Here is a 72,089-nt window from a genome sequence, read left to right on the forward strand (position 1 = left end):
AGACAACATATTATATGATTGCATTCATAGGAAATGTCCAGAACAAGCAAGTCCTCAGAGACAGAAAGTAGATTGGTGGTTGCCAGGGGTTGGATTGGTGGTTGCCAGGGGCGGGGCGGGTGGGGGGGAGGCGGGGTTGGCGGTGAAGGGAGTGGGGCGTGGCTGCTAATGGCTATGGAGGGGTGAAAGTGACCTGAAATTAGATAGTGGTGATGACTGCACAAATTTGTGAGGATACTAAAAACCACCGCACTGTCCACTTTACAAGAGTGAATGTTATGGTTTGTGGATTTTATCTCAATAAAAAGAAAGGTATGAGAAAAAAAATTGCTGGCCAAAGTTGAGGAGAGTTGAGAATGGTGATTGGAGATAAATGACGGCCTCAGGACCAAATGAAAGAGCAGAGATGGAGCTTATACCACGGACCCTCCTTTTGGCAATCTTTTTTTAAAGAAATTGTCATGATGGGCCACCACCCAGAAGGATCGGTGACAGGACAGAGGGAAGAACACAACGTGAAGCATGAGGGAATCCAAGCACACACCCTTCGCTATGGCTTCGGCAGCAGCTAGTTTGGCCTCAGGGCTCTCTCTGGCCACAGGCAAGGAAGCCCACTTGGTCCACCTGCAAGGAAAGCCTGGAGTGCCCTTAACAAATGCTGATAAGAACTGACGGGGGGGACTTTCGTGGTGGTCCAGTGGTTAAGTGTCCCCTCTTCCACTGCAGAAGGCATGGGTTCGAGCCCTGGTCATGGAACTAGGATCCCGCATGCCGCGCGGCGCAGCCAAAAACGAAACAAAAAACTGATGGATTACCCAGCAATTACATTTATAATACTTTATACTATGAGACATTCTGATATGGTGTGTACAAAGATACAGTGTGTGTAGGATGCTAATAATAGCAGTGACGACAGCAACAAAAAAGGAAAACAACCAAATGTCCGTAATAAAGGATGTAATAAATATACAGTAGAAAAAAAAAAAAAAGAATTGATAGATTAGCAGCCCATCTCTCTCTTTGGGTTGCCTTAACTCTGTGGTGCGTGTTCTATACTATCTCCCCAAGTTCCCCAGTGGGGTTTGCACCCCAGTTGCCCACAGCAGTAACTTGTTGCACAAAACATTTTTAATTGGCTTCCTTCCCTTCCCTGTCTTGTGACTCTAATACCCTACTGAGGCTTCCTGGGATCAGCTGCCCAACAACCTACTTGCATTCACACCCTTGTCGCAGGATCTGCTTCTAGGAAAACTCCACTGGTGACAACTCCATTCCAGGCAGGGTCTCCCCAGTTGCCATCAGTACATTCAAGTTTACATTTTATCCTTTCCTCAAACTAAACTGGGAGGAGGGGGGTAGGGTGGAGATAGATTGTTTCTCCAGAATTACTTTATGGCCCTGGGAGGAGGGTAAAGTGAGGATCTCTGAGAGCACTAGGCATTTTCAAGGAAAAGTGACAACTCTTTTTTTTTTTAACACCTTTATTGGAGTATAATTGCTTTACAATGGTGTGTTAGTTTCTGCTTTGTAACAAAGTGAATCAGCTATACATATACATATATCCCCATATCTCCTCCCTCTTGCCTCTCCCTCCCACCCCTCTAGGTGGTCACAAAGCACCGAGCTGATCTCCCTGTGATATGCGGCTGCTTCCCGCTTGCTATCTGTTTTACATTTGGTAGTATATATAAGTCCATGCCACTTTCTCACTGCGTCCCAGCTTACCCTTCCCCCTCCCTGTGTCCTCAAGTCCATTCTCTACATCTGCGTCTTTATTCCTGTCCTGCCCCTAGGTTCTTCAGAACCATTTGTGTTGGGGTTTTTTTTAGATTCCACATATATGTGTTAGCATACAGTATTTGTTTTTCTCTTTCTGACTTACTTCACTCTGTATGACAGACTCTAGGTCCATCCACCTCACTACAGAAAACTTACTTTCGTTTCTTTTTATGGCTGAGTAATATTCCATTGTATATATGTGCCTCATCTTCTTTATCCATTCATCTGTTGATGGATACTTAGGTTGTTCCATGTCCTGGCTATTGTAAATAGAGCTGCAATGAACATTGTGGTACATGACTCTTTCTGAATTATGGTTTTCTCAGGGTATATGCCCAGTAGTGGGATTGCTGGGTTGTATGGTATTTCTATTTTTAGTTTTTTAAGGACCCTCCATACTGTTCTCCATAGTGGCTGTATCAATTTACATTCCCACCAACAGTGCAAGAGGGTTCCCTTTTCTCCACACCCTCTCCAGCATTTATTGTTTGTAGATTTTTTGATGATGGCCATTTTGACCAGTGTAGTTTTGATTTGCATTTCTCTAATGATTAATGATGTTGAGCATCTTTTTATGTGTTTGTTGTCAATCTGTATATCTTCTTTGGAGAAATGTCTATTTAGGTCTTCTTCCCATTTTTGGATTGGGTTTTTTGGTTTTTTGATATTAAGCTGCATGAGCTGCTTGTAAATTTTGGAGATTAATCCTTTGTCACTTGCTTCATTTGCAAATATTTTCTCCCATTCTGAGGGTTGTCTTTTCGTCTTTTATATGGTTTCCTTTGCTGTGCAAAAGCTTTTAAGTTTCATTAGGTCCCGTTTGTTTATTTTTGTTTTTATTTCCATTTCTCTAGGAGGTGGGTCAAATAGGATCTTGCTATGATTTATGAAGAGTGACAACTCTTTGAGATTTCCAGGATTCCCTTGGACCCCAGCAAATTTTCAACAGTTGCCAGTGTTCCCTATTTTGTCATATTAGAAGCTACTCCCACTGTCTTGAAAGAATCTTGGTGATCCTTTCCACTGGAGTGGAATCATGCCCTGTGAAATTTCCTTAAGCTTTTCTTTCACGGGAACATTTTAAGATGTCTCTGCACGCTGACAAGTGTTTCTAGATGTAGGCACGGCACCTTCACTAGCACAATATACGTGATCTAAAAGAGGTACTTCAGGAATTCCCTGGCGGTCCAGTGGTTAGGACTCCACGCTTCCACTGCCGGGACCCGGGTTCCATCCCTGGTCGGGGAATTAAGATCCCTGCAAGCCGCACAACTCGGCCAAAACAAGGGTGGGGGTGGGGGGTAGTATTTTAAGTGGAGGAGCAAAGTAAGCCTTTGCATGCCACCCCAGACGCTTAGATTTTCAATGGTCCCATGAGGTTCATCTGGGATGTAGGGCTCAGGGGACCTGAAAGCAGACTTGATGAAGGCTGCTATGAGGCTATACAGGTCCTGGTGGACAGAGAGTCCTGCTATTTTTCTTTCTTTCTTTCTTTTTCTGTTTTTAAGTGGGGTGGGTGGGAGACAGGTGCATGAACAGTGTCTCTGTAGGGAGAGGAAGCACTTAATAAACCAACTCTAATTTGCTGGGTAGGGTTTGTGGCAGCGTAAGTAAAGGATTAATTAGCTTCAGGCCTGGGCTGGGGCAGGTCTACCTGAGAATGACCCCAGGTCTCTGAGTTCTCACAGTGCAGTTTCCTTGGAAAACAAAGAGTTAGGGGGAATATGGAATGTCCTGAGTTTTTTCTGCTGTGTGGGAATGCAGGAATGCACCTGTATTGGAGGCTCTCTGAATCTGCATGTGAGCCTTAGGGCCGTGTGACTAACATGGTATAAAAGATGGGTAATAAGTCAAGGCTGAGGCTTCTCTGTATAAAGGTGATGTCTACACACTTTGGCTCTTGTCAGGGCAACTGTACACAGGTGTTAGATGTCACAACTAGGAGAAGGATGCTACTGGTATCTAGTGGGTAGAGGCCAAGGATACTGTTAAATATCCTACAATACACATGACAGCCCCACAACAAGAGATTATCAAGCCCAAAATGTCAATGTAGTGCTGAGGGTGGGAAACTAGTAAAGTCTGTGATGCCTCGAAAGTCTGATAAATAGCCAACCCAAACTTGTAACCAAAGCTGTGATGCTACAGGTTGACCTCGATCTTGGTCCCCAAAAGTGTACTCATGCTGCGGGGGTAAGGATGTTACTTCTTTACACCCTGGCCACACTGAGTATTATCAATTTGTTTACTCTCTCCTGGAAGCAGAATGCTAGTACAGAACAGAGACCTGACTTTCATCAGGAGAGTGGTGAGGGACCCAAAGGGGATTTCTTACCCTCCAGTGGGAGCAGTTTTGAAAATTTCCACTAGGGGGCAGCTATCAGCAGCATCCCCTCTTAAAGGTGGCTTAAAATTAAATCAAAATAAAACAAAACAAGAAAAGACCTGCTACCTGTCACCATGCTCTCCTAAAGAGAAGTGAAAGAGCCTGGAATAAGAGAGACACATGGCTTAAAATCCCAGCTCTTCCATTTACCCATATTTGCCCAAAAAATAAGAGATGCTGATGAATAGCACATTCTGTTTTTCCAAGGAAATTTTTCAGTGAAAAATATATGTAAGCACTCTCAACATATTTGTATGGAAAGTTATTTTTTAAATGAGTTTATAAAGACAAATTTGCTTTTAAAAATATATAGTAAAAAAATATATAGTGTAACTTTTATAGTTGAACATACACATGGAACAAATGTCAAAATGTGCAAAAGAATACACAATGGAAAGTAGATCTCTATCATGCTTTTTATTTTATGCCATATCATTAAATTGGCAAAAAATTAAGAGTGTTGTCAAAAATAAATTTTAAGTGGATCAAAGACATGAATGTAAGGCCATACACTATAAACTCTTAGAGGAAAAGCTAGGCAGATCACTCTTTGACATAAATTGCAGCAATGTCTTTTTGATCCACTTCCTAGAGTAATGAAAATAAAAACAAAAATAAACAAATGGGACCTAATTAAACTTAAAAGCTTCTGCACAGCAAAGGAAACCATAAACAAAATGAAAAGACGGCCCACAGAATGGGAGAAAATATTTGCAAACGAAGCAACTGACAAGGGTCAGTTGGTCCCAACTCGGGGACCAAAAACAGCTCATGCACCTCTATATCGAAAAAACAACCCAATCAAAAAAAACGGGTAGAAGACCTAAATAGACATTTCTCCAAAGAAGACATACAGATGGCCAAGAAGCACATGAAAAGATGCTCAACATCACTAATTATCAGAGAAATGCAAATCAAAACTACAATGAGGTATTACCTCACACCGGTCAGAATGGCCATCATCAAAAATCTACAAATAATACATGCTGGAGAGGGTGTGGAGGAAAGGAAGCCCTCCTACACTGTTGGTGGGAATGTAAATTGGTACAACCATTATGGAGAACAGTACAGAGATTTCTTAAAAAACTAAAAATAGAACTACCATGTGATCCAGCAATCCCACTCCTGGGCATATATGCAGAAAAGACGAAAACTCTAATTCAAAAAGATACATGCACCCCAGTGTTCATAGCAGCACTGTTTACAGTAGCCAAGACATGGAAGGAATCTAAATGTCCATTGACAGATGAATGGATAAAGAAGATGTGGTACATATACACAACGGAATATTACTCAGCCATAAAAAGAATGAAGTAATGCCATTTGCAGCAACAGGGATGGACCTAGAGATTATCATATTAAGTGAAGTAAGTCAGTCAAAGAAAGACAAATATCATATGATATCACTTATATGTGGAATCTAAAAAAATGATATAAATGAACTTATTTACAAAACAGAAATAGAGTCACAGATGTAGAAAACAAACCTATGGTTACCAAGGGGTAAAGGGGGGGAAGGGATAAATTGGGAGATTGGGATTGACATATACACACTGCTATATATAAAATAGATAACTAATAAGGACCTACTGTATAGCACAGGGAACTCCAGTCAATACTCTGTAATGACCTATATGGGAAAAGAGTCTAAAAAGGAGTGATTACGTGTATATGTATAACTGATTCACTTTGCTATACAGCAGAAACGAACATGTTGTAAATCAACTATATTCCAATAAAAAAAATTTAAAAATTAAAAGTGTTGTGATTCTATGTGTTGGTATGAATGGAGATTCATAGACACTCCTTTACTGCTGGTGGAAATATGAGTGGGTACAACCACTTCGGAAAACAGTACGACATTATTAAAGTTAAAGATGTATAATTCCTCTCCTCGTGTATATATGCAATACATGTATACATCTGAGAACATTCATAAGATCATTGTTCATAATGCTGTTGGGAACATCCCATATGTCCATCTATGGTAGAATGCATAAATAAATTATGGTATATTCATGCAATTGATACTATACAGAAGTAATTATCTTTTTGATCTCAGGACTCCTTTACACTCTTAAAAACTACTAACCACCCCAAAGAGCTTTTGTTTACATTTATACCTATACGTATTTACCATGTGGGAAGTTTGAACTGAGAAACTTTTTAAATGTTTGTTAATTCAGTTAAAGATAATAAATATATACCGTAACATAAATAATATTGTTATGAAAAATAACTTTTTTTAAAGCCTAGCAAAAATGGTGACATTACATATATGCAAATCTCTTTAATGTCTGCCTTAATAGAAGGCAACTGCATTCTCATATCTACTTCTGCATTCATTTGTTGCAATATCTCACCTCATGTAGTTCCTAGAAAGCTCCGCAGTACATTTTTTTCTAGAAAGCTACACAGTACTCATGAGAGAATAAAGATAAAAAAGGCAAATCTCTTCTTAGTATTTATATGCTATGTGTGTATACTTGGTACTATGAAAACAGTTTTGACCTCTTGGATGGTCTGATTTTAAGAAGCACCACTATATAGCGATGAAAATGAATGAGCTACATCATTATATGCCTCGTCATAGAGAGTTCTCACAAACATATTGAACAAAGGAAGCAAGATACAAAAGAATACGCTCAGGGGAAGAGGGAGAATGGGGAGTTAGCGTTTAGTGGGTACAGAGTTTCAGTTTTCAGTTTTGCGAGAGTAAAAATGTTCTAGAGATGAGTGGTGGTGATGGTTGCACAATATTGTGGATGCACTTAGTATCGGTGAAATGTATACTCAAAGCTGGTTAAGATGGTGAATTTTATGTTACATGCTGTTTTCCCCCATGGTTCCTTAGATATGACACCAAAAGAAAAATTTGATACATTGCACTTTATCAAAATTATAAACTTTTCTGCTTCAAAGGACATCATCAATAAAGGGAAAAGGCAAACCATATAATGGGAGAAAATATTTTAAAATTATATATCTGATAAGGGAACTATATCCAGACTATATAAAGAACTCTTAAAACTCAACAACAAAAAGACAAATAACCCAATTTTTAAATGTTCAAGGACTTGAATACATATTTCTCCAAAGAAGATATACAAATGGCCAATAAGCACATGAAAAGACGCTCAACATCATTAGTCATTCAGAAAATACAGGGACTTCCCTGGTAGTCCAGTGGATAAGACTCTGCGCTCCCAATGCAGGGGGCATGGGTTTGATCCCTGGTCAGGGAACCAGATCCCACATGCCACAACTAAGAGCCCACATGCTGCAACTAAAGATCCTGCACATGGCAACGAAGATCCCGTGTGCCACAACTAAGACCCGGCACAGCCAAATAAATAAATAAATATTTTTAAAAAAGAAAATACAAATCAAAACCACAATAAGATACCACTTTATATCCACTTGATGGCTGTAATAAAAAAAGAGGCAATAACAAGCCTCGGTGAGGATGTGGAGAAACAGGGACCCTCATACATTGTTGATGGGAATGTAAAATGGAATAGCTATCAACTATACTTCAATTAAAACAAAATTAAAAAAATAAAAATAGGGACTTCCTTGGTGGTCCAGTGATTAAGACTTCGCACTTCCAATGCAGGGGGCGTGGGTTCAATCCCTGGGCGGGGAACTAAGATCCCACATGCCGTGTGGCATGGCCAAAAATATTTATGTTAATTTAAAAAAATAAAAAATAAAAATAAATAAAATGGAATAGCTGCTATGGAAAATATTTTGGTGGTTCCTCAAGAAGTTAAACATAGAATTATCATATGACCTTGCAATTCCATTTCTATACTCAAGAGAATGGAAAGATCTGTCCACACAAACACTTGTGCATGAACATTCATACAGCATTATTCATAATAGCCCCAAAGTGGAAACAATCCAAATGTTCATCAGTTGATGAATGGATAAACAAAACTATACAATGGTGTACTATTCAGCCATAAAAAAGCTGGACAGGGAACTTCCCTGGTGGTGCAGTGGTTAAGAATCCGCCTGCCAATGCAGGGGACACGGGTTCGAGCCCTGATCCAGGAAGATCCCACATGCTGCAGAGCAACTAAGCCCGTCATGTGCCACAACTACTGAGCCTGTGCTCTAGAGCCCGCGAGCCACAACTACCGAGCCCGCGTGCCACAACTACTGAGCCCGCGTGCCACAACTACTGAAGCCCCCATGCCTAGAGCCCGTGCTCCCCAACAAGAGAAGCCACCGCAATGGGAAGCCCACGCACCGCAATGAAGAGTAGCCCCCGCTCGCCACAACTAGAGAAAGCCCGCACGCAGCAACGAAGACCCAAGGCCGCCAAAAATAAATAAATAAATTTATTTTTTAAAAAGTTACAGAAATTACTCCAGCCTCAATTTTTATAACACATCGTCTTAGAGACTTCTTTTAAGAATGATTAGCTTCTGTGTCACAGAAATATTTTTATTAAAGTATATTAATTCCTTTCAGTTTTTCTTTGTTAGTAAGTCCAAGTAAAATTAAATGTAAAACTTGTATTAAAAAACAAAAAAGAGAGAAGCCACTGCAAAGAGAAGCCCACGCACCGCAATGAAGAGTAGCCCCTGCTCGCTGCAACTAGAGAAAGCCCGCGCGCAGCAACGAAGACCCAACGCAGCCAAAAATAAATAAATAAATCTATTAGGAAAAAAAAACAAAACTGGACAATTATTTGGCAAAAAGTACTAATACATGCTACAACATGATGAACCTTGAAAACATGAGCTAAGTGAAAGATGCCAGACACCAAAGAGCACGTGTTGCATGATTTCATCTACGTGAAATGTCCAAAATAGGCAAATCTTTGAAGACAAACTATGGTTTGGGGCAGGGCTGGGGGAGGGGAGGTGGGGTCAGGCAGGCATGCATGGGGAGTGACTGCTAATGGGTTTCTTGTGGAGGTGACAGAAATGTTCTACAATTAGTGGTGATGGCTGCGTAACTCTGTGAATATACTTAAAGCCACTGAATTTATATGTTTAAAAGGTAAATCTTACGTATGTGGATTATACCTCAATAATGCTGTTATAAAGATATATGGTGGCAAACAAGCATGTGAAAAGATGTTCCTCATTGTTAACTATTAGGGACATATATATGAGATACTCCCACATATCTGTTAGAATGGCCAAAAAGAGGAAAAAGACAGACAATATCAAGAACTGACAAGGCTGTGGACACACTGGAAATCTCATACATTGCTGGTGGGAATGCAAGATGGAACCACTTTGGAAAACGGTTTGGCAGTCTTTTTGTAAAGTTACACATACACGTACCATAAGGCTCAATAACCTATTCCTAGGTGTTTACCAAAGAGAAATGAACACGTGTTCATACAAAAACCTAAACATGAATTTTATAGCAGTGTCATTACCAGAACAAGAAAACCCAAGGACTTCCCTGGCGGTCCAGTGATTAAGATTCTGTGTTTCCAATGCAGGGGGCGTGGGTTTGATCCCTGGTCAGGGAACTAAGATCCCGCATGCCGCACAGCACAGCCAAAAAAAGGAAGGGAGGAAGGAAGAAAGGAAAAAAAGAAAGAAAGAAAGGGATGACCCAAATATTCAAATGATGAATAACCAACCATGGTTCATCCATGCAATGCAAGAGGAGTCCGCAACAGAAAGGAATGAACTGTGGCTATAACAGCGTGGATGAATGTCAAATTAAATAGGTTAAATGAAAGAAGCCAGCCCCAGAGGGCAACATACAGTATGATTCCGTTTATAGGATGAGCTGGAAAAGGTAAAACTGTAGGAACAGGAGACAGGTCGATGGTTGTCAGGGGCTGGAAGTAGAGGGAGGGGTTGACTGCAGAGGAGCACGCGGGAATTTGGGAGGCGACGGAAATAGCCTACATCTTGACTGTGGTGGTTGGTACGTGATTGTATGTGTCTGTCAAAATTTGGAAAACTGTAAACTAAAAAGAGTGAATTTTTATGTATGGAAATTATACTTCAGTGATTCTGACTCAGAAAAAAAACAAAACCAAAGGGGGAAAGAAAGTGGTTCTTCCTCTCATATGGTTGGACCAATCTAATTCCATTTTCCCTTCCGAGAAAGCAATCACTGTTACCAGTTTGTGTATCCTCTCAGCTTCTCAGAAATACTCTAGATATATACAAGTGCATATGTATATATGCATGTGTATATATATATATATATATGCATGTATATATATATACACATGCACAGATATGTATACACACAATTTTAGAAGCCTATTATACACTGGTTTTTACTGTGCTTTGCACTTTATATATTTTGAATATCCTTCCATATCAGTACAGAGCAGGCTGTCTCATTCCTTTATTTATTTTTTTAAATTAATTTATTTATTTTTATTGGGTTGTGCCGGGTCTTAGTTGTGGGCAGGCTCCTTAGTTGTGGCATGCGAACACTTAGTTGGGGCACGCGAGCGGCATGTGGGATCTAGTTCCCTGACCAGGGATTGAAGCTGGGCCCCCTGCACTGGGAGCACAGAGTGTTAACCACTGCACCACCAGGCAAGTCTTTTTTTTGAAGCAGGCAGATAACTTGGCTGAACTCAAGCTGCAGGCTGCCCCCCGCCCCACCCCGGGTCTTAGCTGAAGTGTATCCGTTCACTTTGTTTAACTGCAGCTGGAGTTGCCCTGTATACAAGGGTTCTGCTAGAGATTGGAGCAGGGCTCACGTATAGAATGGGGGGGTTCCTCTTCTCTGGATCTCCCTTTCCAGGATTGCCCCCTCAATTTCCAGAGGCCGTGTTCATGCACACTTAGCTCTCTGATTCTTCAAGCCAGTAAACCAGGCATTCTGGCAGAGATGCAGCCACCCCCACCCCCACCCCCTTTGCCCTGCCTTTGAAAATGGGACATACACCCGGGTCCTGTCCCTTTCTTGTACATGACAACACCCCTTCAGCAGCGGTCTGTTTTTGGTCATTCTCCAGTGCCCTCAGGTAGTTAAGTTTTTTACATTTTATCCAGCATTTACAGCTGTTAGCTGCACAGGATTGATCTGGGGAGGTGCTTGGCCATGACTGGGAGAAGGATTTTGCCTCACGCTTTTTTTTTTTTTTTTTTTGCCTCACTCTTTCTAATGGCCACATTGCACCTTCAGGACGACCCTGCAGGAAAGGTAATATTATTGCCCCCTGCCTGCAGAGCAGTGGGTCATATGGGCCCATTAGACCCCAGATCCTTTGAGCATTTTGGGATCGAGTGTGACTCTTTTTCCAAAGATTTTATTTTATTTTTTAACCATCTTTTAAAATTGAAGTAGAGTTAATTTACAATGTTGCATTAGTTTCAAGTGCACAGCAAAGTGATTCAGTCATATATATATTCTTCTTCAGATTCTTTTCCATTATAGGTGATTACAAGATATTGAATATAGTCCCCTGTGCTATACAGTAGGTCCTTGTTGTTTATTTATTTTCTATATAGTAGTGTGTATCTGTTAATCCCAAATTCCCAGTTTATCCCTCTTCCCCCTCTCCCCTTTGGTAACCACAAGATTGTTTTCTATGTCTGTGAGTCTATTTCTGTTTTGTAAATCAGTTCATTTATATCATTTTTGTTTAGATTCCACATATGTGATATCATATTATATTTGTCTTTCTCTGTCTGACTTACTTCACTTAGTATGATAATCTCTAGGTCCATCCATGTGCTGGAAATGGCATTATTTCATTTTTTTATGGCTAATATTCCATTGTGTATATATACTACATCTTCTTTATCCATTCATCTGTTGATGGACACTTAGGTTGTGTCTTGGCTATTGTAAATAGTGCTACTATGAACGTTTGGGTGCATGTATCTTTTCTAATTAAAGTTTTTGTCTTTTCCAGATATATGCCCAAGAGTGGGATTGCAGGATCATATGGTAACTCTATTTTTAGTTTTTTAAGGAACCTCCATATTGTTCTCCATAGTGGCTGCACCAATTTACACTCCCACCAACAGTGTACCAGGGTTCCCTTTTCTCCACATCCTCTCCAGCAATTTTTATTTGTAGACATTTTGATGATGGCCATTCTGACCAGTGTGAGGTGACACCTTGCTGTAGTTCTTTGTGGGTTTTTTTTTTTTTTTTTTTTTTTTTTGCCCATGCTACGTGGCTTGTGGTATCTTAGTTCCCCGACCAGGGATTGAACCTGGGCCCTTGGCAGTGAAAGCACAGAGTCCTAACCACTGGACCACCAGGGAAGTCCTGATGCCTCATTGTAGTTTTGATTTGCATTTCTCTAATAATTAGCGATGTTGAGCATCTTTTCATGTGCTCGTTGGCCATCTGTATGTCTTCTTTGGAGAAATGTCTATTTAGGTCTTCTGCCCATTTTTTGATTGGGTTGTTTTTTTGACAGTGAGCTGAATCAGCTGTTTGTATATTTTGGAAATTAATTCCTTGTCAGTTGCATTGTTTGCAAATATTTTCTCCCAGTCCATAGGTTTTTTCATTTTGTTTATGGTTTCCTTTGCTGTGCAAAAGCTTTTTTTTTTTTTTGATTGACAATGTTTTATTTCTGTTGTACTGCAAAGTGATTCAGTTATACATATATATATATATATTCTTTTTTACATTCTTTTCCATTATGGTTTATCACAAGATATTGAATATAGTTCCCTGTGCTATACAGTAGGACCATGTTGTTTATCCATTCTATATATACTAGTTTGCATCTGCTAATCCCAAACTCCCATTCCACCCATCCCCCACTCCCCCTTCCCCTTGGCAACCACAAGTCTGTTCTCTGTGTCTGTAAGTCTGTTTCTGATTCATAGATAGGTTCATTTGTGTCGTATTTTAGATTCCACATATAAGTGATATCACATGGTATTTGTCTTTCTCTTTGACTTACGTCACTTAGTATGATAGTCTATGTCCATCCATGTTGCTGCAAATGGCATTATTTCATCCTTTTTTATGGCTGAGTAGTATTCCATTGTGTATATGTACCACATTTTCTTTATCCATTCATCTGTCGATGGGCATTTAGGTTGTTTCCATGTCTTGGCTATTGTGAATAGTGCTGCTGTGAACATAGGGGTGCATACATCTTTTTGAATTATAGTTTTGTCTGGATATATGCCCAGGAGTGGGATTGCTGGATCCCACTCTATTTTTAATTTTTTGAGGAACCTCCATACTGTTTTCCACAGTGGCTTCACCAACTTATATTCCCACCAACAGTGTAGGAGTTTTCCCTTTTCTCCATACCCTCTTCAGCATTTCTTATTTGTAGACTTTATAATGATGGCCATTCTGACCAGTGTGAGGTGGTACCTTATTGTAGGTTTGATTTGCATTCTCTAACAATTAGTGATGTTGAGCACCTTTTCATGTGCCTGTTGGCCATCTGTATGTCTTCTTTGGAGAAATGTCTATTTAGGTCTTCTGCCCATTTTTCTATTGAATTGTTTGGTTTTTTTGTTATTGGGTTGTATGAGCTGTTTGTATATTTTGGAAATTAAGGCTTGTTGGTCATATCATGTGCAAATATTTCCTTCCAGTCTGTAGGTTGTCTTTTCATTTTGTCTATGGTTTCCTTTGCTGTACAAAAGCTTGTAAGTTTGATTAGGTCCCATTTGTTTATTTTTGCTTTTATTTCTATTGCCTTGGGAGACTGTCCTACAAAAACATTGGTATGATTCATAGCATACAGCTCTTAGAGTTTTGATATGCAGTCTGTAACCACCACCATGATCAATGTATAGAACAGTGTCATCACCCACAAAAGTTACCCCATGCCTCTTTGTAGTCACCCCCTCTTCACACCTCAGCTTTTGGAAAGCACTGATTTTTTTTTTTGTCCCTATAGTTTTGCTTTGTAAGAATGTCATATATATATATATTTCTTGACTCTCTATTCTGTTTTATTGATCTAGATATCTACACTTCTCTAGTACAGTGCTGTCTGGACTATTTTTTTAACATCTTTATTGGAGTATAATTGCTTTACACTGGTGTGTTAGTTTCTGCTGTATAACAAAGTGAGTTAGCTATACATATACATGGGGATATATGTCTGGACTTTTTAGCCTTTATAGTAGGTCAGAAAATCAGGTAATGTGAATCTTCCAACGTTGTTCTTCAATTTCAAAATTGTTTTGGCTATTCTAATTCCTTGACTTCTACAAATAAATTTTAGAATCAGCTTGCCAGTTTCTACAAAAGTCCTGCAGGGATTTTGGATCAGAATTGCACTGAATCTGTAGATGAGTTTGGAGTGATCAGCTTTAAAACAAAAGCTTTTAAGTTCACTTAGGTCCCATTTGTTTATTTTTGCTTTTATTTCCATTATTCTAGAAGATGAATGCTAAATGACCACAATTCACATCAAAGAGTGTTCTCCTAGCGTATGTTTTCCTCTTGGAGTTTTATTGTATCTGGTATAACATTTAGTCTCTAACCCATTTTGAGTTTGTTTTTGTATATGCTGTTAGAGAATGTTCCAATTTCATTCTTTTATGTGCAGCTGTCCAGTTTTCCCAGCGCCACTTATTGAAGAGACTCTTTTCTCCATTGTGTATTCTTGCCTCCTTTACTGTAGATTAATTGACCATAAGTGCATGGGTTTATTTCTGGGCTTTCTATCCTTTCCATTGATCTATATGTTTGCTTTTGTGCCAGACCATACTGTTTTGATTACTGTAGCTTTGTAGTATAGTCTGAAGGTGGGGAACCTGATTCCTCCAGCTCTGTTTTTCTTTCCCAAGATTGTTTTGGCTATTTGGGGTCTTTTGTGTTTTCCATACAAATTAAAAAATTTTTTGTTCTAGTTCTGTGAAAAATGTCATTGGTAATTTGATAGGGATTGCGAATGTGGTTTTTTGTTTTGTTTTGTCTTTTTATTTTGGCATCTATGCACTTAACCACCTAGAATGTGGTGGTTCTTAATCCTGGCTGTGCATCAGAACCACCTGCATATCCCGCCAAGCCCTGCTGAATCAGACTCTTTGAGCTCTACTTTGGAAAGAAGCTCCATGCCTCAACACAGAGTCAGGGCTCAAATATGGGCATGCCTTTCCCCTCCCGTCTCCCTTTTTCTGCCTCCCTGGGGAAGATTTCTACCGCCAGCCTCTTCCTCTACCAAGTCTCAGACCTAGATAATTAGGGTTACCTTTGACCCATTCCTGCCAGATCTATGTCACCAGCCTGCACAACAGGTGGAACAGGCTCCAGGAGCTGCAGGAAGAAACAGCTATCCTTTGGATCATCCTTCTCCATGTGTCAGAAGCCATAACCCTGATTACGTGACTGCTGGGAAGGATGCTATGAGCCATGGTGTGTGTGCCACCCAATCTCTGCCTTTAAATAAACCACACCTGACAGCCCCATGCTATCCTGAGCCCCTTCAAGTTCCTGGAACCTCCCAGATGCTTCTGAAGGTAATTGTAGTTCAGCTGTGGTACCAGCCATACTTAAATTGCCCTGAATGTTAACATGGGAGGGAGTTCTCATACACCTCTAGGACATTCCTCTCTAAGTCAAAATTTGTTCATATGGCTTTTATGGTCCTATGTGATTGGGCCCCTGTGTATGCCTCTGGCCTAAGCCCTGTCACTCCCCATCGTTATCCATACCTCAGCCGTCCCAGCCTTTTGACTGTCCCTAGATCACACCTCAGGACTCTTGCACATGCCACTCACCCCAGCTAGAAACTTCTTCCCTTAGAACCTCACACTCAAATGTCACCTCGTCACAGAGGTCCTTCCTGACCAGCCAGTGTTAAGTCACCCTCACCCACCGCCCTGTCACTCTCCATCTCCCTAACCCGGTTTAATTTTCTTCATAGTACTTATCACATTCTACTGTTATCCTCTCTCTGCTTGTCTAGTTGCTTATTGTAGCTCTCCCCCACTAGATCGGAAGCTCCAGGATAGCAAAAGACTTGTGCATCACTGCTGTACCCTGCATGCCTCGAGCAATGCCAGGAACAAGCCGTCACTCAATAAGCAACTGTGAGAGAATGATACCTTTGTCATCAGCAGCAAACCAAAGACAGGTAGACACCTGAGGCAGGCACAGGGGACAGACACAGCGAGGAACCCCACACAGGGTAAGTCAGCTCACCCACTGGGTTTGAATCCCAGCTGCATCACTACTAGCTGTGACCTTGGTCTCACCTCTGGGGGATGTAACCTTGGGCTTCCTTCTCTGAGCCTCGGTTTTCCTCCTGCATAAAACCGGGAAAAGAATCAGACCTACCTCACAGTGTCATAGTAAAGGTAAAGGAGACACTACACTTTCAGCATGCAGCACAGAGCCAGGCCCATTGGATCAATAATCCTGGATGCGGAGTGGGATAGGGGCACGCACAAAGCCTGAGAGATGGCCTGTGTACCTAAAGGCGGCCCTGTTTGCACTTCCTTAAAAGGCAGATTCAAGCCCACTGCCCTGTGTTAATCTACCAAGCTTGTTACTGCTGGAGAAGCCAGACAGCACCACTTATCAAGTGTCCTTTTGGGGCTCCACAAATAATTATCTGGGGCACCTGCCAGGTGCCTGAGGGAAGACAGATGAAGCAGATGAGGTCTGTGCCCTCTGAGAACTTAATCCAGGAGCAGAGACAAGATAAAACACAGGATCAAAGATAACAGAGGGTAACTGTGAGACGGAAGAAGGCCGGGGACAGTCTGTTGGCAGTGGGTCAGCCTTGCTCCTGGTACACGAAGATAGGATGCCCCTCCCTGTGGGCCCCTCCATAGGATGCCTCTGCTGTCAAATAGAGTCGTGGTTAGGAGACCGTCCTCCCCAGCCAGGCACACCCTGTTTTAAATCGTGGATCCTGTGTGACCTCAAGCACATGACTTCACCTCTCTGAACCTCATCGCCTCGTTTATAAAATGGGGATAATATTAGGACCTATTTGCAGGGTTCATGGGAGAATTTAAGGAGCTTTGCATTAAAAATACTTGGCATGGGGCGTGGTGAATAGGAAAGGGGTGGCAAATGTTATGTTTATCCAAATGGGAAGCGCGTCAAAGAAACGTCTCTAGCATGTGCCACTTGAATTTATTTACATGGTGCTTGTGTGCTAGACAATGTCAGGGAATTGTCCTGACAAACATACGAGGAACGTACTATGTTTTTCATCTTTTTTTTTTTACGCATAACATAAAATGTATCATCTTAACCATTTTTAAGCGTACAGCTTAGTAGTGTTAAGCGTATTTACTTTTGTTGTGCAACAGATCTCTAGAACTTTTTCATCTAGCAAAACTGAAACGCTTCCCATTTCCCCCTCCGCCAACCCCTACTTTCTGTTTCTAGGAAAACACTATTTTAACTCTGTTTCACCAATCAAGAAAACCAAGACCAGCTACATACTTTGTGGGATTCAGGGCCAAATGAAAATGAAACTTAAAAGGAATGTCGAGACCGCAATATCAGAGCATTAAACCAAGCACAGGACCCTTCTGAGTGCAGTCACACAGGGCCCATGAAACAGGTCCCAGAGGAAACCAAGGTCCAGAGAAGTTAAAGTACTTTCCCAAGGTCACACAGCAAGTTTGGGAGCCCCTAAAATTACACGATTTCCTTAACTTATTGTAAACGCCCTGCAGGCAGGGGCTTTGATATGTTCACAGCGGATTGCCCAGCAGCCAGCACGATGCCTGCCACACACTGGCACTCGTTACAAAGTTCATATCTGGGGAAATGAATGAATAGGTCACATTCATCCTAGAGAGAAGAGGCTTCTCCAAGTTTCTGAGCTCTAACTGAGCTCTGACGCAATAACATTCCCATTCCCACTCGTCCATTTTTTTTCTTAACATCTTTATTGGAGTATAATTTCTTTACAATGGTGTGTTAGTTTCTGCTGTACAACAAAGTGAATCAGCTGTATGTATACATATATCCCCGTATCGCCTCCATCTTGCGTCACCCTCCCATCCTCCCTATCCCACCTCTCTAGGTGGCCACAAAGCACGGAACTACTCATCTTCTGCATTTACCTAGAGCCCTCGCATTCCTAGGAGAAGCAAGCGTGGCGTGTGTCTGTCTCTACATAATGTCCCCTGGCACTTTTATGAGGCCACACCTCTTCAGAACATTCCTGGTTTTGAGTCCCACTTTTATGAGGTGAAGTTAGAGGACACAGGACAACATGAGGTCCCTGGTGGCACGTTCTGGCTCCAGGTCCCTAGGTCACCCAGAGTCTGGTCTGAGGGTCAAGTCGCCTCTCTGATCTGAACACAAGAAAACTAGAACAGAAGTATACAAGTATAAGCAAAACATGAGGTGTTTTTGTTTTGTTTTGTTTTTTACAGTTATGGCATTAAGTGCTACCAGAGTTTAGGGAGCTAGCCTAATTTTGGTTTCTTTGAAAGGGACTCCATTTTTCTGTCTGTGTGTGAGATTCTTTGCTGGTAGTGGGAAGAAGGGAGGGCTGGAACTTCAGGAGCACATCAGTGGATTAATCATAACCCTGATCTCATGACCTCTTGTCATCATTGCTCTGTGCATGGCTCTCTTGCAGTTTAATTGTTCGTTCTTTCTTTTCATTAAAATAATGAATACCTGTGAACCTACCCAAGACCAAGATCATTACCAACAACTCTGGGTTCCTCTTCTGTATCTCATCCTTCCTTCTCAGAAGTAATGAGTCTCCTGAATTTTGTGTTTTCCAGTTGTCTTTTTGCCGATGTGTTATATCCGTATGACTAACTAAATAACGCATTGTTTAGTTTTACTAGTTTTTGAAATTCACAGAAAGGGTATTATATAATACGCCATCATCTGAGACTTGCTTTTTTGATTCAAGAACAGCTAAAAAGATTCCCATCACAATATTGTTACATGTAGCTGTATTTTACTTATTTTTCACTGCTGTACAATATTCTAGTGTCTGGATGGAGTTTAATGAATCTATTCTCATGGCATGGGCATTTGGGTTGTTTCAGCTTTTTGTTATTAAAAAGAGAGCCTCCATGAAATTCTTGTGCAAGTACACGAGTTAAATTTTGCCTTGGGTATATAACCAATATAATATGAGAAAGATACTATATATATTTTTTTGTGGGGGTGGGGGTGGGGGAGTGTTGCGTGGCTTCTGGGATCTTGGTTCCCTAACCAGGGATTGAACCCAGGTCCTCAGCAGTGAAAGTACAGAGTCCTAACCACTGGACTGCCAGGGAATTTCTGAGATACTATATTTCTGGTCTTTTTTTTTTATGTAACACAAAATTTATCATCTTAAACATTTTTAACTGTATGCTTTAGTAGTGTTAGATATATTCACTTTTTTGTGTAACTAGAATTAGAATTTTTTCGTCCTGCAAAACTGAAAGTCTATACGCATTGAACATCTCCTCCTCATTTTCCCCCTCCCCCAACCCCTACTTTCTGTTTCTAGGAAAGTAGCATTTTAACTCTGTTTCACAAATCAAGGAGTGGAATTACTGATTCATGGGGTATAGGAATGCTCAATTTTGCAAGAGAATCCCAAACTGTTTCTCCAAATGACTGTTCCAATGCACACCCCACAATGATCACAGGGGATCCCACTGTTCCCCATCTCCCCACACATGGTATTATCTTTTTTTTTTTTTTTTTGCCACACCACATGACTTACGGGGATCTTAGGTCTGGGACCAGGGATTGAACCTTCGCCCTCAGCAGTGAAAGCACCAAGTCCTAACCACTGGACTGCCAGGGAATTCCCAGTCAAACTTCTTACTTTTGCCAATTGAATGAGTGCTGAGTGAATACATGAATTAACGGTGGAGGGAAAATAGGTTGCTCATATCAATTTTCAAAAACTCAGTTCATATGAGGACTTAAATAATCAATGACCTTCAGCTTTCAGCAAATTAAGTGTGCCTTAAAATGCTGCTAAGAAGGCAAAATGGAAGGAGTCAAACATAAGGTTGCAAAAATATTCTAAAAACTAAAATCACCTATTATAAATAGATGTAAGATAAAAATAGTTTAAAAACAAAGTCCCTTTATAGATCATATTGTAGTTTGCATCAAATCATAACATATATATTTATGCTTTTTTCTTTGTTAACAATATATTTCACAATTTATTTTTATTTTTTATTTTAGAAATGGGTTTTTTTTTAAACAAGTTATTTATTTATTTTCGGCTGCATTGGGTCTTCGTTGTTGTGCGCGGGCTTTCTCTAGTTGCAGAGAGCGCGGGGGCTACTCTTCATTGTGGTGTACGGGCTTCTCATTGCGGTGGCTTCTCATTGCAGAGCACGGGCTCTAGGCACGTGGGCTTCAGTGGTTGCGGCATGCGGGCTCAGTAGTTGTGGCTCACGGGCTCTAGATCACAGGCTCAGTAGATGTAGTGCACAGACTTAGTTGCTCTGCGGCATGTGGGATCTTCCCAGACCAGGGATTGAACACGTGTCCCCTGCATTGGCAGGCGGATTCTCAACCACTGCGCTACCAGGGAAGCCCCGCAATTTTAAAAAGGATAAAATGATCTTTGCTCTGTGTATCCTATACACAGAAATATTCAAATAGATTACAGAGTTTAATTTAAACTCAGGAAGCTCATACATAAACTAGAAGGACACATAAGCAGATAAATATCTAAAGTGGGTACTGAATGGCCAGGAACTACTTTTTTAAGTATACAAATAAAGGTAAAAACCATGAAGGAGGGAATTCCCTGGTGGTCTTGTGGTTAGGACTTGGCACTTTCATTGTCGAGAGCACGGGTTCAGTCCCTGGTTAGGGAACTAAGTTCCTGTAAGCTGAGTGGTTCGGCCAAAAAAAAAAGTGAAGGGAAAAAGACTGATGGATTCTATTAAAAATGCAAAAATTTTTGTAGGCCCCAATATTAAATAAATATAAAGGTAATATAAGGGCAATCAATCAACCATCTGGGGAAGATACATTGGTGGTATGGGGATATATGTATCTACCTTTGATGAATTTGGCCTCAGAGTGTGCAGGCCAGAGTAAGAATCTGGTGATGTCACTGCTACTGGGGCACTTGGGGGATTGGATTATAAATGTATATAAATACAGTCTCCGCGGGGCAGGCCTCACTCTAACTTCTGGAGCCTGGGTAGTAGTCCAAGTCCCCTTCAGTGGACAGGCATAGCTTCTTCAGTCTCCCAATTAGGACATTTTAGCAAAAGGAAATAAGGTAGGAGATTACTAAATGTATGTGTTTGGTGGAGGTGTGAGGGTACGGTGGGTTTGAGAATGACAAAGGTATAAGATCCTAGATGTGAGAGCCCCAAAATTGCTACAGAGGAGGAGCTTGGAAAGGGATGCTTCATTCACCATAGGTATAGCACAAAAGGCTCTTCAAGGGCTTACAAAAATATTGGGGAGGTAGGTACAGCAGTGGCAGGGAATGTAGTTCCATATAACCAAAAGAAATTTACAAAATTGATATTAGTAAAGGAATCTGATGAAATGGACCAGATGTAACATTTTGTCAATTAGTCAGGCAGCTCAGTTAAATCTCATCAGGGACTTCCCTGGTGGTGCAGTGGTTAAGAATCCGCCTGCCAATTCGGGTTCGATCCCTGTTCCGGGAAGATCCCACATGCTGCGGAGCAACTAAGCCCCGTGCGTCACAACTACTGAGCCTGCAAGCCACAACTACTGAAGCCTGCCTGCCTAGAGCCTGGCTGCTCCTCAACAAGAGAAGACACCGCAGTGAGACACCCGCGCGCCGCAAGGAAGAGTTGCCCCCGCTCGCCGCAACTAGAGAAAGCCCACGCACAGCAACAAAGACCCAACGCAGCCAAAAATAAATAAATTAATTAATTAAAAAAAAAATCTCATCAAAAGTATATTTAATGTGGGTTGTGAGTACGTTTTGACCTGTTTGATGTGCTAAGGCGTGAGGTCTCCATAAATGAGTGCCGAGGGTGAGCAAAGCTTTGTAAAGGGCTCTTGGCTGAGGAGAACGGTTGGACCAAGTCATACCACTGACTGTATTCTTTCAAAGTACACTTACTCCTCTTCTGGCAGGGGTCTGATCTACTCTACCCTAAGGATGTGGCCTCCTTTGAATCCCATCAGGTTGATTAATTAAATTGGGTGTGGAGGAATTAACCAAAGACCACTTTGGAGGCAGGGATACCAAGACGAGTCACCATTCTCTTGTCCAGTTTTTCTTTCATTAGATGTGATTTTCCCCTTTTCATTCACACAGAGATTTTTTTCAAGAAAAGCAGCTGTTCTGCAGTGGACCCAAGAGCAAGAAAATTTTAGTGAGTTACCAAAGATAAAGGAGACAGAAATTTGTTACATGTGAAAAGCACTGATGATGTGGTTCAATTAAATTGTATTTGTGTCTCCGGGACTGCCCTTGATTTGCCAAAATCTTATCGCCATGGTATTTCTATAGGTTACATAAAAATGTATTTAGTTATTCAACAGATATTTCTTGAGTGCCTACTATGTCCAAGCAGTGTTCTAAGATCTGGGGATACAGTATAAGCAAAAGAGACAAAAACCCCTTTTCTCAGCTGAAGGGGAGACAGAGGATTTAAAAGTAAACATACACCCTGTAAGTAATGATGAGTGAGTGCTTGGAATAAAATTAAGAGTAAAAGAATGGAGAATGATGACGGTGCTATTTAGATAAGGTGGCCTCAGGAGACTTTTACAATAAGATAATTGATTTAAACCGAGTTCAGTAAGAATTTGGTGTGTGTATTTAGGAAGTCCCTGGCAAAATTTGCCACATCTTGGCTGTGTGACCTTGCTCCCAGTGACTAACTTCTCTGAGCCCAGCCTGTAAAATTCAGAGAGGATGTGGAAAATGCATTTGTAAATAATAGTGATTATTGCAGTTTATGAACACAATTTTATTACATTATGAATTTTATGAATGTAATAATAACTTCCCCATGCACCAAGGAAAAAATATTCCAATCTACTGAGGGGGTTCTTGGTACAGTTCCCGGCATGTATAATTAGCGATGGAATTTCGGACCCCGCCACTGAGCAGACATTCCCCTGATTCTGCGAATTCAGAAAGTGCATGATCGCTCACTAGCTTCAGTTCCCTCATCTATAAATTGGAGATAACGGTAGTGCTGACCACCTCGGGTTTTTTGTTGATGTTGTTAAACTAACATTTATTGAGCCACATTGAACCATGTGCCAGGGACGGTCCTAAACAATGGATATGTATTCATTAATTTAATCTCTAACAACCCAGTAAACCAAATACGATTTTTTTAAACAACATTTTATAATATAACCGAGGAAACTAAGGCACAGAGGAGTAAAATCTAGAGTCCCCACAGCTAGGATTCCAACCCAGACAACTAGGCTCCCGAGCGTGAAAATACTGTAAAGCGCTTTACCCCCATGCTTAATATATCAAGCATATACTTAAAGAGCTCAATATATCTTTACAGTAGTGGTTGTTATCAGTTCAAGCCCGGGGCTGCTCCAGAATTTCTCCTTAGGAAGAACTTTCGGTAACCAGTTTGTTGTAAGAGGAAGCTAGGGGTGCTTGCATAGCACCCATAGTTTGCTGCATTTCAACCATAATGCTTATTTAAACTGGGGGGAGGAATCGGTGGTTCCCCCCCGCCCTTTGAGGCAGATGGTTTCTTCCGTTCTCCCGGATGGTTTAGGTTACGCGCTCGGGAGTCACAAAGCACGGGGTCACGTGGGCGGGCCGGTGCGCTTTGTGACGCCGCAGGCCCCGCCCTTCGTCCCGCCTATGCGCGCACGTCAGGCCCGCCCCGCGCGCGTCGCCCGTGCAATCCCTGCTTAAGAGACCCCGGAGTGGGGCGCTCGTCCGAAGCCAGGCCGCGTCCGCCATAGTGGTTGGCTTGGAGGTGTCGCCGGCACCTGGCGAGAACCCGAGAGCGGCAGGGGGGGCAAAACAAAAAGGGAGCCGGCGGAGCCCTCGCCGTTGCCCGGCGGTTTCCGGGCCTAATCTTTCGGTACTGGGCCGAAAGGCGACGGAAGCGAAAGGCGAGAGAAGCGCGGAGCACTCGGCGAGAGGAAGCGTCGGGGAGCCTCGGCGGTGTCGCCAGGGTCAGCCGAAGCCCCCCGGCCGCTGGCTGGGGCCCGGGGTGGTGAGGAGGCGCTGCAAGGCCTAGCCGAGGCCTAGTACCGGCTTTGTGTCTGAGGCGGCGTTGGCGGCGGCGGCGGCGGGGGGGAGGCGGAGCTGGGGGCGGCCTGCGGGAAGGCCTCTCCTCCGCCGACCGCGCGTTTCGGCCTAGGCCGCGGGGCCGCCCGTGGCCTCCGGGGAGCAGGCGAAAGGGGTCTGTGTGTGGTGGGGGCCTGGGCCTGGGGCAGCCGACGCCGGTCGTCCGGAAGCCAGGAGGAGGCGAGAGGCCGCTCGTGGACTCCGGGCCTAGGCCCTCTCCCCTCAACCTTCTCCCGGGGCCTGGGTCACCCCCGTCCACGGAGAGAGAGACCAACCGGGAGGTGCGGCCGCGCTATGGACCCCTGACCCCGCGGGGTCGCTCGGACTTTAACGTGTGGACTGACCGCTACTGACTGCACCGCCTGCCCCCGTCTCCTGCCGGCCCTTAGCATGAGCGAGGGGGACCCAGCGGGGTGACATTGTGCCCGTTGGCGGATTCTCGCTTGCCCCCTGCCCCGTCCTCGTCCTCCTCCTCCCACATGAAGCGATTTTGAATATCCGGGGGGGGGGTGTTCTGGATTATTGTTTTTACGAACCCCCGCTTGTGGCTGGGGGGGTTATTTAATCTGAGGCCTTAGGGTCCTTCGGTGTCTCTTGAGTGTTCTGTGTGTGTACATATTTTGCTCTTAAGTTTATAAATATACATACATTGAGCGTGTCCACGTCTCCTCGCTGAACCTTAGGAATCCTTTGGCACCATGTCCTGTGTGCATTATAAATTTTCCTCTAAACTCAACTATGATACCGTCACCTTTGATGGGCTCCATATCTCCCTCTGCGATTTAAAGAAGCAGATTATGGGGAGAGAGAAGCTGAAAGCTGCCGACTGCGACCTGCAGATCACCAACGCGCAGACGAAAGAAGGTAAGAGCCACAGGGGCTCCAGATCCTCGCTGGTGGAAGAGAGATGCTGGTGGCGAGGTGCCTGGCAGGAGACTAACCGCCATGATGTCTCTTGTGGGACTGTTCGTCAAACACTTTGCGGACGACTTTCATTGATAGCCAAGGGTTGCAGCAGTCGGCCCTGGAGTTTGACTTATTTGATTTCTACGTACTTGGATCATCTGGAACAGGCTGATCCCCAGTCGTGCAAAGTCTGATGATTCCTCCCAAATGATTTTTTAAAACGAGGATTTCCGTGGCACAGGATGGGGGTGTCGTCCAGGTTCTCTGAGTGCTTGCCCTGGGGCGTTTTCTAACCTGTTTTTCTTCAGAAGGAGGAGAGGAGCGCATAAGCCAGGCTGCTTATTAGTTAAAGCAGCACTAGAGATACTTTTCTACCTTTCTAACCTAACCACGTTTGAGAGTTTAATGGCAAATTCTATGTTCTCTTCTCCTTCTCCTGATTTATTTAGTTAGTTTTAAATTTTGGAGTTGCCTGCGTTGTGGTGAAAGATCCTCACTTTAATGTTTTAGAGGATTTAATCCAGCCAGTCTTTAATGTTGGAATTGCTTTTGGAACTTGGTATATTCCGGTGTGACCACTTTTGTCTTGTGTGTAAATTCCAGAATTAGTAATGCAGTAATTAGGTAGTTGAACTCTTAGTTCATCACATTACTCTCAAACTTTAGCAATTTCGTAAAGATCAAAAGTACAGGTTTTTCTTTTTTTTTGAATAGTAATTGCTAGACTTTACATGATTATGTTGATACTAGGATACTGAAAAATAGTCGGCTGCTACCATATGAGTAGCTTATTTATAGAAGCCACTCATTGGAATCTTTAAGTTCTTTCTCCTTTTTAAAAGCAGTTTATACAATATTGAGAATGTAGCATAGGTATGAGAATGAGACAAAATGGCCTTTTCAGGTTCTGGCTTTGAGCTTGTTTTGGTTTCTTTTTCGCATTACTGTAATGCTGATGTGTAGTTTTTAGTAGGTCAGTCTTTTGAGTTTTACTGATGGGATGAGAAGTAAAGTGAAGTGCTAGTTAGGATATTTCATTGATCACTACATTTGGCTTAAGGTGGAACATGGGTTCTTTTAGTTGAAATTTGGGGTGGGGGGCCCACATCTAGCATATAGTTTGGTAGGTAGAGTAACTCTTGTCATGTACAAGAGCTGTTTTCCATTTATCAGTACATCCAGACATAACTAATTGTGTTATGTTAAGAAACTACTACTGGCATATCACAACTCAAAAATACTCAATAAGGAAGAACTTTATATACTCACTTGATAACACGTGAAAGAATAGTCTCCACTTCCCCCCCCAACTTTTTTCAGTGTATCAGACCTAAGGGACACTTAATGTGAGGCTTTAGTAATTGTAATTATGTGGGAAAATTACTGGGGATCATGAACAGTTGAGAAACAGCTTTTAAAAATATTATTCAAGAAAATACCTTAAAGAAGATATTCTTTAAGGCCACAAAAGCATCCCTTAAGCATTATAGTCACGCTTAACAGAACAGATGGATTTACACGAATTTTAGGCCATCTTTATATGTTAGTGATACTTAAAGAATGAGAGGAAAGAAAATATAAATGATATTAGAGAATATTAAGGCAATTTTAATCACATACTACGCAATTTCATATTTTACTGGAGTATAACAGGATTTAATCATTTAAGGCTAGACTTTGTCCATCTTTTCCACCTAATAATTGATAACAACTTTGTTAAACTGGAGTAAATTATTGTTGATGGAATTCTTGTCCATGAATTTAAGAGTTTTGTCATGTGTTGTGTTTTTTTCTAAGCCAGGAAATTATATGATAGTTATTTTTACAAACGCTGAAAGCAGGGAAGTGCTTTGCCCAGCAGCATATTTTTTATGTATTTGTGAACTGTCATTATTGGAGAAAGCTTTGCTATTAGATTGGTTAAGAGAAGAGAAAATTTGCATCTTATGCAGTCCTCAAATTAGGAGAGAAAAAGATATCTAGGCACTTAATGAGTTTTATGAGAAATAGCATCCAGTGTCACAAGGTAGCTGAGTAAGAATGCCACTTGGTTTTAGCACCATCCAGTGAATTAAAGAGGACAGAATAAATATAGCTTCCTAGTTAGGAGATTGCCTAGGAAAGAATGCCAAACTGGATCACTTTCGTTTGTTTGAATTAATATTTCTATCATGTTTCTATAAAACATTCCTTACAGTTTTGGAAATCTGTCCATGTTTAGGACTCTTACATCTTAATTAGACTAAAATGCTTGGATCAGAATTTCATGTTTTAGATTTAAGAATTCTTCTTCTTTATTTCTAGACTGTATTTCAAAATGAATCTCAAATTATCTTTTTTAATGTTTTTCCTGAATAAACTTGTTTTCCTAATTTTCTGCTTATTTGCAATCCCCCTCCAAAAAACACACACACACACACAACAAAACAACCTTTATCCTGAACTTAGTGTGAAAGATTTGGAAGCTGAGGATGAAGTATTTTCAAGACTGTTTCTCCATTTCTTAAATTCATCTTGTTTTTCATTTCATCCATAGTCTTCATGTTTTGGATCCGAAATGACAGTGTTGCATAGAAAGGGTCTTTTGAAGTTAACAGACTACTTATTAAGGAGGTATTTAAAGGGTAAGAAATCATCAGTGTAACTCAGATACTTTAAAAGGTCAATTAGAAAGCATGTGGCATCAGGGCACCAGACTTCAAGCTTGACAGAGCACTGTGTTGATCAAATGAATAAGTTGGATTGGAGAGCTCATGAACATATTTGCTATTTGTTCCCACAGTGAACTCTTTTGAGGGTTGTTACATAGGTAGAAGCTTAACTGTCCTGTGTTTGACACCAAGTTTTGGTTCCAGAATTTTTTAAAGATACCCCACCTCCCCTGCTCCCAGTTTTTCTTACTCAGATCTTGCTTGGAATTTGGGACTATCCTGAACTATCCAAAAGGTAATGATTGTAGTCTTACATTGGTATGCGAAATCTAGGAAATTGCATCACTCTAATTGGATACTTGTGAAGATACAGCTTACTACCTGAAATATACTGAAAAGAGCCCTTTCCTGAACACTTCAGTTTATAACAGGAAATAGTAATAGTGTGATTAAAAATAATAGAGCTGATACATATATAAAAACTTAAAATGCTTACATATGTGATAAACTTAAAATAATTAGAACAGTGGTAGTCAGCCCCTAGGTGCTGAGTAACAGGGAATCAGGTAAACTCAGTAATCTTAAAAGAGTGAACCCTGATACCTGATTGTATGATTAAGGGAGATGGGTACATTTTTACATCTGTCTCCCTGTAGTGGATTATTTTTCTTTTTGGTAATTTTACAAATTCCTTTCATAGCAAATCTTTTTTTTTTTTTTTTTAACCATAGTTGAATTCATTGGTCCAGCTTCTTTTTTAATTTCTTTCTTAGGAAAGTATTGCAAGCAATAGTCCAAAGAGTAGAAAAATTCTTCCTCCCTGTTTGTCTTCTGAGAAAGTGACATCCTTGTTCATCCAGTTGCTTAAGCCAGGAACCCAGGAATTCATACCTGATTCCTCTTTCACCTTCATCTCTGCCCCCGCATCCATCCGAAAGCCTTCGTTCTACCTCAAAACACTCTGACTCTTGATTTCTCTGTCACATTCCAGAACAGATCATTATTGTCTCTTACCTAAACTACGCAGCAATCTTCATATTAGTCACCCTGTTTCTATTCTTGTTCCCATGCAGGTTCATTCTCCACTTAGATACCAGAGTTATCTTTGTTTTTAATATTGTTTTTAAAATTGTCATCATTTTTATTTAAAATCCTTCAGTGGCTTCCTGTTGTACTTAGAAACAAGATATGAAGCAGTATATGTAATGTGTACCTTTCTACCTGTATTTCAAGTCATTCTTTCATTTTCATCAGCTCTTCTGGCCTTTTTGTGTCATTTTTTCACATGCTTTTCCCTCTATCTGAAACATTCTTTGTCCGGTGTTTTTGCACATCTTGCTGGCTTCTTAGTCTCACATGTCAGTTCCTCAGAGGGGCCTTCCTTGAATCAACATACTATCCAAAGTTGCATCCACTTTTAATTCTTTATTACAAAGCCCTTTATTCTGTATTTGAAATGTGTCATATTTTAATTTTTTACTGTGTCTTCCCCAGTAATACTGTGTTTAGGGCCTAGGAGAGATAGAATGTTTGCATTCTAAATAACAGCTTTTTCTCATGTAGTTCAGGTGTTCTGCATTACTGGCTAAATAGAGAATGACTTAGTCTTACTGAGATTTGGGGTTCCACAAAAGTAGAGGTGCCAGAGCCAAGAACCTGCTGATACTATTGGGTGTCCTTTTAAGAGAAACCCCTTATGGCTTTGGATATTTGTTCTGACAATTTCAGTAATCTAGATGTAAGGAGCATGTAGTTACTAATGCTCCTTTATATTTAAGATCATTTCCCGTAACATATATGTCTGGTTGAAGTTTTCTATTTCTTGAGGACTATGAATTATCCAAATCCCAAATAGAAATTCAAATCTTTATCTTTTTATTTACAGAATATACTGATGATAATGCTCTAATTCCTAAGAATTCATCTGTAATTGTTAGAAGAATTCCTATTGGAGGTGTTAAATCTACAAGCAAGACATACGTTATGTAAGTATTTATTAAATCCCATGTTTAAGTTCTCAAAATAGACTTTTTTTGTGAGAAAGAACAAGTATATTTTAGAACTGAACTCATTACTTTACCCTGATAAGTATGTCTTCTTAATCCTTAAAATTGTGAGGATGAGTTTGTTTTTTCCTGATTTCTTCCCCCAGCTAACTTAACCTCTAGTTAGGAGTAAGAGCTAATTAGAAAGATTTTTTGCTCTGTATAGGTAATATTTACAAAGACAAGAAAATGATGTTCAAATTAGTGAATAAATATTTCTGAACCCTTCTTTGGTTTTTGTTTGCCTGTACACTTTTTCCCCCTACCATTTTTCCACTACAGAAATGTATATTAAATGTCTTAAGAGATCTGTCCTAAATGTTTTGTCAGCATCAAGAGTATTCAGTAATGCTAACATTTGTTCCTAATCAGTACGGGGCTTTTGTTGGGAAGCAACCACAGACACTGGAATCAGGCTTAGGTTTGACTCCATTTACTACTTCCCACCAGTTGTGTGAAGTTGTATTTGGGTAAGTTACCTAAAGTTTGTGACTCAGATTCCTCAAAATAAAATAGGGATATGAGTATTTAACTCCAGGGAGTTGTAGGAATTAAATAGTGCCTGGCACATGGTAAATGCCCTTTATTGGAGTAAGAATGTGGTAATATCCTAGGAGTGGTCTAGAGCTTAAGAAATGCACTAAAGGGGCAGGATTAAAACTTTATATCTAACTTTCTCTGCTTTCTTGAAATTTCAATGGTGATAACAATTAAAATATGTGAAAAGGGTAGCAACTTGAGCTATTTAAAGCGTAGAGATTTTTACCTTACTTGAAATTCTGGCAAATTCTGCTTTTGGTCAATGAAATATTCTGGAATTTGCCAGTCCTAGGAAATGGAATGTGTTCTTGGAATTGAGGGAAAATAGTCATTTCCTGGAGCTTTACCTCATGTGGACAAGTTTTCTAAGAATATTCTCATTAGTTTAGTGTAAAGTTATATTCCATACGTTAATGTTTGGAGGTTCTTTTGTGTAATATCTTCTGTATAGCAACAACTGAAAAAGCTGAATACTTTTATTTTTCCTATAAATACCAAGTGAACTATGTGCCTTTTACTTTACATAATTTTGAGACATGGTAAGAGAAGAATTAATTCCTAGAATCTAGTGTGAAGTTATTCCTTAATTTACCAAGTGCTTTTTAAAAATAGCAAGCATTCGATTTCAGTAGATTTTTTTGATATTCAGAGACTTTGAGGAGAGAATTGTTCAAAGTATTAATACTAGGGAAAATAGTTGCCCCTTAAAGAATTAAATGTGAATTCACTGTGTATATGATTTCCTTTGTAATGTACTTGCCTCGTGAAGTGCCTTTGAATTTGTTGAGCAAATACTAGTAAATTAAAACTTCATTTTTATCTCAGGACTTCCAAATCATGCACAGATTTAGAAACTCCATTCATACGCTGTCTGACATTTCTTTGTAGTCAGGATAGTATAAACTTAAAACTAAAACTAAGCCTTTAAAGGCTGTATTTTAGCAACTTGACTCTTGTCCCCTTTTCTGTGTGGACTTTTAAAGGAATTTCTCCTTGAGCTTATTTGTGTATGTATTTTAAAAATCAGTTTGTTCAGTTCTCCATAACCAACTTATTTAACTTATTCTTTTAACCAAAATACTCTGTCAGACTGTTGATTTTTTTGGAACTTAAAATTCTTATTTAGTCTTTGGTCATTGTCTTGAGACTTTTTTAAAAAATTAAACTGCCAACCTTTCTGGATTTCAAATTTAGTTTTTGGAGCACAGCAATTTCTCAGGAATCCAAATTAAAAAATGTTAACAACAGTGGTCTTGCTTTAAGGAAATCCGATGTATGAAAATTCACGTCTGTACCTATTAAGAAACTGAGGAATAATATTATTGTTCAATCTATTAAGAAATAACGACAAAGTTTCTTAAATAACAAAATCCTCATACTACCTTTCAGAAAACATTTATTGTATAAGTGGCAAGGTACACATCTATTCTAGAATTCCCCAGTATGGATTTTTTTTTTAAAAAACAGAAATGCATCTTAAACTGTTCAAAGATAGTAAAGATTAATCAAGGAAATGTGTTTATTACTTCTGAAATTGGCTGTTTTAAAATCTTTATGCCAAGGAAAAATTGTGTTCCTAAAAATGTGTGATTAGAGAGATGTTTTTATCACAAAAATTCATTAATAGCTACTCACAGAGAGCTAATGCTGATTTTCTTTTTGTCGTTTTAGAAGTCGAACTGAACCAGTGATGGGAACTTCAAAAGCAGTATGTAAAAACACAATCTCACACTTTTTCTACACATTGCTTTTACCTTTATAATGTAGCAGTGAAGTAAATCATTTTAGAACTTAATATCCAACTGATCATAGTACATATTGTAAATAAAATGTATTTGATTACAGCTCAGTTGAATATGGATATATGTGGCATAACTTGCACACTTTATTTTGTAGAAATGGGTAGTTTGTGCCCAAAAAACACTGTTTCATATTAAATATGATAGCATTCTTCCTGTATGACGCTGTGTTGTACAGTTAATGTATGATCTTTTTTTAGATCATGTAGGTTTTACACTAATGAACATGGTAACATGTTCTACATCTGTCTGTCTATAGTTAGTATTTTGTATGTATGTACAGGCTGTTGTGTGCTTTTTGTTTCTTGCAATAAAAAATGTTTGGAGTGTATATTTTGCCATTTTCACGTTGTATCACTTAGTTTTTCTTTTTTTGGTTTTTGGTTTTTTTTGGTTTTTGGTTTTTTTTCTGCCTGATTGATGGCTTTGAAAAATGCATTAGCAACATCCAAAGCATATATTTAAGGTTTGATTCTTTCTCCAGTTTCAGACACGTCATAGAAAAGAGCTTTCCAGAGACCATTGATGCAGCTTTTATTATTTACTTTTGCTTTATTTGGCAATTTTGAGCTCCTATTCTTTGTTTATATCTGTACTGTAAAGTGAAACCTGGAATTGGGCCCCCTACAAGTATATCAGTGTCTCGTCGATGATTTTGATGATTTTATACAATTGAGTACACCGTTCTCAAGTTTTAACAGAGGTCTTCTACTTCTCTAGTCTGCTCAGTTGTCCAAATTAAAATATTTCCTGTTTCTCATAAGATATTAAAATGCTGCATTAATTGTAAGCCAGCTGAAAGCTGTAGCTTATCAAAGGTAACTCCCCTTAACCAGGGTAACATCTTAACCTTAAGTATGACACCATTTTGACTTCGAGCTTTTAAGTGAAAGGTAGCAGCATTCCTAAGTTGTGGGGTGAAACATCCATTTCAGAACAGAGATCTGTAGTAATTGGGTTCTGTAAACTTGATGGTGCTCTAAACATTTGACTGCTCAGGCTTGATTTGTACACAATACAAGATGTCTGAAATCTTCACTTAGAATTTAAGGGTATTGCTTGCTGTTTCAACTTTATCCTTTTAAAATGCTACTGATCTTTTAATTGTGTATCAGGCATTTCACTAACCTTGGATCATTGGATCTTAAACATGATAACATAGAATATCTGAACTTTGGACTTGTTCTCTATAAAGTATATGGCCTTTAGTTCTCATGGAACTAAATATAGTGATTCAAAAATCACAACTCTTAGTGTTTTGGGTTTTTTTTTTCCCCTCTTTGGGGTATATGGGTTTTTTTGGGGGGGTTAAAGCGTAATGCTGTAAAGACTGTCCACAGTTTCTGTTTTGCTGGTGATTGGTTTAAAACTGATTTTTATGTATCCAAATGCTAGCACAAATCAGATTGACTATACTGGTGACTGTAGTAGTTAATGTAACACATTTTGTATAAAGTACATTTTATATAGTATTTAAACTAATTCAGATGAAGTTTTATTTCTTGAAAACAATTATTTCCTTTTTGTTTATTAGCATGTGTATGAACACAGATCACATGTTCATAAATAAAGTTAACGTTCTTTTAGCCTTGTGTGTTCCCTGGCATGTCTGTATTACACTTACAAGAAGCAGTTTATTTTATGCTTATTTAGGTTTCTCTTTTCTTTCTTCTTTTTTTAAAAAATAACTTTAAAACTGACTTTGATTTTTAGGTAGAATAATTTTAAATGGAGATATTAAGTAACTTAATATCCCCATCATTTATTTGCTTGGGGTACACTTGCTGACATTTAAGATTTGAGAGAATATATTCATAAAGTGTAATTAGTGCCCATCTTAGGAGACTTACGTGCATTGTGCAAATTCACAAAAGCCAATTAAGACAGAATCACTAAACCAGATTTTTAAATTCTAATTAGTAAATGTATGTACACATTTGATAATTTAAGCCAGCTCTAATCAAGGATGACTGTTTCTATCTATATTCCACAACTTTTGTTTGTAGTCATCCTTCTATGTTGGTACTCCAAAGCTGCGGGTTCTTCCTGCTTACATTTTGTAAGATCCTTTAATTTCAAGCAAATATAGTTGGCATAAAAGATTTCAGATTCTTGCTTCCAGATGCAAGACCACAAATTAGATGTGAGAATGTGGGTTAATTTTGATGTCTATAGTGTGCATTAATCAGTGTTTTTGGAGACTATTTTTTTTAAGTAGGGTTTTTTTTAAAATCTGAAAGTTACTGTATTTATAGATGTTTAGTACGTATAAATTCCTAGTTTCTAAAGCATTTCTTGTCAGCATTTTACACTTATTTCTTAGTACCTTGCTATATGTAGAAAACAATTGGATGCCTTTCTAAATTTGTGGTAAATTTGACTTGTGAATTATAAGGTATTAAAGTGTTATAGGGATTATTTGGTGGAAAAAGGTGATTTAGATGCTGTTGAATATCTGAAACCACTTTTAACCAGATAAATATATACTAATAATAACAAGTTGGCAGAAATCTAAAACGATAGGAAAGCCCAGCATAATAACAAAAAGACAGCTATATCTTAGGAGTGGGAAGAACAAAAAAATGTTAGTTTTTTAGTTCCAACAATAAAAAAGGGTGATATAACTGATTGCTTTCTTTCTAAGGAAATGATCAGTATGCATATTCTAGACAGTAATAGGCTATTTTTAAAGGCTGTTAATTTCATGGATTGACAGCAGTTTGTTCAGTCCTTGTTTCTTAAAATTCAGGTAATTCCTGGTTGATATATCAATAAAATGTTACCCTCTTCAAAATAGATTGAATAGGTCAGAATTTGTTCTGGATAAAAATAGTCTATTTATGTGTTCTTTCAATTTTTCTTTTTTAAATTTACCTCCTGAGATACTCGTTCTTTAAGGAAAGAACACTTCAAAGCTGCACGAGAGTGAGAACCCACTGGTGGGTTATATGGCTAGGAATGTATGTGGGATTAGTGCATTATGGACTCTGTAGTCCCTCGAAGTGGAGCTAAGAACCTTTTGTTTAAATAAACATCCCAGTAATAATATCCATCAAACTAACATTTAAAATTCTTAAGATATTTATAAGATGTATTTTAAATTTAGCCAACATCAGTTTTGTTTCCATTTATTGAATTACTGCTGTGGTGGGCATTGGGCTAAGAACTTCATATCGAAACTGATTACATTTCTGTTTGGGGCTCTAAGTCATGCTGCTTTTATTTTAATACTCTTAGTTCTCTGTAATACCTGAAAAATACATGATGAAGACTCACTTTTTTTTCTTTGATGCAGACAACTTGTTACATTCTCTCCATTTTAAAGAAGAGTTCTGACCAATAATGCATGAGAAATGTATAACATGTCGAATAAGCGGCCCACTTACTGCATAGGAAGCTAATAATGTTTTCATTTTGGTACACTTGTAGGGAAATCATATCTTTAGAGTTAGAGGCTGAAGGTGTGTGCATACACACATACATAAACATTTTTTTTAAACTGATATTAACATATTCAGGGGAACAATAAGAAGTTTTAAATGTCACATTTGAAAAAAAATGTTTTTTAAAGCCCTTTTATATCCATGTTTAATACTTGCTCTGTTTGATTAAATTAACTTTCTTTTCTCTGCATATTAAAGTCCATTCTGTAACTGCTCTCTTTGCCCTGCCCCGGGGTACCTTTTGTTTCCCTTTATTTGGCTTAACATCTTTGCCCTGATAAAGCTGTGGTTTCTTTGGCAAGATTAGCTATTGTTACTCTTTGTATGGGAGAATAAATGAACTTATTCAGACTGAGCAGTACATACTCAAAGAAGAAAAAGTAGCAATTATCTGGAACCTGTTTTATTAAAACAATTATCTGAGCCTTTAAAGAGCTGCTTGTTTTTACAGTGTTATGTAATGGCATTATGGGAAAGTTCGAAAGATTTCTTATTCTCTCTTCTAGTGTACATTGTCTTGAGCATTATCAAATTTAGAGACCATTGATAGACATGGGACTCTTTCTTAGTATTAAACCACCACTCTGAATAGGTTTCCTATGTGATATAGTGTTCTTTACCCTGTTTTCTCATTGTAATTGAGTCCCTATCAAACGTTAGCCTTTATTTACTGTATGTGGGATGTGTGGAGAAGGATAAGTGGGGTGAGTTACATTTCAGCTTTAAAACAAGATAACATTCTTTAGAAAACGTCTAAGAAAAATGCCCAGTATTTGAACATTAAGTGGCAGTAGGGACTAAATGATCACTTTCAGATGTTTTCAGTGTGGAACTTGAATGTGTGTTTAATTTTTTGTGAACAGATTGATGACTCTTCTGCATCTATTTCTCTGGCCCAGCTTACGAAGGTATATATATATATATATATATTCTTGAAAATATAAATCTTTTTCTAACATCGTATTTTTTTGTTGTTGTTTAATGTGGAACAGTGTTTTAAGAGGGGTTGGGGGAGGAGGTATTTTGCAGACACATTGTACGTACTATTACTATCCTGTAAAGAGTAGTTGCTGTTTTGAGAAGATAGGGGGAGTATTTTGAAATCAGCTTCACCATAATGTTGGAGTATTGTTCATCTTCAAGACAGAAGAAACACATGAAGCTACACTTACTCGCTTTTTTCCCCTCATACATTTTGTTTAATTATACATTGGAAACTAGCAAATTTCTGGAGGAATTCCCTGGTTTTGGCTGTAAATTATGTGGACTTTACGCAGCCAAAATAGAAGCTTTCCTTTACACGGACGATTGCGTGGTTATTTCTTGAATATTTGAATTGATCCCTTGAAGGTCAACATTTTAAATGTGATACAATTGTTTCTTTATGCTATAGACTTGTAGTCTGTCTGCATTAGAAAAAGTTTTAAACAACCTAATTTGTTTGAACACAGACTACATGAATTGTGTAAATGTATAAAGTTGTTTGCAGGAATATACCAATGTGTATGTTTGGCAGAGGGGAAAATTGTTACCTCCTGGAATCATTGTATATGCCATGTTTTGCGATAAGATTGCTTGCAATTTTCTGCTCAACAATGTGTACCTTTTGTTTGGGAAAGCACTAGTGATGGATTAATTTTTAAAACAATAGACTTAGTTTGCAAATTGTGCCTTTAGGGGAAAAAAGGCAAATATTACAGATCAGGCAGATTTTTGAGGGCCAAGAAGGAAGTTTTCCAGTTTTCCGAAAATCATTTTTTCCCTATCAGAAATGTAAAACCAAATTTATCAACCGAGGTTAATGAGTTAGATGAGTTTTCCATTAGTGCTGTCCCTATCTTGTCTTTGGCTTTGTTATAGGTTTTGTCCTTATCCCCTAGACTGTATCCCCCAAAATGTCCTAGTAACAAATACAGCTTTTTAAGTTCCTGTTGTGGGAAAAGTAAACATTAAAGTTGATGATTCTAAAACATGAAGTGGGCTAAAACCAATCTCTATAATTTTTTAATGCAAAGTGGTTTAGCATAGAGTTAACATCTTTAGCAATTTATAGTTCACTGTTTTAATTCATGTGTACTGTAAGGACCATATTTGAGTTTTGGTCTATTCCTACCATTGTTTCTTTGTGGGAAGCAGTTGCGGAGGTTTGGGGGATTTTTTTTTTTTTTTAAACTATCTGTAAGTTACTGTTTGGGTTCAAACAAATTAGTTGTTCAACATCTGTAATCCAGTTTTCTGTAAATGTTGCTGTTGTTCTAAGCTCTGTTAATGTTAAGCATTCTTTGTATATAAAATTACAATAAAGTGTTAAAACTGGTTGCTTGTTTTGTGGATGAATGTAAAGCTAAAACCTAATGAATGGCTGATATGAGTGCTAGATGCTTGAAGATTCAAGTTATTAGGCCTCACTCCCTTAGACCCTGCTTATATCTAGACTATTGTATGTAATACCTTAAAGTTCATAAATCTTTGGAGAGTTGGATTTAAAATTTGAATGCTCAGTGCATGTGCTTTGCACTTAGTTTGAAATTTGACACCACTACCTAAAGAGCCTTCTGACTTGTAGTATCTGCTGCATAATATGTTCAATTGTTCTACCCCCAACCCTACCTCCAAGTTATGTGCTTGACATTTGATGCTTAATGCTGTGACACTTGAACTATTTTTAAGACTTAAAAACATCAAGTGTTTCTCTCCTAGCTTAATCTCAGTTTTTAACTCTTAGAAGAGTAGTATGCAAATCTTAAATGTAAGGTACAAACAGGGTCTAAGGTTTGAGTGCCCCCAGAAAGACTTTCTTCAGCACCATAGACACCCAAACATCATGTAATGACCTAATGAACTCCCAGTGCGTCTTCTAGGTTATACTTGTAAATAACTGTTTTTATGCAAGATTAGATACTGCTCTTTACAGGATGAGTGGTGTTGTCTTTGGCTGTGTGGTCTTAAATGTGTTTCTAATGTGTGTGTCAAATAATTACCTGTTAAACAGACTGCCAATCTGGCTGAAGCCAATGCTTCTGAAGAAGATAAAATTAAAGCAATGATGTCGCAATCTGGCCATGAATACGACCCAGTCAAGTAAGTTCATAAATACTTTATACTAATAGGTACTTTGGGGTGGGGTCTCCCTCCCATATCAAAAGCATTTTTTTCAAGTCTTTGTGTACATGTAATTTTTTTTTCCCCTTTCAGTTACATGAAGAAACCTCTAGGTCCACCACCTCCATCTTATACTTGTTTCCGTTGTGGTAAACCTGGCCATTATATTAAGAATTGCCCAACAAATGGGGTAAGTTCAAAGTAGAAGCTATGATACACCTTATTTTTCTTAAAATCTTTTCTTAGCCATATTATTTTTCTTGGTAAATACTGCCTTCTCTATTACAATGGCAAATGAGCATAGCTTTTAGAGCCAAACTGCCAGGCTTCAAATCTTGACACTGCCACTGAGTGAGCAAGTTACTTGATTTCTCCAAGCCTGTTATTTCTTCTCTGTGAAATGGAGGTAATAATAGTACTTACCTCACATGGCTGTTGTGAGGATTAAATGAGATCATATATGATAGCACTGCATGTTAGCTAATATTAAATAAAGGTAACTGCTTTTTCTCTTCCTCCTCTCTCCTTTCCCATACATATAGGATAAGAACTTTGAATCTGGTCCTAGGATTAAAAAGAGCACTGGAATTCCCAGAAGTTTTATGATGGAGGTGAAAGATCCTAACATGAAAGGTGCAATGCTTACCAACACTGGAAAATATGCAATACCAACTATAGATGCGTAAGTATTCAAATTAGGTATGATCTATGGAGACTACAGTCAGTCCAGGTGATAGTGTTCTATTTAATCTTGGGCTTGTGAGTTGGCTACTTGGATTCCTTATGAACGTTGTATACCAAGACTTAGTCTCCACATGTTGCATTTCTGTGTTAAGAATGAGAGGCTGCAGTCTGCTCCATTTAAAGCAAATTTAAAATGGATTTGGGGTTTTTTTGCTGCCAGTGAGTGCCACTTCCCTTGTGATCTTCTAATTTTTCTTTTTCTGTCATTCCCTGCTTTCTTCCTCATTCACATACATACTCCCACATAGTCTTATATGCTGTTTGCATCCTTTAAAAGAACAAGACAAGTATCTTAAACTTTCTGAGAAGCAGGACGGTTAAGAATAAAAGTTCTGCAAGATATCAAGGCAAATTTAAGTGCCAAGATTAAAGGAAATGCTGAGGTATCTTGAATAAGTTTGGATATACTGTGTGAGTCTTAAGATTCTGAAGTGTGGTTTATTTTATAAACCATCAGTTCAGATCAGCTATAGCTCTATAAGCTATACCTTAATGCTTATTTTTAATGTGTTTTCAGATTTTATTTTATGAGCCAATTTTTAATGAAATGAATAGACAGTAAACCTAGAGGCATAGTTCAACTAGGTAACTTCCCATTTTATATGCTTTTATTAATACATTTAATTACCTTTTTGATTACCATCAACAGTTGTAAAGTCTCACAATATAAAACACAGTATTAAGTGTTCTTTGGAATATGGTTCGGTAACTTAATCGTGCATAAGAATCTCTTACAAAAGTATGTTAAATAACCTAGGTACCCTGCCCCGCCCCCAGGGATTATATGATGAGACTCTGAGTCTGCATTTTTTAACAAGTCCTCGAGGAGATTATGAGTTTAGGGGATCCTTAGGGCATACCTTGAGAAACATCAATTTAGAGAGTAGATGTCCATGTTCTTAGTGACAAAATGTATATTAAGAACAGTTCTCCTCAGCTTCATGCTATATTGTCAGATGTGGTGAGCAGGTAAGGATGATGAAAATGGCTATGCTTACAGAATGATACTGAAAAAAGATTGTGTTTTTGAGTAGGTAAATACATTGTTTTTGAGTAAATACATTGTTGTAGTTCACAGATAAGAATTAATGTTTTCCTAAACTCCCAGCCCTACTCACTTTCTCAACTTCACTCCCATCTATTTTTTATCAGTCTACCATCCTGTGTTTTTGTGGTTCATCTTAGAGCAATTTGTTGTTATGCTGTTTCTAATTCAGACATTTCATACATGATTCCAAACAGCTTTAGGTTGAAATTGATGACTTTTACAGACACAATTTAAGAGCAGACGGCTACATATTAATATAATATGTAGATATTAAAGTATTTAAATAGAAATTTGTGTTGGAAAAATTAACATCACCTGTGAACCCCTACTAATAATTAACTTCATTGCTTTTGAATACTGAAATACAGAAGCCCATTTGTGCCAAACACACAGCAAATACTGGGGAAAATGGGAACCCAAATATTTTAAATGAAACTTTCACCTTCTCCACTAACACCACTGATAAGCAACTTAGACTCTTCTTCTGTTTCTTTTTCTATCCTCTCTTCTCCTCTTTTTTTTTTTTCTTTTCTCTCTTTTGGGCAGTGGGAGACTCCTCTTTCACAAATTGGGAACAATGGGGCATAAGCAAATTGATACATATTTCTGGAATCGTGGTGATGTCTGTGGAGCAACTGCAACACAAATAACACACCTAAGGTACCCTGCTCTGTCCAGATGAGATTCTTTCATTTTAGCATTTGAGATGAACACACTCTGTTCCTGAATGAAACAGAAAGGATTTCTCTAGGAATTCCTGTGTTTTACAAATGTGCCTGTTTACAAAGATGGGGGTGTTGGAAGCACTGGTGATAAGTCTGAGAATAGAATATTTTGGTTTTTTATTTTTAATATATTTAATACCCAACATTTCTGCAAAGTACATTTCTACGAAAAATGGACCTCCAAATATCTAATGAGGTGTTCCTTTAAATTTTTCACACATATTTTTAATATCTAAGTCATGAATATTTCTTAATTGACTATAAATAGATTAATCTCTCTTAAAATGTTAAGTATAGTAGAACACTGTTTTGAAGTCTGATTCTGGCTATTAATTACTGGTGTGATTAGTGACATATTTCCCTTGAATTATCCCCCTTAATTGTGTAATGTCAGTTCCAATTTTAGTTTCCCATATTGTGGTATTCACATTAGTACCTTCACAGGTTTTGGGGACTGTTAGACTATGGAGGAAGAAAAAACAATTTTTTCCCCCAAGAAACATGGTAGTACAGAAAATAGTGATTAGGGTGTTGTCATAGCTTAAGCTCAAATCCCGTCTCTGCCACCCATATAAATATAACTTTGTGGCACTGATTGTGTCGCTTTACTTCTCTGGCTCTCAGTTCTTAGAGTTACAGATTCGAAGATCCTTTTAGCCACTTTCATAGCATTTTTTGTCTTTTTTGTTATACTTGTTTAGGATTTTGTTTTATATCTTTTTGTTCAGGGGAGGATGTTCATAACTGCTCCCTTATTTGGGGAGGTACACACTTATATAAACTGATTTGACATTGTACTGAATTATAAGTATCCATTATGGTATAGTAGAATATATAAATTTTTTTGGAAATACTTTGCCTTAACAATGTTAAAACACTAAAACTTTCTTTTACAGAGAAGCATATGCAATTGGGAAAAAAGAAAAACCACCTTTTTTACCAGAGGAACCATCATCATCTTCAGAAGAAGATGATCCTATCCCAGATGAATTGTTGTGTCTCATCTGCAAAGATATTATGACTGATGCTGTTGTCATTCCATGCTGTGGAAATAGTTATTGTGATGACTGTAAGAAATGTTGAATCTTTGACAATACATAATTTAGAGTATGTGTATTTCCTTGGAAAGGCTGTTAGCAATATTGTATATTTTAATAATATGAATTATTGATAAATTAATCAATGAGCATTTAATAACTTTTTGTTGCTACTTTTTTTTAAAAAAAACAACCACCTCCTTGTCCTTTTAAATATTAGAATTGACCACATTCTTTACCTTCATCAAGGTGACTTTACTGAGGTTTTATAAAATGTAGGATTTTTATTTCCTCTGTGTTTTAAATGGTATACAGAAATTTAAAAGCCTTTTGGGCTTTAGATATTCCAGAAGTACTTTTAAATGATATCTAAGTCCCTTTCTAGGAATGTGAAAAATAGCTTATTCTAAAATTCTTAAGTGTGATTGAGAACTACTCTGTAAAGATATTACCCAACATTTGCCAGGGGGTTACTTGTGAATCATTTATATTCTATTAGCACTTGATTTTTTTTCTGCCACTTATCTTAAGTTTGTCCCTTCTTACGTCATCTGAAAATTTCATTGCTCAGTCCTGCTCTGGTCTTCATCATTTCTAAAGATGGTTTGGGGGGACTTCCCTGGCAGTCCAGTGGTTAGGATTCCACACTTCTACTGCAGGGGACGCAGGTTTGATCCCTGGTCTCACGGCCACAAAATAAAGGTAGTTTTGGAATACAGATCTTTTTTATGGGGCCTCTTCAGTGAAGACCAAAGTCAAGAAGAGGTCACTTAAAAGTTGTTTCAGAGTGTGTCTTGAATTTAACAGACCACTTATGATTGGATTTTTTGCAACACTGAAGCATAGTCAGTGCATCTATAATTTAGTGTTGGTTCTTACCTGCTGTGCTATAGATGTCTCTGATTTCCTTGCCTGAACAATGCTTCTGTTATTTATAATGCCCTTTTCTAGTGATGCTTTTTTTCTTAGCACCACATACCTTGTGGGATCTTAGTTCCCCTACCAGGGATTGAACCCGGGCCCTCAGCAGTGAAAGTGCGGAGTCCTAACCACTGGACCACCAGGGAATTCCCAAGTGATGCTTTTTTAAAAGCCCTATATTAGCCATGTAATGTTTTTGTCTCTTTGTAGACTATTTCTTTTCTTTTTTTTTTCCCTATAATATTCCGATTACTAGCTAAACAAAGAGAATAGTATTTGGGAAAGAGCATCTTTTCCCTCAGTTTAAATGTTTGTTTAGCTTATATCCATTACTTCTGTTTTTAAGATAGAGATTAGAGCAGAGGAGTGCTATCAGGCGAGAAATTTTACTTTTAAATTTCTTAATCTAAGAATAGAAATGGTTAGTGATGTGTGCTTGAAAAACAGTAATGTAACTGAACACATGTAAACTGTCTTTTTAATTCATTCAGTAAAAACTGGGTTCCTAACTATGCTTTTGTTAATATTTAAAATCTTATACATAGGTATAAGGACAGCTCTCTTGGAATCAGATGAACATACATGTCCAACATGTCATCAGAATGATGTCTCTCCTGATGCTTTAATTGCCAATAAGTTCTTACGACAGGTAGCTATATTTGTATCACTTTTTATGAAAAAATTTTAAAAATCTTTTAATTGATTTAACCGTACTTGAGTAAATACTACATTACATTTTTCTGCATTTTTATGATTGGTGTCTGTAGGCTGTTAATAACTTCAAAAATGAAACTGGTTATACGAAAAGACTAAGAAAACAGTTACCTCCACCCCCACCCCAACTACCACCTCCAAGACCACTCATTCAACGGAACCTACAACCTCTGATGAGGTCTCCAATATCAAGACAACAAGATCCTCTGATGATTCCAGTGACATCATCAACTCACCCGGCTCCATCCATATCTTCATTAACCTCTAATCAGTCTTCCTTGGCCCCTCCTGTGCCTGGAAATCCATCTTCTACCCCAGCCCCTGTACCTGATATAACTGCAACAGTCTCCATATCAGTCCACTCAGAAAAATCAGATGGACCTTTTCGGTAAGTCTATGTATTTCTCGCTGTTAGGAAACAAGTGAGATCAGTGATGTAGTTTTTTTTATTGTATATTGCTTTAACAGTTGTTTTAGTGACCTTCAGTCTGTTGCATCCCACTGTGCTCAGTAAGGTGGATGACTTGTAAGAAATGACCTAGTCTTTGGGAATTCACTGGCAGTCCAGTGGTTAGGACTTGGCACTTGCACAGCTGGGGCCCAGGTTCGATCCCTGGTTGGGGAGCTAAGATCCCACAAGCCACGCGATACAGCCAAATTTAAAAAAAAAAAAAAGAAAGAAATGGCTAAGTTTTACTGGAGGAACAGACAAATGAAGGAGATTCATTTGCAAATTATTAAGCATCCCAAGGTCAAAAACTATATACATTGCCAGCAAGTCACATTAAATGTTGAATAATATCCCATGACAGTCAGCTCTGCAGTTCACAAGAGGGAGAGGTCACTTATGGTCACCTCTTATGGTGTTATTAGAAAACAGTAGATTTGAGCAGAACTAAGAACAATTTGGATAAATAGAGAAAGAGGGGATGAAATACTGGTAGAAGTAGAGAGGTCAAGAAATGATTGTTTTGGAGCATAATTATGTAGGAGAGTAGTGAAAACTCATTTAAATCCTACCACTCCTGAAATGAAAGGGACCTTTATAGTCCAATGGCTCATAAAGGCTTAAAAAATCAACCAGCTTTTAAAAAATAGATGCCAGGGGTTTGTTCCCAGAAACAAAATCTTTAGGAGTAGGACCTTTACAAGTATATTTAAGAAATCCCTGCAAAGTATTATATATAGGATGGATAAACAAGGTCCTGCTGTATAGCACAGGGAACTGTATATTCAATATCGTGTAATAAACCATAATGGAAATGAATGTGAAAAAGGATGTATATATATGTATAACTGAATCATTTTGCTGTACAGCAGAAATTAACAGAACATTATAAATCAGCTATACGTGAATAAAATAAAAATTTTTTTTAAATCCCACTTAACCTATTTCAGCCTTTTATTTGATTAATAGTGGGAATAAGGCCCAGAGAGTTCATTGACTTATCTAAGGTTACCCTTTGATTTAGTGGTAGAGGTGGAAGTAGAATTTACTCTTAATCCTTTATTTATTTATTTTGTCTCTCAAGTTTTTTTTTTTTTTTAGCTTTACTAGTCTTAAAACTGAACCAATTTCTATCATATCTATCATAGATTGTACTTTTTTTTTTGCGGTACGCGGGCCCCTCACCACCGCAGCCCCTCCCATTGCGAAGCACAGGCCCTGGGCGCACAAGCCCAGCAGCCATGGCCCACGGGCCCAGCCGCTCTGCGGCACACGGGATCCTCCCGGACCAGGGCACGAACCCGCGTCCCCTGCATCGGCAGGTGGACCCCCAACCACTGCGCCACCAGGGAAGCCCGATTGTACTTCTTAAGGAGGCTTCTTCATTTTACATTTCACTTACATATGAAGAACTCTTCAAAAGTCCAGTCCTCTCTCACTTTCCCCAGAAGTTTTCATCATCTTTGATGTAACTCATCTTAATGGAAGTGTGATGGATGAACAGTAGCAAGATGTGACTTTTACTCTTTATTTTCCTTTGATAATTTTTACTCATTACATGCAGAAGTAAACTTTATAATCCTATTATCACAGATTATGTATTCCTGAAATAAGAATATTTGTGTAATGCAGACATTTCCTTCAGGTCTATTATTTTTCAAACTTTACAAGTATTATATATAGAGGCCTCTTAAATATGACTCACATCCTTGTAACATGGAATTTTTTTTCAAAAATATGGAAAATATTGCCTATTTTTTCCAGTTTTATCGAGAAATAATTGACATACATCACTGTATAAGTTTAAGGCATACAGTACAGTGATTTGACTTACATATATTGTGAAATAATTATCACAGTAGGTTCAGCTAACATCTGTCTTCTCATGTGTAAATACAATAAAAAGGAAAAAAAATTTTTTTCTCTTGTGATGAGAACTCAGGATCTATGCTCTCTTAACAGCTTTCCTATATACCATACAGCTGTGTTAGCTATAGTCATCATGTTGTACATTACGTCTCAAGTACTTATTTATCTTATATAACTGGAAGTTTGTAACTTTAATCCTCCATTTCTGGTGACTTTTTAATGTAGTGTAAATTATATTATTATCTAGGGATTCTGATAATAAAATACTGCCAGCTGCAGCACTTGCATCTGAACATTCAAAGGGAGCCTCTTCAATTGCAATTACTGCCCTTATGGAAGAGAAGGTAAGTTTCACTGGCTTTTAAATTTGGAGATTTATTATTATTACAGTAGAGTTTTTTGTTTTGTTTTTTTAACTATACCTTTTTGTTTTTTTCCTAAAGGGTTACCAGGTGCCTGTACTTGGAACCCCATCTTTGCTTGGACAGTCATTATTGCATGGACAATTGATCCCCACAACTGGTGAGTAAAATCATTTTGGTTTGAACTTTTTTCCTTAAAAAATAATTTTAACTTTATTTAACCTGTAATTTTATATTTACTTATTGGTTTTGTTTATTTTTGTTTCCAAGGTCCAGTAAGAATAAACACTGCTCGTCCAGGTGGTGGTCGACCAGGTTGGGAACAGTAAGTATATGTCTCAAATAATCTTCAGATGATTGCTTTCTAACCGGATGATGGAAATTACAATCTCAGCAGTGTGTGCTGAGTGTCTTTTACTGTGAACTCCTCTTTTATATGCCATGTTAACACAGTTTTTATGTAAAATGTCACAAATTCAAGACTATATGAAGAATTCTTCCTAAAAAATTAGTAATTCTTTTCTATAATAATAAGATGTAAACTCATGTAAATTCTTTTTACTTTTATGGCTTAACAAATGGTGATCTTGGCAGAATCTCAGTTAATGAACAGATAAGAATTACTTGAAAGAATATTTTAAATACTGAGTCAGTTATTATGCTGGTAGATTAAACTTTCCTCTTTAATTTGGATGTTTTTGATTTGAGTAAATAAACACATAATAAGATTAAAGTCTGTCAAACACAAAATTTCTCATTTTGACTAGCTATGTTAATGAAATTTTATTGCGTATTAAAATCTGTAGGGTGTGGGAGACACTGCTTTGTGAATGATCCCTGGTGTTCTCCTTACTGCTGCAAGTAATAAATCCTTCCGTCTCCCAGAAGAAAAAACAAAAAATTCTTTAGGGTATGATTTTCTACCCTGGAGTACTAAGAACTTTGATCTTCTATAGGATGTTCTATGGCATTAAAAATCAGATTTATTTATTGTTTTTATATAATTATTTCTATTTATGTGACCTATATAAATGGGCTCATATATTTATATAAACTGGCTTATATTCTAAAACTTTAATCTTTTTGTTTGAAAGATAAACCAAACTTCTTATAGAAAAAGTATGTTAGAAAAAGTATGTTAGTTGAGAGACTAGCAGAATATATCAGTAGAAAGAACACGGGATTTGGAGACAGACCTGGGTTTGAGTCCCATCTCCTGCATTTGCTAGCTATGTGACAAGGGTATGTGATTCTACTTCTCAGCCTCCATTGCCTCATCTGTAGAATTGGAATGGTGCTACTTACCTCACATGTCAAATGCCTCTGCGTAGTGTCCAGCAGATAAAAGAGCTCTTTTCCTTTTCTCTAACAATAAGTTCATAGAGAAACTTATAGGATGCTAATTAAAATACAGTATTACATAAAATATATATTGAAGCTTAATTGTTTATAATATGTTAATCAGAAAGAATATTTCATTTTAAGTAAATATAACACTTGCTCATATCTCTGTCTGAAACAAGTTTAAGAATCAGGATCAGGGAGTAAGGAAAAGTTTTCAGAATAGTTAAAATAGGTATATTAAAGTCTACACACGAAAAGGTGTGTATAATACTCAAGCCTATTTTATCCTTCTTTCCACACAGTTCCAACAAGCTTGGATATCTGGTTTCTCCACCACAGCAAATTAGAAGAGGGGAGAGAAGCTGCTACAGGTAGGCTTGCTAAAAATCTTGAAAAACAGTAATCTGATGACACACTGAAAAATATAACACAAATTAAAGCACAGTAGTGGTAGGGGGAGTGGGTTCATTTGGTTTATACTTTCCTCACTTATATCTTAAGTAGTTGCCCTTAAGAGGCCTATAAAAGAATAGATTACATTTAATATTTTATATATATATAAATTTATTTATTTTTGTCTGCGTTGGGTCTTCATTGCTGCACGCAGGCTTTTTCTAGCTGCGGCGAGCAGGGGCTACTCTTCGTTGCCATGCGCGGGCTTCTCATTGCTGTGGCTTCTCTTGTGGAGCACGGGCTCTAGGCACACGGGCATCAGTAGTTGTGGCACATGGGCTCAGTAGTTGTGGCACATGGGCTCTAGTGCGCAGGCTCAGTAGTTGTGGCGCACGGGCTTAGTTGCTCCACGGCATGTGGGATCTTCCTGGACCAGGGCTTGCAGGCGGATTCTTAACGAGTGCGCCACCAGGGAAGTCCCTACATTTAGTGTTTTAAATGGGTTTTTTAAATTTTTATTTATTTATTTATTTTTAAATGTTTTTTTAAGGCTACATCTTTACTACTCCTTCCCAAGGACTGCTTTCTCCCTGTCAGCACACAGCAGAATACTGGCTTACATTTACTCTGTTGAGTGTAGAGGGTGGTCAGTAAGGCCCAGACAAACTAAGGTGTCGATTTAATTTAAGATGGATGTTAACGAGCTCAGCTCCCAAATGTGAAGAAGACTTGGATTTATTTCTCCCCTAGACTCAGTTATCCCCATCTTCTACCATCTTCTCTTCCAAAAGTTTAGACAGAAGATTGTTAGGGGCCCTTGCCCAGAAGATGCACAAGCAGTGTTAATCTAAGAAGTAAGCCATATAGTTCTTACTATCTAGGTCATACTTAAGGGTATCTTCTAGTGCTCCAAAGAGAATTGCTAAGCTTATGAAAGATAACTACTGTTTTGTTGCTAGATCACATATTTAATAAGAAGATAACATTTACTAATCAGACTCTGAAAAGAGACCTGAAATCTAAATCCCAGCTGCTGCTATTGTATACCAGTTACCTATAATTTAAAGATCCTTTTAGCTTAACAGAAATAAGCCCACTTTTTTTGAAGAAGCCACTGTTTGTTTGATGAGGCAGAATTTAGAAACTTCGGCTAGCACCGTTAATTTTAATCTAACCCTTTGAGAGAAAAAGTGAGATTTTCAGTTGTTAATTACAAATGTTAAAACTAGTATTTATTCTACTTTGTTTTTAATTAAATTTGTTTGTTTGTTTGTTTTTGGCTGTGTTGGGTCTGTTGCTTGCACGCGGGCTTTCTCTAGTTGAGGCGAGCAGGGGCTACTCTTTTTTGGGGGGGGGGCTACTCTTCGTTGCAGTGCATGGGCTTCTTATCGCGGTGGCTTCTCTTGTTTGCGGAGCACGGGCTCTAGGCGCGCGGGCTTCAGTAGTTGTGGAATGCAGGCTCAGTAGTTGTGGTGCATGAGCTTAGTCGCTCCACAGCATGTGGTATCTTCCCAGACGAGTGATCAAACCTGTGTCCCCTGCACTGGCAGGTGGATTCTTAACCACCATGCCAGCAAGGAAGTCCCATGTTCATTCTACTTTGAAGGGTCTTATTTCCTCAAAAATATTATAGGAAGTGGGTTTTCTTCATTTAAACTTTTGGTCTTGGAAGGCATTTTGGGGAGAAATAGATCACAGAGACATTAACCTGTCAGTTCCTTTAAATGACAGATTAGGAAGTAACGAGATCATTGTGGAGTGATATTTGGACTTCACAAAAGATAACTTTTATCAAAAGATAAAAGTATGGCATCTCCATATAAAGAAGACCTTGTAAACTTATCTCAATCCCTAACTGGCCTTAAATGTTGTTTTTAACATATAAATGATGTTACTTTTACATATAAACAATATCAGTGTCCCTGTGCTTATTTGAATAGTTGATTCTTTTCCTTGTTTGTGGATTGAAAAGATTATGAGTAGAAAAGATAAGGTTACTTGTCTCAGATGCTTTAATATCTTGGAATTTATTTTTCCAGAAGTATAAACCGTGGACGACACCACAGCGAAAGATCACAGAGAACTCAAGGCCCATCACTACCAGCAAATCCAGTTTTTGTACCTGTCCCACCCCCTCCCTTGTATCCTCCTCCTCCCCACACGCTTCCTCTCCCTCCAGGTGTTCCTCCTCCACAGTTTTCTCCTCAGTTTCCTCCTGGCCAGCCACCACCTGCTGGGTATAGTGTTCCCCCTCCAGGGTTTCCTCCAGCTCCAGCCAATTTATCAACACCTTGGGTATCATCAGGAGTACAGACAGCTCATTCAAATACCATCCCAACAACACAAGCACCACCTTTGTCCAGGGAAGAATTCTATAGAGAGCAACGACGACTAAAAGAAGAGTAAGTGTTTGAATTTGAAATTACTCTACACTTTCATTTTCTGATGTAACGTTAAATAGGTATCTTTGGAAGCATTTTCCAGTGTTTCCAGTTAGTATAAGAAAAATCACCTAAAAATTAAACAAAGCCATACAAGCAGCTTCCTCAGGGATTCCTAGTTATTTATAGTTTTAAAGTGGAAAACTAATGACAATTTCATTCATTTCATTCATGATCTAATTACATTTGTCTTGTTAGTTTTCTTAAATGGTTTTTGTTAACTTTCGCTCTTTAACTTTATTTTACTAGGGAAAAGAAAAAGTCCAAGCTAGATGAGTTTACAAATGATTTTGCTAAGGAATTGATGGAATACAAAAAGATTCAAAAGGAGCGTAGGCGCTCATTTTCCAGGTTAGTGTTTTGCAAGCCTTCACAACAGAATTACAAATGGGACTTTGAATATCCAGGGATTAGCTATGGATATAAATAACATTGCAGTGATGGAATTTTTCTGATTCGGTCTAGGTTTATAAAAATGGAAATGTAGCTTATTTCCCAATATCTGTTTATTGAAATATCTCACTGTAAATTCTATTGTGTAGAACTAGCTATGGGGATTAAATTGCCCTTGTCCCTTGAAGTTATTTATAGTGTGAAATAATTGGGAAATGTTTGTGGAAGGAAAAAAATAGTGGACTAGCCAAAGATTACATTTCTGAGGCCCCTTTTACCTAAGGCTACAGCTTTCTGCTGGAACATTAACCTGTGTGATTATGAACTAATAGTAGAATACAAGTTGCTTTATTGATAGAAAAACTGAATTATAAATATTCCCAGGAAGTTTGTTTAAAAGACTTATTTTTTATGCTTGAGATGTTCCTTTTAAAGCTAGACTATTGGCCAACGTAGGACAAAAAAAGTTACTCCTACTTAATAATCAGATAGGAAGTAATGTTTAAATTTAATTGGCATTTTATTTAATGCTAGGTCATATAACTCACGGTACATTAATGCACTTCACTCTAATTGTTAAGGTTTCACTCTTGTTTTATAACAAGTGATTGCTCCGATCTTTGTGTACTTTATTCCATTCCAGTAGAGGTCACTGTGCCTCTTTAATCATCTAAGATGAAATGATATAAATAAATAATGAACCATGAGGAGAACATACTGAAATCTGAGAGTCTGTGTTTTATTTTGTATATATTTCTCAACTATCAACTATTGTTTTATTTTTGCTTTTAGGTCCAAATCTCCCTATAGTGGTTCATCCTATTCAAGAAGTTCATATACTTATTCTAAATCAAGATCTGGTTCAACACGATCACGTTCTTATTCTCGATCATTTAGCCGCTCACATTCTCGTTCCTATTCACGATCACCTCCATACCCCAGAAGAGGCAGAGGAAAAAGTCGAAATTACCGTTCACGGTCTAGATCGCACGGGTATCATCGATCTAGGTCAAGGTCACCCCCATATAGACGGTATCATTCACGATCAAGATCTCCTCAAGCATTTAGGGGACAATCTCCTAATAAACGTAATGTACCTCAAGGAGAAACAGAACGTGAATATTTTAACAGGTACAGAGAAGTTCCACCACCTTATGACATGAAAGCTTATTACGGGAGGAGTGTTGACTTCAGAGACCCATTTGAAAAAGAACGTTATCGAGAATGGGAGAGAAAATATAGAGAGTGGTATGAAAAATATTATAAAGGCTATGCTGCTGGAGCACAGCCTAGACCTTCAGCAAATAGAGAGAACTTTTCTCCAGAGAGATTTTTACCACTTAATATCAGGAATTCTCCCTTCACAAGAGGCCGCAGAGAGGAGTACTCTGGTGGACAGAGTCATAGAAGTCGAAACATAGGTGGCAACTATCCAGAAAAGCTTTCATCAAGAGACAGTCACAATCAGAAGGATAATACAAAGTCAAAAGAGAAGGAGAGTGAAAATGTTTCAGGAGATGGTAAAGGAAATAAACATAAGAAACACAGAAAAAGAAGAAAGGGGGAAGAAAGTGAAGGCTTTCTAAACCCAGAGTTATTAGAAACTTCTAGGAAATCAAGAGAGCCAACAAGTGGTGAAGAAAATAAAACAGACTCATTGTTTGTTCTCCCAAGTAGAGATGATGCTACACCTGTTAGAGATGAACCAATGGATGCTGAATCCATTACTTTTAAATCAGTGTCTGAAAAAGACAAGAGAGAAAAAGATAAACCTAAAGCAAAAGGTGACAAGACCAAACGGAAAAATGATGGATCTGCTGTGTCCAAAAAAGAAACTGTTGCAAAACCTGCTAAAGGACCTCAAGAAAAACTAGATGGAGAGCGTGAAAAATCTCCTCGATCTGAACCTCCACTTAAAAAAGCCAAAGAGGAGACTCCAAAGACTGACAATGTGAAATCATCATCTTCCTCTCAAAAAGATGAAAAGATCATTGGTACCCCCAGAAAAGCTCACTCTAAGTCAGTAAAGGAACACCAGGAGACAAAACCAGTCAAAGAGGAAAAAGTGAAGAAGGACTACTCCAAAGACGTCAAGTCAGAGAAGCTAACTAGTAAGGAAGAAAAGACCAAGAAGCCTAATGATAAGAGTAAACCACTTGATAGCAAGGGAGAAAAAAGAAAAAGAAAAACTGAAGAGAAAGGTGGAGATAAAGATTTTGAGTCATCTTCAATGAAAATCTCTAAATTAGAAGTAACTGAAATAGTGAAACCATCACCAAAGCGCAAAATGGAACTTGATGTTGAAAAGCTGGATAGGACGCCTGAAAAAGACAAAATTTCATCATCAACTGCTCCAGCCAAAAAAATCAAGCTTAACAGAGAAACTGGTAAAAAAATTGGAAGTACAGAAAATATATCTAATACAAAAGAACCCTCTGAAAAATTGGAGTCAACATCTGGCAAAGTTAAACAAGAAAAAATCAAAGGAAAGGTCAGGCGAAAAGTGACTGGAACTGAAGGATCCAGCTCAACACTCGTGGATTATACCAGGTATCTGATAATGGGTGGGTGGAAAAAGTGGAATATGATAATTAAGAATGTATTGATGTTGGGGGTTAGCTGGTTACTCTTGTCTTTGAAGAAAGGAATTGTTAAAAGATAAGTAGATTTTGGGGGTGAGCCACATTTGTTTTTATATAATCATACACTTAAATCTTTATATCTCAGCAAAACAAGTGGCTTCTGAAAGTTAAAAGGACATTTATCATGTTTAAGTTGGTCTTTTTATACTTATCAATGTTTAATAACTGTAAGTTCTTCATGAATTAAAAAATATTTTAATTCTTTTTAGTACCAGTTCGACTGGAGGCAGTCCTGTGCGGAAATCTGAAGAAAAAACAGATACAAAGCGAACTGTCATTAAAACAATGGAAGAATATAATAATGATAACACAGCTCCTGCTGAAGATGTTATTATTATGATTCAGGTTCCTCAATCCAAATGGGATAAAGATGACTTTGAATCTGAAGAAGAAGATGTTAAATCCACCACACAGCCTATATCAAGTGTAGGAAAACCTGCCAGTGTTATAAAAAATGTTAGCACTAAACCATCAAATGCAGTCAAATATATTGAAAAAGAAAATGAGTCGTCAGAGAAAATTCAGAAACTCACCAAGGAAGTGAGCCATGAAATTACACAGCATGAGGTCAAAAGTTCAAAAAACTCTGCATCTAGTGAAAAAGGGAAAACCAAAGATCGAGATCATTCAGTGTTGGAAAAGGAAAACCCAGAAAAGAGGAAGAACAGCACTCAGCCAGAGAAAGATAGTAATCTGGACCGTCTGAATGAGCAAGGAAATTTTAAAAGTCTGTCTCAATCTTCCAAAGAGACTAGAACTTCTGGCAAAGAAGATAAGCATGATTCCATTCGAGGTTCCTCAAATAAAGACTTCACTCCCAACAGAGACAAAAAAACTGATTATGACAACAGAGAGTATTCAAGTTCCAAACGTAGAGATGAAAGGAATGAATTAACAAGAAGAAAAGACTCTCCTTCTCGCAGTAAAGACTCTGCAGCTGGACAAAAAACTAAGCCAAGGGAGGAGAGAGATTTGCCTAAAAAAGGAACAGGAGATTCCAAAAAAAGTAACTCTAGTCCCTCAAGAGACAAAAAACCTCATGATCATAAATCCACTTATGATACTAAACGTTCAAGTGAAGAGACGAAATCTGTAGATAAAAATCCCTGTAAAGATCGTGAGAAACATGTGTTAGAGGCAAAGAACAATAAAGAGTCAAGTGGCAATAAATCACTGTATATACTTAACCCACCGGACCCACAGATTGAGAAGGAGCAAGTTACTGGGCAAATTGATAAGAACACCATCAAGCCTAAACCCCAGTTAAGTCATTCCTCTCGACTGTCCTCTGACTTAACTAGAGAAACTGATGAAGCTGCTTTTGAACCAGATTACAATGAAAGTGACAGTGAAAGCAATGTATCTGTAAAAGAGGAAGAAACTTCAGGGAAAATTTCTAAGGAACTGAAAGATAAAGTAATGGAGAAAGCAAAAGAGAGCCTGGACATGGCAGCAGTCAGCCAGGTAGGTGTAACCAGGAGCCAGAGTCAAAGCAGCCCTAGTGTCAGTCCAAGTAGAAGTCATAGCCCTTCTGGAAGCCAAACCCGAAGCCACAGTAGCAGTGCTAGCTCTGCAGAAAGTCAGGACAGCAAGAAGAAGAAGAAAAAGAAAGAAAAGAAAAAGCACAAGAAACATAAAAAACATAAGAAGCATAAGAAACATGCAGGCACTGAAGTAGAATTGGAAAAAAGCCAAAAACACAAACATAAGAAAAAGAAGTCAAAGAAGAGCAAAGATAAAGAAAAGGAGAAGGAGAAGGATGACCAAAAAGTGAAATCTGTCACTGTGTAAAAGGGCAGATTTTAAAAATTGACTTAATTACTAAGTCATCTGTATTAAATTTTGTTATAATGTAAAGAGATTCAAGCCTTGTAAATAATGATATGGAAGACCCTGTGCTGCACTTAAAATATTGCTGCTTGATTATTTGATTTTTACATCAGAGCTTTATAACACGAACTTTTGTACAGAATTGTGAGTTGTGACCATGTAACATGAGAGGTTTTGCTAGGGCCTATTATTTTTAACCACCATAATTAGTTGGGGTGGAGTTTACTGTACTGTGAAATTTTCACATTGAATTTTTTTAATTGCCTGGCAAAAGCTGATATCAGTTCTAAAATATCAGCAGAATGATTTGCTGAATTCATTACAACTCCGTTATGTCACTTTTTGATTACAATAAAAGTTTTCAGTAAACTTTTCATATGTTGAATATCTGCCTTATTTGAAGGAAAGTGTGTCATGTCTCTTCCCCCTTCCATTTTCATATTTAAAATATCCTTTGAGGCTTTAGTATAAGCTGAACTGTATATGTAAAATTCTGAAGTAAACATGGAAAATGTACTTTATTAGTGGGCTGGTAATAGGTAGCCAGAAATAAGAAATCATAGTTAATTGGAGATCTGGTTGAATAAATCTGGAAGGGTCTTAAATATAGTAATTAGAAGTTTGGACATGAATTTTAGAGATGAGGAATTTTGATTTGTTTATGGTTATGTATTTTTCTTGAAACCCTGATAAATGAGTATTAAATTCCTTGATAAAGTGCTAAGTAACACAACAGTCTGTGGCCTACCCAATCTGTCCAGGTGACAGAAGCAAGCAGCAATAGGAGGCAAGAAGCACTAGGTAAGGCTACAATGGATTTCCTTAATGTCTCTGGTTTAGGAAGTTTATTGTAAGCAATAAAAAGCTATTGAAAGGATGTCTGGAAGTAGGATAAGAATGGTACATTAGAAGCATAGCTGTATAAATGCAGATTAAGAAGACAATGGCTAAAAGCAGGAAAAGACCAGTTCTAGTGTGAGGTAGTGGTCCTAAAGTACTTTGGCAGGGGGCATTGGACTATGGTAGTAGAAGAGGAAAGGGTTTACATTAGCAGCAACTTTTATTAACTTCCTGTCTTGCCTTGATTCATTATTTCCAGAGCGTACAGTACAATATTTACAGTATTGTATACCATTGTTGGTACTCAGTTTTAGATGGTATACAAACATACTTAAATGTGTGTAATGCAGCATTTAATATTTAAGGAAAAAGTGATTTAAAGAAAAATTGTAAGGGTGATAGTAAGAATGCTATTAGCCTTATGAAAGCCATTCAGGACTGAGTTAAGTTTGGGAAATGTTAAGTTTGGGAAATGCTGGGAAAAGTTTGGGAAATGTTAAGTTTGGGAAATGCTGCCTTTAAATGAAACCGACTTGACTTTCTGAAGTCACATTTTTTTATTCCTAGACGTCTCCATCACTGGGGATGGGATGCCTGTTCTACCCACTGCCAACCTCACCCCACCCTACCCACAACACATACCACTTGTATTTTCAGATACTCCAGCAAGACTACACTTTTTTAAAATTATTTGTTTATTTTTTGGCTGAGATGGGTCTTTGTTGCTGCACGTGGGCTTTCTCTAGTTAACGGCAAGTGGGGCCCACTCTTTGTTGTGGTGCACAGGCTTTTCATTGCGGTGGCTTCTCTTGATCACAGGCTCTAGGTGCGTGGGCTTAGTTGCTCCGCAGCATGTGGGATCTTCCTGGACCAGGGCTCAAACCCGTGTCCCCTGCCTTGGCAGGTGGATTCTTAACCACTGTGCCACCAGGGAAGCCCAAGACTACACTCTTAATACTTAACTAATCTCGACCCAAAATCTAAACTATATCTCGCACGTTCACCGAGGATTTTGGCATCTAGAACTCACTTTTTATCATAAATTCTGTCATGTGAGGTCAGTTTCATTACCTAGGTGCATTGTTATTTCAAGCTCAACTCACCTTCACTTTAATTGCAGTCCACTCCTACGACAATTTTCCAGAGTTGTTAATCACCCGTCACCATTCCCATCTTAAATTAAAACTCCATTATGTCATCTGCAACTTGGTTTTTCAGCTCCATTCTCTATTGGCCTGAGGTTTCAACTCATCCCGTAGTTATTCTTTTATTGTCCTTCCTTCTATAGTTGCCTATATCCCATCATTTCAGCCACATGCCAACACTCCCCAAACCTGCTCCCCCTTGTCCATCTTGCTGTATCTGAACAGGTTAAACCCCAAATCTAGATACAGGTGCTGCATGCTGCTTAACAAAATTAAAAGGCTTGAAAGAAAATTTAAGAAATAAGTGTCGGGTACTGTGCTAGGTGCAGTGCTTGATCCTTAAAAATCCTGATGGCTCATGTTGTCTAATGCTGGTTTGAGCACGCAACTCCACTGCCTCTGAAGGTTCAGTCCAGCCTTGGGTACTCCAACTAGTGCCTAACTTGTCCACCTCACCCCTGCCATTTGGTGTTGGACATGTGAAACCTCTCCAAAAAGACAAGGTTATATCTGAACTCAATTGGCTGTTTCACCTGGCTGGAATTTCCTTCCTCCTCTGCCTGTCTTCACAAGTTCCTACCCATTGTTTGAGAGTTAGCTTGATTGTTTTGATTTCTCTCAGTGCTGTCTGCCATCCTCAATATACATACTCAAGATGCAGTAGAATCACTGAATATGCTATAGTAACACCAAAGTGCTTACTAACAGGCTCTGTTTGGTTGTCTCCCTCAATGGATCATGGAAACCAGGAATATGTCAACTTTTTAAAGACAGGAAAAAACTTTTGAGCTACTATAGACTTGGGTGATAGTATCCTTCCAATGACTAGCTGCTTCAGTGTGCCAGGGAAACTCCAAAGCCTTACAATTAGGAATCTAAAAATAACTCCTTTGCTAGTCTCAGCATGCCAAATGAAGAAAGCAGATGCCCTCCAAAATGTTTAGGACAGGGATTCAGAGAGGTAGAAAGCTAGTTAATGGTTTATGCATCCTGATTTGTGCAAGTGTCCTCATCTATGTCTTGTCCACTTTTTCCTGCCTTTAATTCCTTTAATGAGCACTGTTCTTATTTTACAAAACTACATAGAACAGAACCTCTGATTTGGAACTTCCTTCTGAGTGCTTTTACACCACTGCCATTTACTTAAGCTAGCTTCAGTGGGTCTCTTAACAACAAAGGCCTCTCTAATACATGTATATAGTGTACCCTGCTTTTTCTTTTTATATGTCATAATCACATCCTTTTGACATTAACATTTTTCACATTTTTTAAGAATTGAGAATGATCATGAAAAGAGAACTGAATAAAAGTAAGCCATTTAACTCCTTGATAAAGGGTAATGTAGAGCTGCTAGAAGTGAATAACAGGCATACAATGTGAAAGAAATGGGGTTAACAGGAATATTCAAAGATTTCACGTGAATTTTTTCAGTAACCTCAAGTATAAACAGTTTATCAAGTCTTTGTTGCCTTTGAGATTATTTTTAAGATCATGTTAAAAGGACCTTTTTAGGGCTTCCCTGGTGGTATAGTGGTTAAGAATCTCCAGTGCAGGGGACAAGGGTTCGAGCCCTGGTCCGGGAAGATCCCACATGCTGCAGAGCACCTAAGCCCGTGCGCCACAACTACTGAGCCCGTGCGCCTAGAGCCCATGCTCCACAACAAGAGAAGCCACCACATGAGAAGCCTGTGCACCGCAAGGAAGAGTAGCCCCCGCTCACCTCAACTAGAGAAAGCCCCTGTGCAGCAACGAAGACCCAATGCAGCCAAAAATAAATTTATTTAAAAAAATTTTTTTAAGACTTTTTAAAAATAGCTATTGATAATTTCATTATGCACTTAAAGCTGGAGGGTGAACAGTGATCTTTTATTAAAGCCGACACCAACGTGAATCTTTTCCACTTTGCAATGTGGCTGTTTAGTAATTTGCTATGAAGTTGGCTTGGCCAGTGTGAATCTTTCTCAATTTAATTGTTAAAGTCTTTAGTAGTAAAAGATACTAATACAAGAGTGGACATACATTTAGGATTTAAAAGAAAATATTCTTTTGTAGAGATGTTAGCACCTTAAAATTATAATAATTGCTTATAAATGTTTTTACCTAGGCTTAATGATATATGAATAAAGCTGGTAGACTGATTCTTTTTCATGTCCTAAAAATTAATAAATTTAATGAAAAATGAACATGAGGGGGGCTTCCCTGGGGGCGCAGTGGTTGAGAGTCCGCCTGCCGATGCATCAGGGGATGTGGGTTTGTGCCCCGGTCTGGGAAGATGCCACATGCCGCGGAGCGGCTGGGACCGTGAGCCATGGCCGCTGAGCCTGCGCGTCCAGAGCCTGTGCTTCGCAACAGGAGACACCACAACAGTGAGAGGCCCACGTACCGGAAAAAAAAAAAAAAAAATGAACATGAGGCAAACTATATCAGTGCTAGATACCAGGTAAAGCATAGGAAGGGCAGACATAGAAGTGTGTAATTTCTGCCACAATACCACATTTTTAAGGTTTTTTGGGGTTTTTTGGTCACTCAGTGGTGGGTGGCCATCTGGTGATTATTACTGTTGGAAATATGCTAAGAATAACAATAGCAGTTCATCAGTTAGTAGCAATTTTTCTATTAAGAAAAGGTTGAAACTGACAATTCATGAAATTTTGAACCCCCTGAATTGAACTGATATTTTGGAAGGATTTCAACTTGACTTCATCAAATTAATTCAGATTCAAAAAGAATCCAATCCAAGAATCCAAAGAATCTTGGCTTTACTGGAGTCAGAATCTCAGGCTAAAGAATAGACTTCCTGTGATGCCATCAATCATTACCTCTTGTAATTACTCTGGGAAATGTTATTTTTCTATATCTAGTGTGTATTTCTTAATTTAATAATATATATTTAACAATTATCTTAAATATTAATTGGCTTTGGAAATATAAATTTAATAAATATCAATTTACAAAATCACATTGATGATTAATTTTATTTATTTATATATATATATATTTTTTGGCTGCATTGGGTCTTCGTTGCTGCGCACGGGCTTTCTCAAGTTTTGGCGAGTGGGGGCTACTCTTAGTTGCGGTGCATGGGCTTCTCATTGCAGTGGCTTCTCTGTTGCAGAGCACGGGCTCTAGGCGTGCAGCCTTCAGTAGTTGTGGCATGCAGGCTCCATAGTTGTGGCTCACGGGCTCTAGAGCGCAGGCTTAGTAGTTATGGCGCATGGGCTTAGTTGCTTCACGGCATGTGGGATCTTCCTGGACCAGGGCTGGAACCCGTGTCCCCTGCATTGGCAGGCGGATTCTTAACCACTGCACCACCAGGGAAGTCCCTATCTTGTCATTTTAAATGTTTCTAATATCAAAAAACCTAATTAGCACAACTCTTATTATATGTAACTGACATAACCTGTTTAAGGTGTATAATCTCTTGATTTGATAGATTTATATATTGCAATATGATTGCCAGCATTGTGTTAGCCAACATCTCTATCACGTCATGTAATTATTATTTATTTTTGTGGTGAGAACAATTAGGATGTAGTCTGTTAGCAACTTTGAAGTTTATAATACAGTATTGTTGGCTATAAAAAAAAAGTAAAATAAACACCTATAATTCTTTTCCTTGAGAAAGCAGGTGGCCTCTTGAGAAGTACAAATAGATCATCACAGGCATTATGAACACCTTGTAAGTTGGAGGGACAGGGTAGGTTGTGGAGCACATGACGAATATTCCCTTTGAGTCCACTTTTGATATGATGGAAATTGCACTTCAGGTTTCCTTAACCTGGATCTTAGGCTACAGTGTTGATTGGTAAAGGGGACAATTTTATCCAAAAATAGTTTGCTATACCTGGTCTCATTGCCAGGAAGAAGGCTAGGCCACACAGGCCTCATTCCCCTTGCTGTTACAGGTAAGGGGAAAAAACACTTAAAGATATATAATTTTCAAATCATTATGGTATTGGTACTAGCAAGGGCAGACAATTAAGTGGAATTGAATAAAATTCCAGAAATTGATCCAAGTATAAGAGTAGTAACAGCTTCAGCATAAATAAATGTGAGAAAGATAGATTTTTCAGTAAGCAGTTCGAGAGAACTGGATAGCCATTTAAAGTAGCTTTTCTTCACATCTTAAAATTCTAGACAGATTAAATATTTTTTATCCAAAATTTTGTTTTATTGCATAACTCAAGTGTTGATCAGTTTTCCTCCAGCCTTGTAGAATCACCTTTTCTTTACTAGTTTAGGTCTTTATTTTTCAAATCAGACAGTCAATTGGAAACCCAGGTCCTTCCTCATTATTTCTTTCTTTTTTTTTTTTTTGTGGTACGCGGGCCTCTCACTGTTGTGACCTCTCCCATTGCGGGGCACAGGCTCCGGACGCGCAGGCTCAGCGGCCATGGCTCACGGGCCCAGCCACTCTGCAGCATGTGGGATCTTCCCGGACCAGGGCACGAACCCATGTCCCCTCCATCGGCAGGCGGACTCTCAACCACTGCGCCACCAGGGAAGCCCCTTCCTCATTATTTCTGATGGTACTTGTTGAGATCTGTTTATCTTGGTTTACCCCTTTTTGATTTCCTGATGTCCATTCTTGGTGCTGATTTTTCTCTTCTAATCTCACTAGGGTCTCAGTCTTCATAAGTTTTATGACATTTCTCCTAGAACAAATTTTCCTCTCATTTTTCTATGTACAGCATCATCCTTCTTTTCAGTCCTATACCATAGGCTCTTCATCTTTTAAACTGAAATTAATCATTAAGTTATTTTTCTGAACCAAGAAACAATTCTCCTGTGATGAATTATGCCATTAGGGGGCAGAAGAAGCTACAGTTTGTCCTTTAAAATAGCAACTTATTTTCCCTCTACAACTTTTAAAAATTACAAACTCAGCTATTACTCAGTAATACAAATGGCCAATTAACATCTGAAAAAGATGTCACTGATAATAAAATTCCAATAAAACAAAGTTCCATTGCCCTCAGGTGTTTAGAATTACAAGTCCAAAGCCAACCTGATTCTCCATTCTCCCCACACCTTGACATTTCCACCAGGATTTGTCTATGATGGTTAGTTTTTCCATGAAGTTCACCCAGATCATGATTTACACATTCTCAATTGGAAGGCTTTTAAATTTTGTTTTTAACGAAGTTGTACATAGTTTTAAAAGTCACAAATTGCCTCAAGACTTCACATTCAGTCTCCTGCCCTAACCCATTGCACCCTGACTCCAATTCATCAGAGGCAATTTCAAGTCTGCTAGTTCTTTCTTTAACAACAAAAGCAAAACCCAAAACCCAAAAATAGAGCATTCGCCTCTTATTTCTTGATTTTCCAGTTTCACGTATTAACTATTACTTTAGCTCTTCCTTGTCCCTACCCGCCCCTTCCCCACCACATATACATCCTCTCCCAGCCTCCAAATAAAAGTTTCACTGTTTGGGCTAAATTGAATGGTGTGTACATTATGATATATTCAGAATCAAGTCATTTGGTATATTAGGATTTCTTTCTTATGAAATTTTGTTTTTCCTGGAATTAATAACTGGCTCATTTTAAAATGTGTTTTGTTTCCTATGGATTACCAAAAATGTAAACAACCTCTTGGCATATTCAAATAAGTCCTGTTCCTTCGGTTTTATCTTTTTTCTTGTGAAAATTCTAGAACCTTCTTTATATCTATTCCTATTTAAAAAAAAATGGGTTCTCTTCTAGGCCTGCTGCACAGCTCTGATCCCACAAGCTTATTTTACTATCCTGGGAATTTCCCTCACCCTCTCACCTGCACTCTATCTTTGTGTTTTCCATCCTGTGTGCCTCTTTCTAGGTTTGTTTCCTCATTTGGGGTGGAGGGCACATGCTCTAGTAAATTCCTGAGAGGTATATTTTTTGAGCTCCTATAATATTAAAAGTGTTTTTACTCCACCCCATATTTGATTTATGGCTTGACAAGGCATAGAATTCTAGGTTGGAAATTATTTTCACTCGTACTTGGAGGCCTTTCTCATGATACAGCTTGGCATTGCTGATAAGGAGTTCAAATCCATTCTGACTTCTAATCCATTTGTTTATTTTTTTTTTCTCTCCCAGGAAACTTTTGGGAACTTTCTCCTATCCTGGGTGCATTAAAAAGCCCAGTGATGTACATTGATGTACATCAATGTATTTTTAAATTTATTTTGCTGAGTGCTCTATGAGCCCTTTCAATCTGGAAATTCATGTCTTTCAGTTCTAAAAAACATTCTTTTATTACTTGTGGGACAATATCCCCCCATTCCATTTTTCTCCTGGGACTTATTATTTAGATGTTAGATTTCCTGGACTAATTTTCTTACCCCTTTTCTTACCCCTTTTCTCTAATTTTCTTACCCCTTTTCTCTTATTTTCTATCTATGTTTTTTATGGTGAAGACTCGTCAACATTTCCCAATTTTTATTTCTGCTAGCATATTTTTAATTTCTTAGAATTATTTCTTGTTTTATTCCCTTTTTGTACTTTTTCATGGATGTAATAGGACTTGTGGAGAGATGATAGGTTTTGAGTTTTTTTTTTTCTTTTGGTTGTTGTCCCTTGCATTAGAAACTGTGTGTGACGTTTGTCAAGTGGGTTCTGTTGTTCTTGTTGGATCATTTATTAGGGGAGCCCCAGCTGCTACTATCTCCCAGACATTTTTCTTGGGCTAGTTTCCCCAAAGAGGAATTTTCCACTCTTCAGAATGGGATAGAGAAGGTGCAATATAATTACAAAGCTTGCTACCAGGAACTTTTGGGGAGCCAGGTAGGCTTCATTCAGTATATAGACTTAGAGTCAATCTTCCTATTCTCATTATAGCACCCCTGATGTCCTCAAATCCAGAGGCTTTCTGTTCAGTGGTTCTCACAGGGCTGCATATTGAAATTACCTGGGGGGCTTTAAAAATACTGAAAACTGGGTGGATGCTACCCTCCAGAGTTTCTGATTTAATACATCTCCCCAGGGGATTCCAATGTGCAGCCAAGGTTTGGAACCACTGCTCTAGTTGAGTTAGTCTTCATTCTTTTGCAGGATGAGCTGCTGTGTATTCACCCTTCTGGCCCTACCTGCATCCCTGCTTTCAGTAGTATCTGTCACCTATGTATTCTGATTCTTCCTGGGCTTCTATCTTATGAATAGCCTCACTTTGGGCTACTGATTTAGACCTCTGATTTTCTGGTCAGTTTCTACTTTTCCATATGAATTTCACCTTCCAAAAATGTGTTGCTATTATTTCTTCTCTTTGTTCTTGTTCATTTGTGCCCCTTTTCTCCCTTTATTATCATTATAGTGAATTTTCAGGAAGAATCAGAAGGAATTATATTCAGTCCACTATGTTTAGCTGGAATCCCTCAATCCGACTCTCTATCATCAATAATATTGTTAAACAATGTCAGCTGGGAGCTTGCCAAGTCCTACAGATTAGCAAAACGTGGGCCTGTAAAATGTCAAAGTTTTCCCCCAAGATTCTATAAATTTCTGGACTTCTCATGTTTTCAAGGCCATTCTAGATTTGTGCCTAGAATCCTCGGTCAACTATATCAACCTAAGTTTTTCCTTTAGATCAGGAACTTTTTCTTCCACTGTTTCCTTATTTCTTCTTCTCTTCCTCCACCTCTTTTATTCTGTTGGTAACTCTGATTCTTTGTAGGGTATAGCTAAGGGATTTGTCTTCCATATACCTTTCCATAAGCTTGTTTTTTAATTAAAAATTTTTATTGAGTTATAATAAAATAAAATATATTAGTTTCAGGTATATGACATAGTGATTCAATATTTTTATACATTATAAAATGATCACTGCAGTAAGACCAGTTACCATCTGTCACCATGCAAGTTGTTACAATATTACTAACTATATTGCCTATGTGTACATTACATCCCCATGACTTATTTATCTTATAGCTAGAAATTTGTACCTCTTAATCCCCTTCACCTATTTTGTCCATTCTCCCCATCCCCTGCCTGGCAACCATCATTTTTTTTCTCGGTAACTGAGTCTGTTTTTGGTTTTTTTGTTTGTTTCTGTTTGGGTTTTTAGATTCCACATGTAAGTGAAATCATAAGGCATTTATTTTTCTTTGTCTGACTTATTACACTTAGCATAATTACCCTCCATGTGTCTATCCATATTGTCACAGCTGGCAAGATTTCATTCTTTCTTATGACTGAGTACTATTCCATTGTATATATATATATATACACCACATTTTCTTTATCCATTCATCTATTGATGGGCACTTAGGTTGCTTCCATATCTTGGCTGTTGTAAATAAAGCTTCAGTGCATGTAGGGGTACATATATCTTCTTGAACTAGTGTTTTTGCCTTCTTTGGATAAATACCCAGAAGTGGAATTGCCAGATCATACGGTAGGTCTATTTTTAATTTTTTGAGGAACTTCCATATTTTCTATAGTGGCTGCACCAATTTACATTCCCATCAACAGTGCATGAGTGTTCTCTTTTCTCCACATCCTTACCAATACTTGTTATTCTTGTCTTTTTGATAATATCCATTCTGATAGATATGAGGTAGTATCTCATTGTGGTTTTGATTTACATTTCCTTGGTGATTAGTGATGTTGAGCACCTTTTCATTTGCCTCTTGACCATCTGTATGTCTTCTTTGGAAAAATGTCTATTCAGGTCCTTTGCCCATTTTTTATCAGGTTTTTTTAAAAATACTGATTTGTATGAGCTGTTTGTCATTTTGGAATTAGCCCCTTGTTGGTTCACATTGTTGGCAAATATTTTCTCCCAATCTGTAGGCTGTCTTTTCATTTTGCTAATGGTCTTATTTGCTGTGCAAAAGCTTTTAAGTTTGATTAGGTCCCATTGGCTATACCACTTTTTGTTGATCCATCAATAGATGGGCATTTGACTTATCGCTCCTTTTTGGCTAGTATGAATAATGCTGCTATTGAACATTCATGTGCAAGTTTTTTGGTGGATGTATATTTTCAATTCTCAGTCTTGTGTATTTGCTGGGTTACATGCCAAATTGTTTTCCATTTTATGTTCCCACCAACAGTGTGAGAATTCCAATTTCTCTACATTCTCCTCAGCACTTGTTATTGTCCATCTTCTTGTTTATAGCCATCCTGGTGGATGTAAACTGATATTTCATTGTGGTTTGGATTTGTATTTCCCTCATTCCTGATGATATTAAGCATCTTTTCATGTGCTTATTGGCAATTTGCATATCTTTTGGGGAGAAATATCTATTCAGATTCCCTGCCCAACTTTTTCTTGGGCTATTTGTCTTTCCTCTGTTGAGTTGTAAGAGTCCTTTGTATAGTCTGGATCCAAGTCCCTTATCAGATATACAGTTTGCAAATATTTTCTCCCAGTTTTTGGGTTGTCTTTTTATTTCTGCTATGGTGTCTTTTGAAGCACAAAAGTTTTAAATTTTGATGATGTCCAATTTATCTTATTTTTTCTTTTGTTAATTTTTGTGTCACGTCAAAGAAAACTTGCTTAATCTAAGGTAATGAAGATCTACTCCTACATTTTCTTCCAAGAATTTTATTATTTTACCTCTTACACTGAGGTCTATGATGCATTTTGAGTTAATTTTGGCCTATGGAAGGAGGTAGGGGCCCAAATTCATTCTCTTGCATCTGGATGTTCACTTGTCCTAGCACCATTTGTTGGAAAACTACTCTTTCCCCATTGAATCTTGACACATTCTCCAAAATCAATTGCCCATAAATGTGAAGGTTTATATCTGGATTCTTAACTCTATACTATTGATAATATGTGCTTATCCTTAAGCCAGTACCACATCATAGTAAGTTTTTAAATTGGGAAGTGTGAGTCCTCCCACTCAGTTCTTTTAAAATATAATTTTTTGGCTATTCTGAGTCCCTGACATTTCCATATGAATTTTAGGATTAGTTTGTCCATTTCTGCAAAAAAAAAAAAAGGGAGTTGGAATTTTGATAGGGATTACAATTGAATCTGTAGATCTCTCTTGATAGTATTGCCGTCTTGATAATATTAAGTCTTCCAGTCCATGAACAGTGGATATCTTTCCATTTATTTATATCTTCTTTAATTTCTTTCAGCAATGTTTTGTGGTTTTCAGTGTACAAGTTTTGTGCATCCTTGGTTAAATGTATTCCTAAGTATGTTTTTTCATGCTATTGTCAATGGAATTGCTTTCTTAATTAGATTTTTGGTTGTTCATTATTAGTGTATAGAACTACAATAGATTTGTATATACTGATCTTGTATAGTACAGTATTCTTGAGTGAGCTTTGATCATTTTTGTCTTTCCAGGAATTTGTCTAATTTATCTAAGCTATAAAATTTATCAACATAAAGTTATCATAATATTCTCCATTATCCTTTTTAATATCCATAAATCTGGAGTGTTATCTCTCTCATTCCTGATATTGGTAATTTGTATCTTCTCTTTCTTTTTTCCTGATCAGTATGGCTAGAAATTTATTAATTTTATTGATCTTGAAAATATCCGGGTTTTTTTCATTGATTTGTCTATATTTTCAGTTTTCTATTTCATTGATTTCTGTTCTAATATTTATTATTTCCTTTCTTTTGTTTACTGTGTGTTTCATTTGCTCCTTTTCTCTAGTTTCTTAAGGTAATAGCTAAAGTTACGTAGTTGTGATCTTCCTTTTCTAAAATATTCACTTAGTATTACAAGTTTCCACTTAAATATTCCATTAGTTGCATTCAACACATTTTTATATGTTGTGTTTTCATTTTCATTCAGTTCAAAATTCTTTCTAGTTTCCTTTTTGATTTCTCCTTTCACCCATGGGTTATTTGGAAGTGAGTTTTTAAATATTTTTTTCCACATCTTTATTGGAGTATAATTGCTTTACAATGTTGTGTTTGTTTCTGCTGTACAACAAATTGAATCAGCTATATGCATACATATATCCCCATGTCCCCTCCCTCTTGAGCCTCCCTCCACACTCCTTATCCCATCCCACTAAGTCATCACAAAGCATCAAGTTGATCACCTTGTGCTATGCAGCAGCTTCCCACTAGCCATCCATTTTACAGCTGGTAGTGTATATATGTCAGTGCTACTCTCTCACTTCATCCCAGCTTCCCCTTCCCCCACTGTGACCTCAAGTCCATTCTCTATGTTTGTATCTTTATTCCTACCCTGCCACTAGGTTCATCAGTACCACTTTTTTAGATTCCATGTATATGCGTTAGCATATGGTATTTGTTTTTCTCTTTTTGACTTACTTCACTCTGTTTGACAGACTCTAGGTTCATCCACCTCATTACAAATAACTCAATTTCATTCATTTTTATGGCTGAGTAATATTCCATTGTATATATGTGCCACATCTTCTTTATCCATTCATCTGTTGATGGACATTTGGTTGCTTCTATGTCCTGGCTATTGTATATAATGCTGCAATGAACATTGTGGTGCATGTATCTTTTTGAATTATGGTTTTCTCAGGGTATATGCTCTTTAGTGGGATTGCTGGGTCATATGGTAATTCTATTTTAGTTTTTTAAGGACCCTCCATACTGTTCTCCATAGTGGCTGTATCAATTTACATTCCCACCAACAATTCAGGAGGGTTCCCTTTTCTCCACACCCTCTCCAGCATTTTTTTAAATTAAATTTATTTAATTAATTAATTTATTTATTTTTGGCTGCATTGGGCCTTCATTGCTGTGTCAGGCTTTTTCTGGTGCGGCGAGTGGGGGCTACTTTTCGTTGCCGTGCCCTGGCTTCTCATTGCGGTGGCTTCCCTTGTTGCTGAGCAAGGGCTCTAGGTGTGCGGGCTTCAGTAGTTGTGGCATGCAGACTCACTAGTTGTGGCTCATGGGCTTAGCTGCTCCACAGCATGTGGGATCTTCGCGGACCAGGGATTGCACCCATGTCCCCTGCATTGGCAAGTAGATTCTTAACCACTGCACCAACAAGGAAGTTGAGCCAGCATTTATTGTTTCTAGATTTTTTTTTTTTCGGTACGCGGGCCTCTCACTGTTGTGGCCTCTCCCGTTGCGGAGCATAGGCTCCAGACGTGCAGGTTCAACAACCATGGCTCATGGGCCCAGCCGCTCCGCGGCATGTGGGATCTTCCCAGACCGGGACACGAACCCATGTCCCCTGCATCGGCAGGCGGACTCTCAACCACTGCACCACCAGGGAAGCCCCCATGTTTCTGGATTTTTTGATGATGGCCATTCTGACCAATGTGAGGTGATACATCATTGTGGTTTTGATTTGCATTTCTCTAATGATTAGTGATGTTGAGCAGCTTTTCATGTGCTTCTTGGCCATCTGTATGTCTTCTTTGGAGAAATGTCTTTTAGGTCTTCTGCCCATTTTTGGATTGGGTTGTTTGTTTTTTTTGATATTGAGCTGCATGAGCTGCTTGTATATTTTGGAAATTAATCCTTTGTCAGTTGCTTCGTTTGCAAATATTTTCTCTCATTCTGAGGGTTGTCTTTTTGTCTTGATTATGGTTTCCTTTGCTGTGCAAAAGCTTTTAAGTTTCATTAGGCCCCATTTGTTTATTTTTATTTCCATTACTCTAGGAGGTGGGTCAAAAAGGATCTTGCTGTGATTTATGTCATAGAGTGTTTTGCCTATGTTTTCCTCTAAGAGTTTTATAGTGTCTGGCCTTCCTTTAGGTCTTTAATCCACTTTGAGTTTATTTTTGTGTATGGTGTTAGGGGGGTTCTAATTTCATTCTTTTACATGTAGCTGTCCAGTTTTCCCAGCACCACTTAATGAAAAGGCTGTCTTTTCTCCGTTGTATATTCTTGCCTCCTTTATCAAAGATAAGGTGACCATATGTGTGTGGGTTTACCTTTGGGCTTCTTATCCTGTTCCATTGATCTATATTTCTGCTTTCGTGCGAGTACCATATTGTCTTGATGACTGTAGCTTTGTAGTATCGTCTGAAGTCAGGGATCCTGATTCCTCCAGCTCCATTTTTCTTTCTCAAGATTGCTTTGGCTATTCGAGGTCTTTTGTATTTCCCTACAAATTGTACAATTTCTTGTTCTAGTTCTGTGAAAAATGCCATTGGTAATTTGATAGGGATTTCATTGAATCTGTAGATTGCTTTGGGTAGTATAGTCATTTTCACGATGTTGTTTCTTCCAATCCAGGAGCATGGTATATCTCTCCATCTGTTTATGTCATCTTTAATTTCTTTCATCAGTGTTTTATAGTTTTCTGACTACAGGTCTTTTGCTTCCTTAGGTAGGTTTAGTCCTAGGTATTTTATTCTTTTTGCTGCAATGGTAAATGGGATTGTTTTCTTAATTTCTCTTTCTGATTTTTCATTATTAGTGTATAGGAATGCAAGAGATTTCTGTGCATTAATTTTGTATCCTGCAACCGTACCAAATTCATTGATTAGGTCTAGTAGTTTTCTGGTGGCATCTTTAGGATTTTCTACATATAGTATCATGTCATCTGCAAACAGTGACATTTTTACTTCTTCTTTTCCAGTTTGTATTCCTTTTATTTCTTTTTCTTCTCTGATTGCTGTGGCTAGGACTTCCAAAACTATGTTGAATAATAGTGGCAAGAGTGGACATCCTTGTCTCATTCCTGATCTTAGAGGAAATGCTTTCAGTTTTTCACCATTGAGAATGGTGTTTGCTCTGGGTTTGCTGTACTTGGCTTTTATTATGTTGAGGTAGGTTCCCTCTATGCCCAGTTTCTGGAGAGTTTTTATCATAAATTGGTGTTGAATTTTGTCAAAAGTGGTGAGCTTGAGTTGCTATAAACTTCCCTCTTAGAACTGCTTTTGCTGTGTCCCATACGTTTTGGATCATCATGTTTTCATTCTCATTTGTTTCTAGGTATTTTTTAAATTTCTTCTTTGATTTCTTCAGTGATCTCTTGGTTATTTAGCAGCACACTGTTTAGCCTCCATGTATTTGTGGTTTTTTTACAGTTTTTTTCATCTGTAATTGATTTCTAATCTCATAGCATTGTGGTTGGAAAAGATGCTTGATACCATTTCAATTTTCTTAAATTTTCCAAGGCTTGATTCATGACCAAAGATGTGATGTATTCTGGAGAATGTTCTGTGTGCACTTGAGAAGAAAGTGTATTCTTCTGCTTTTGGGTGGAGTGTCCTATAAATATCAATTAAGTCTATCTGGTCTATTGTGTCATTTAAAGTTGTGTTTCCTTATTTATTTTCTGTCTGGATGATCTATTAGTGTAGGTGGGGTGTTAAAGTCCCCCACTGTTATTGTGGTACTGTGGATTTCTCCTTTTATGGCTGTTAGCATTTGCTTTATATATTGAGGTGCTCCTATGTTGGGTGCATAAATATTTATAATTGTTATGTTTTCTTCTTGGATTTATCCCTTGATCATTATGTAGTGTCCTTCCTTGTCTCTTGTAACAGTCTTTATTTTAAAGTTTATTTTATCTGTTATGAGTATTGCTACTCCA

General features: G+C 38.2%; 1 protein-coding gene and 1 long non-coding RNA gene across 3 annotated transcripts; both read left to right on the forward strand.

Annotated features, from left to right (window-relative positions):
- The first annotated feature begins 15,354 nt into the window (after positions 1–15,354).
- Positions 15,355–22,433, forward strand: LOC132504854 (uncharacterized). Its single transcript, XR_009535131.1, has 3 exons — positions 15,355–15,567; positions 16,044–16,238; positions 22,314–22,433. It is a non-coding gene; the product is annotated as an uncharacterized LOC132504854 (long non-coding RNA).
- Positions 22,434–23,878: 1,445 nt separating this feature from the next.
- On the forward strand, positions 23,879–56,045 carry RBBP6 (RB binding protein 6, ubiquitin ligase). Of its 2 annotated transcripts, XM_060122268.1 has the most exons (18): positions 23,879–25,139; positions 29,718–29,817; positions 32,089–32,125; positions 36,523–36,567; positions 38,652–38,740; positions 38,855–38,951; positions 39,304–39,443; positions 42,175–42,347; positions 43,782–43,885; positions 44,004–44,338; positions 46,515–46,611; positions 46,711–46,789; positions 46,900–46,954; positions 48,276–48,344; positions 50,406–50,768; positions 51,057–51,158; positions 51,993–53,750; positions 54,052–56,045. In XM_060122268.1, the coding sequence occupies exons 1-18, from the start codon at positions 24,974–24,976 to the stop codon at positions 55,631–55,633; spliced, it is 5,391 nt and encodes a 1,796-aa protein (XP_059978251.1). In that variant the 5' UTR covers positions 23,879–24,973; the 3' UTR covers positions 55,634–56,045. The 2 variants fall into 2 exon arrangements, with proteins under 2 accessions (XP_059978251.1, XP_059978252.1); XM_060122269.1 differs by lacking the exon at positions 51,057–51,158.
- The last annotated feature ends 16,044 nt before the right edge of the window (positions 56,046–72,089 follow it).

This window comes from Lagenorhynchus albirostris, chromosome 15, assembly GCF_949774975.1.
Source record: "Lagenorhynchus albirostris chromosome 15, mLagAlb1.1, whole genome shotgun sequence".
Taxonomy (NCBI): Eukaryota; Metazoa; Chordata; class Mammalia; order Artiodactyla; family Delphinidae; genus Lagenorhynchus; species Lagenorhynchus albirostris.

Coding starts and splice junctions, on each gene's coding strand:
- RBBP6 (XM_060122268.1), top strand. CDS start 24,974: ATGTCCTGTGTGCATTATAAATTTTCCTCTAAACTCAACTATGATACC. Junction 32,126..36,522: donor TGATGGGAACTTCAAAAGCA/GTATGTAAAAAC, acceptor TTTTGTGAACAG/ATTGATGACTCTTCTGCATC. Junction 48,345..50,405: donor GGGGAGAGAAGCTGCTACAG/GTAGGCTTGCTA, acceptor TTATTTTTCCAG/AAGTATAAACCGTGGACGAC.